The following is a 66,881-nucleotide window of genomic DNA, read 5'->3' on the forward strand; positions in this document are numbered from 1 at the left end:
TCAACGTAATCAAGCCGAAGTAAAACATAACTAAAAGCCAATTAAAAGTCTATTAGAACTAAACGTTGCAAAAGAATCCTTTTAATTAAACATGTAAAGACTAACAATAATTATCAAAGCATAAGTATTAATTCAAGCTAACCAAGCATGCAAAGATTAGTGACACAGGGTACTAAACAATTAGCCTAAGCATGAAACTAATGGGCAAAGATATGTGCGCGCAAAAAAAATAAATGAGAGAAGAAAGAAACTTGCTCACGGTGCTGCTGTGTCTCACTGGGTCGTGCGTGCCTGGTGAGGCAACGCTGGCCTGCTCCACTGGCCTGCTCCTGTGATGGGCTGCGTCGCCTACCTCCTGGGTCGTTTTTTCTTTTTTATATTTAAAAAAAATCAAAATTTCAAAAATATATGTCCGTTTTGGAAAATTTCAAAAATATACCCCGGTCGCCCTATGGGGGAGGCGACAGGGCTAAAATGTTTTTTTTTCTTCAAATTTGCAACGAAGTCCCTGGAGAAAAAAAAAGACGGGGCATGTCGCCCCCAAAGGGCGACAGGGGGGGCCTGTCGCCCACCCCTCGGGCGACCAGTGGGCCCAGCCTACAGGTGCGCCAGGGGGGCCGGTCGCCCCCCCCCCACGGGCGACAGGGGGCCTGTCGCAACCCCCCCCCCCCCCCGCGGGCGACCGGGTCAGGCCACCCTATATAAGGCCTCCCCCTCATTCCCTCCTCATTTGATCTCAAAAAATCCACCAAAAATCCAAAAAAAAAGAGAGGGGTGAGGAGAAGGGAAACGGCGAAGCTCTGCCGAATTCCGCACTTGTGATCTACCGGTAACTTCCGTTTAAATTCGTTGATATTGTATAACAATTTAATTTAATGAGCAGATTAGCTGAATTAGATTTGATGCTTTAGAACACTGGTTTAGTATTACAATTTGAGTACTATTACAGACTTTTTCAAATAAAATAATTATACATTAGAATAGAATTATGACAATATCTTATTGATATTGCAGTATAAGACCATAGAATTATGATAGTACCTATATTTTTACGCATCGATTTGGTATACGATATGTGCATTGCTTAAATCATTGTTTGTTATTTGGCGCACCACACTATAGCGCTAATGTCTTCATCAGGATCAACCTACATTCCGTGGAGCAAGTGAAAAGCCACCGTACCCAAAGGAATTGATGTGCCAATGTGCTTCTGCGGTTCGTTATGCAAGTTCATGCAATCTGAGGTTTTAGGAGATGACTACGGCATGAGATTCTTTATGTGTGAGAACTACGAATATGATCCACCTAAGCGATACGGCAAAGACTGGGCCAAGATAGCAGGCCAACGTACGCTATTTTTCTCTGTGACCTAACATTGAGTTATGATTCTAACTTTTGTTGGACAAAGTCTCCTCCGGCTCTTTGTGATTTTATGCAGTGGTTCGACACCGTGCAGTCGCAGCATGCAAAGGACATTGTGGAACAAAAAGCAAGGTGGGCTGCAGAACGTTGGCACCGAATGAAGCACGAGGAACAGGAAGAAGAGAAGCGCAAGAAAGAGCAAGAAGAGATCCGCAAGAGGATGGAGGAGGTGGATCGTAAGGCGGCGGCCGAACGTGAAGCTGACAGGGAGAGAAAGCGAGAGAGGGCACGCCGTGCGAAGGAAGCCGGTCCCGAAGCAATTAGAAAGGGCAAATATCCTAGGTGCACTCAGTAGAGTAGTATCATGTAATCTCGGTATTTTACATTCCATAAGGAATGGTAGGTTTAGATGCAACAAGAAATTATCTTGTCGCGTGCATATGCCACTGCAATTAGTTGTTTATGTTTTAAGTTGAGAGCTTAACTCTGTGTGTTGTAACCTTTACCATTAATTTGCAGTTGTAGCCGGGAATCTATAAAATCTTTGAACTTGTCCTTAAAATTTTCGGAGCTTTTCATGTCACTAGAATACTAAAAGGCACACATTTTATTAATATAATAATAATAATTAAGAACTAAGAAATACATCGGGGTCTGCTACTAAAAAGCACACATTTTCATGTCACTAGAATACTAAAAAGCATCCGGAGACCTCACCTGTCGCTCAGGACGCGAAAGGGGCTGCGGTGTCTGATGCTGAGAGATCCCAAGAGGTGCTCCTCCTAGCTGTGAATACCCCAAGCACCACCTGCAATTAGAAAGCAATGTTGTGCTGTGAGTCTGCATTGCTTCCTGCGAAGGAAGCTAGGCCCGAAGCAATTAAGAAGGGCAAATATCCTAGCTGTGAAATACATCGCCGAACGCAGTAGCTGGACCGTATCCTATTTGTGATATTAGTAAATATTTAGGAACACTTGATCTAATTTTAAAGAGATTTCTACGTTACCTGCAGTTGTGTAGAACTGCGACGTTGGCCCGTGCACGGTCGATGGACACGGGAACGACGACGAGGCCTGGGACGACCCGTGGCTGTCTTTGTACTGCACACGGCTTCCCAAGTTAGCAGCCGAGATCCTGCCGACGATGATGACGACTACACGCTCGAATAGCTCAAAATAGGAATCATCATGTATCTAGCTGCCAGTACGAGATCACAAGTTGCCATTTCTCAGCACGACGATCACGGGTTCCCCAAATGTCGCATTCTTTGCCCAGACATACGTGACAAAAGACGACAACCCAATAGCAGTGCTCTTCCACCATTTCAAAAAGATGTGACAACACGGCAACCACACCGCTCACCTTCAAAGCAGTCTCTCTGGCGAGGACGACGGACCTGTCATTCTACAGCGAAGGTCTGTGGCGTGTAGTGGGGAAGGAGGCATCTAGGCGCGATCGACCGAGCGGCAGCAATGCAGTGCTGTGAGTCTGCATGCACAGAGATGCATCGAGTAGTCATTTCGAGAATCGAATCTAGCCTTTTCAGTGTTAGGTCAGATAGCCTCTTCACTGTGTTGTCATGTAGGTTTTTTAGGTGCATTACACTCCACACTCCGGGTATCAGACCTTTGTGCGCCTATAAATACTCCCAAGTTTGTGAACTCCCAGCACAACTCAAACACCAAACCTCATTGTATACCCAATGTCTGGAGGTGGGTCTAGCGGGAAGAATTACTATGATTTTGGGAAAGGAAAAGGGGGAAGAAAGGGAGACCCCATAATATGGGAGGGGCCTCTTGGACCTGATTCCTTTCCGGAACCAGTGTTTGAGTTTCCGCCACAGCACAAGAGTGAATTTACCAATGAAACTCCTCTTCGACAATACAATAACTGTAGAGAACCGTGGCCAAAATGCAGACATGGTGAGGACTGCTTAGTGCAGATGTGCACCGACGGGATGGATGGCGGTCGGCGTTTCTTTAAATGTCCACACGCATGGGTAATACTCGGTTGTTTCATTTCTTTATCTTCAATGAGACACCTTACATGAAATTTGTTTTGCAGTCTTCCGATACTCCAGAAAACTGTGGTTTTACTAGGTGGGTAGATCCTGCACCAATTGATTTTGTTCAGGAGTTCATCGAGTACCTCCAGATAAAGATCTTTGATCTGGAATGCAAGGTGAACCATTATGAGGAAGTGAGCGAGGGTAACAATCTTCAATGAGACACCTTACATGAAATTTGTTTTGCAGTCTTCCGATACTCCAGAAAACTGTGGTTTTACTAGGTGGGTAGATCCTGCACCAATTGATTTTGTTCAGGAGTTCATCGAGTACCTCCAGATAAAGATCTTTGATCTGGAATGCAAGGTGAACCATTATGAGGAAGTGAGCGAGGGTAACAAAGACGACGAAGTTGATGATACCAGCAATGCAGCCGGTTCACAGGATGAAGCATGCACTATTCCTTACTGCAACTGCCCTTGTCACAAGAAGAAGGGCCTTGCGCCTCCGGCACCACCGCCGGCACCACCTGCAATGGGTGGATACTGCGGAGAAGGCTCAACGCAGTTTGCTACGTGGGGGTACGGCTACTAGGACTACCCTAGTGCTAGTGACATGCTGTATCGTTGTGTTTGTTCTGTTTTTTTTAAAAATTACCTAAGGCATGTTAGGTTAGTTCGGAATCTGTTTACCGTAGTTTGCAACGGGTTCTGACATGCCACTGCATGTGTGATGTGTGTTTCATTATCATTGTATTATGATGTAAAATTTGATGGTTCACATTACGTAATGCATTTCTTAGTTCTTATTTCTTATTATTATATTAATTACATTTGTGCTTTTTAGTATTTTAGTGACATGAAAAAGCTCCGAGGGCCATATCCGTGCCCAGCAGAGGCCTAAGAGGGTCCGACGCCATAGGGGTGGTTAGATATATCTGATGTTTGTATCTCTGATATTTATTTATAATGAGATAGCTGTGGACCGCTTATTTATACACTTCAATGTTCGTCACTGATCACTCTCATATTTTCCATTACATACAATAGATGGTATGTTTATACTTCGATGCTCCATTACGACTAAGTATGATTCAAACTCGACATTATGTATATGTCCAGTGAATGCAAGTTAGGTACGAGACATACATACAAACATAATACAACATTAACAATACTAAATGTGAATACATCTTAAACCGATGAACATCATATATTATAGATCATTGCATGAAATCATCTATGTCGTCATCCCAGTTGACAGATGGTGGTGCTGCAGGTGGTGTAGTATGGCTCGACGAACCTCTTGGCTTTCCCTTTCTCTCTTTTCTGGATCTATGTTCATGTACAGGGGGAGGAACATCATGTGTAGGAGACCATGGTTTGGGGGGCATGAAGTCATCCATGTCGTCATCCCAGTTAACACAAGTTTGTGATGCAGGTGGTGCAACATTACTTGACGAACCTCTTGTCTTTCCCTTTGTCTCTTTTCTGATTCTAGGTTCATGTAAAGGGGGACGAATATTATGTGTTGGAGGCCATGGTTTGGGGGGCATGAAGTCATCCATGTCGTCATCCCAGTTAACACAATTTGGTGGTTGAGGTGCTGCAGCATGACTCGACGAACCTCCGGGCATCTGTTCTTGCACAGGCCAAGTACTATCACTCGAAGATCTTATCCACCTCCTTCGTTTAGTTTGCGGCATAAGTTCACCGAAGATACATACCAATTTACGGAAATTTGGTATCGTTTTGTTAATCAACTCCGTGTCCTCAGGGTAATCCTAGCATATAATTATAAAACAATGTTACTATTTCATAAATATGGATTCGAAATGACGGACGGGATTACAACTGAATGAGAGTTACCTTAATGTGCATCTCATACACCTCTGGCCGCATCCATATCTTATAAGAACTTTGTAAGAATCCAATGATATTAGGATGATTTGCTAGTTCACATACTCTCATGTATATCTTCCGACGTTCTAGCAGGTGTCCCTTTACATCTTGCGTCGTAATACCTCGAAATAATGTGAAATCTTTAAACTCTACTATTTTGGACAACACCATCTCTATCGTACCATCCGCTAACAGATCCAATTTCTTACTTATAACAAGATGGGTCATGATATCATGTATTATACTAGATTTTTCTTCGGTCCATGCAAATCCTCTACAATTGGAGGCAGCCATTGCCTTATGCTGCAATATCAATAAGGTACTTTCATAATTATATTCTAATTCATAATTAATTTAAAAACAAGTCTGTAATAGTACTGAAATTGTAATACTAAACGAGTGTTCTAAAGCACCAAATCTAATTCAGCTAATCCGCTAATTAAATTAAATTATTATACAATATCAATGGATTCATACGGAAGTTACCTGTAGATCAGTAGTACGCAATTCGGCAGAGCTTCGCCGCTTTTCTTCTCCTCACCCCTCTCTTTTTTCTGAATTTTTAGGCTCAAATGACAATGGGAATGGCGGCGAATGGCGGCCAGGGCTTATATAGGAGGGGAGGGACCCTGTCGCCCCCCCTGCATTTTTTTTTGCCCAGGGACCTCCTTGCGAATTTGAAAAAAAAAATTACACTTAGAGCCTGTCGCCCTATGGGGGGGGCGACCGGGGGGTATTTTTGAAATTTTTGAAAACGGACATATATTTTTAAAATTTTGATTTTTTTAAATATAAAAAAAAGCGCACCTCCTGGTTTGCGCGTGGGCCGCGTGCCCAATGCTGGCGCGTGGGCCGCGGGCCGGCTTGGTTGGGCCACGAGCCTTCTGGCCGCTCCAGGCACGCGAGCGCCTGCTGCTGGCGCTGGCTGCTGCTCTGCCGGACGCCGCCGCGAGCTGCCGCGCGCCGTCGGCCGCCTGCCGCGTGAGCCGAGCGCGTGCGTCGGGCGCCGCCTCGCTCTGCAGCCTCCGAGCGCGCCACAGACCCTCCCGCTCGAGCAAGCTCCTGCGCAAGAACAAACCGAGACAACACGAGGAGGAAACGAGAGGAACTTCGAATATGCAAACGCAAAATCCTCTCTCAAATCTCAACGAATCGAGATGAAATTTAAGTGGTAGGTGAGTAACTTCAAGGATTAACACATCCAAACAGAAGTTCGTGAAAATATTGAGTATCGCGAATCAAAAATCGCACAAAAAATACTCTGAAAATGGCGAAAAAGAAAAACACTTGGAATTGATAGGATGAGCACACAATTCAACTCAAATCAAAAGTCCAGAGGGCACAAAAAAGGAAGGGCATCCTTTCTCATGAATCCGTACCACAAATCTCTCAAAAATCCATCTCAAATCTCTAACTCAACTGGTCAACCGGATTGGATGGCTGTCCATCCCCTTTTCTTATCCTCCGAGTCTCCTGCAGAAGACAGAAATACTCTTATGCTATTAATTACAATAACCGCCCACGCAGGGACAAATTCGTCCAATTTTTTATAGAAATGCCGAACGGATAGGCTGCCTTCATGACTTTGCTTCGCCTTAATGCAAGCTTTGCGATGGCGACATGTGCCCTCCGCCCGGACCTTGACCGCGCCAAGTCCGCCCCCGGTTTTGAGGCCTAATCTAGTGAAACCTGTCTCCTCTGGTTCTGAGGCCAAACCAATCAAAACCTCTCACACGCCTCCGCACGACGTGACTGAATCCCCAGTTTTGAGGTCAAACCGGTCAAACCATCAATGTCAATGAGTGTCCGACCTCCCGTTGTGCCTTGACGCCTTCGAGTCGTTCGCGCGCACCAGCCGCAGGGCCGCCTACTTGACTCGCCATCGTCCTCGCCGACTTGCCGACGCCATCTTCATCACTATGTACTCTTGCTCTTCCGTGCACCATGTGGATAGCACATGACTTTGCCGGCCTCTTCAGGTCCCTCGGTTTAGGCCTACTCGCATTCACCTTTCACCGTCTTGGTCCCTCGGCAGGAATATTTCGCTTCTCCGAGCCTACTCGCGTCCATCCTTCACCACGGTCCTTCAGCACGAATCTTTCGTCTGACCTTCACCTCGCACCGTCGACCGCCATGCCGCATCCTACACCTGCACATCACGAGCCAAATGATACATCAAATCCACACAATGTTGTCAATCACTCACCATCTAAGGGTGACCACCATTGATCCTCACAATTTATGTTTTTTAATCAATAATGGTATCCGAGTTTCACAAGATATTTGGTAGGCGAAACTTCTAATAAAAATAAAGGTCTTTATGTGGTACTTAAAGAGGGGGGGGGGGTCATTCTGACAAAAGATAATCTAGCCAAATGAAATTGGAGAAGTAGTAAGAATTGCTCATTCTGCAGCTTACATGAAACAATCCATCATTTATTTTTTAAGTGCGCCAATGCTAGATTTTCGTGGACTGCGGTACATTTGCTATTTGGAATCCCTAGGTCGACAGATATCAACGTTCTGTTTGATCGTTGGTCTAAAAGGGGGAGTACTGAATACAATTCAAGCTTATTGATTGCGGCATCAGCATTACGTTGGTCTCTGTGGATAATAAGGAATGAAATAGTATTTGATAAATGTCAGCCTAACCTCTGCCAGTGGGGGCAGCTACAGCGGCTTGAAGAGCGAAGACAAGAGTTAGAGAACGCTTGTCGTCTCCTCGAGATTTTGAGTCTTCAATTGTTCTCGTCGTCTGGATGATCTTCCTCTCTTAGAATTTTGTCGGCTTGATTGACTTTCTCAAAAATTTGAATTTTAGTGTGTTTGTTTGTTTGATTGGTGCTATGACTTGTGGTCGTGTAGTCTATGGCGCTTGTGTCATGACGAGAAGTTGAGTCTTGTAATAAGTTGGCCTGATTTCGTCTCTTGAGACGAATGAAGCCGGATACACAATCTATCCTTTATCTAAAAAGAACAGCTTGACACAAAATGAATAATACTCCATCTGTTTCAAATTATAGATTGTTTTAGCAAATATAGATGCATAATTTTTGCTATGCATCTAGATATAGTGTTTATCTAGATGCATAGCAAAATCTATGTATCTAGATTTGCTAAAACGACTACAATTGAATGTAGTGATAATCAAATAAAAGGCCATGCCAAAGAAGGTGTTAGACATATACTAATAAGAAAGAAATGGAACTATTTCAAGAACAGAATAAGGACTAATAATAAAATAACAAAAGCAGCAGGATTTGGTCCCCTTTTCTTCCCTCTCGTCTGGTGGCTCACTTCCATAGACGTCTAGGTGTGTGCATCCGTACATGGGGTTGGCCACTTGGCGTTGGCGTAGCCTTCAATTATATGACTCAGACTACGCATGTGGCATCTAGACTTGATTCGGTGTTGTTGCTTCCCTTGTTCCCCGCCATCTCCAGCTCCTCCACCGACGGCTCGTCGTCCTCCTGCTTCGCCGCCTCCTCTGTCGGCGGCGACTCCACGGGGTGCACCTCGCAGGTCTTCATCTCCACGGCCGGCGCTCCAAGCTTAGCGATGGTCACGACGTGCTCGGGCACCATGACGGTATCGTCCACCGCCTCATTATCCTTGTCAGCATCTACACCCTTGGCTGGTAACCTGGGCGTCGCGTTGCAATAGAGAGCGTACAGGCCCATCTGGATGACACCGAAGGTGAAGCCGATGACATTAGGGAGCTGCAGCAGATTAAATAAAGTAGCATTTGTCAGTGATCTCTCTTGACTCTTGTCAATCTAGTAGACTAGTAGTTAGCTTGAAAGCTGCTTAAGTTGTGAAGGAAATTAAAGGTTGCTTACGGCGACGTATTTGTCCTTGATGAATAGGCCGTAGAGGAACCAGACGACGGCGCTGACGGTGAGGGAGAGGGAGAGGAAGAAAGGCATGAACTCCACGCTCCTCGTGCGCACCACCTTACGCTGCAACCACGCAATCAGTCGCCCAAAAATGTCATCAGCAGTGTAAGCAGAGACGCAAGAAAGATGGTCTGGGTTTTGTCTACTCACGATGATGCTGAGCGGGGCGACGAAGACGCTGACGGCGAAGCCGACGCAGACCCAGCCGACGAGGACGACGCGGCTGTGGCCGGCGGAGAGCAGCATCGTCAGGAGGAGGATGAGCCCGAACACGCTGACGTTCAGGAGCAGCAGGATCATGGCCGTGAACAGCTGTGCGCGGCAACCCATGGATGCATGAGCATGTCAGCTAATGCGGATATCCAAGGTATTAATAGTCGAGTAACCAGCAGGAGCAGATGGTGGCCATAGACGAACCTTGGCCTTCTTGGGCGCGTAGGCGAGGTAGATGACGATGTACAGGGTCTCGATGACGCAGCCGGCAGTGTTGATGGTGATGAGCAGGATCTCGTCGGACTTGAGCAGCGCGTAGTAGATCCACAGCATCGCGCTGAACAGCGCCACCACGTACGGCACCGACTGGAAACCTTCAGTCGACTTGCTCTTGTAGATTCGGTAGAAAGTCGGCCTGCCGCCATGACATACATGCCATGCATGTAAGCACACAGCCAAGGAAATTGAGAGAGAGAGAGAGAAGAGAGAGAGAGAGAGACTTACAGTGGGGCCAGGTAAGTCATGAAGGAGATGATGTTGCCTGCAAAAACCAACGTAAAGGAAAAAAAGGGAATAATTAGAAATGAAGCATAGAAGTTGTGAGTTGTGACATACTAAGGAGGTTCATTGCAACGATCCTATAATCATACCGATTGGGATCTTTGCATGCTTTGTGACGTCACGATACACCACTACAGGCAAAGATCACCGATTATTGACCAATTTTGTTTGGTCTTCTATTTTCTCATTTTTGGTAAATGGCCACAATCTTAATAGCAGTGACATACGAAGGTGTTTGATTAGTTTTCGTAAGGACATTGATCCTAGAAGAGAACCACTTTGGCTATGACCCATTGTAAACACATAAACTTGCACTACTGATACTAACTATTAGGGTGACATGCACATCGAAGGTGTAAATGTTCGGCTCGAAGAAGCAGATTTAAGATGAGAGTAAGAGAAACTGGAAAAATTTGCGAAATTAACAATGTCTACCGGAGTCTATTGAGAGACAACATACCAAGGAGACCAAAGGCAAAGGCCAATGGATGGTGAAGAGATAGGCCAGCCATTGAAAACTTCTGCTTTGATATGGAACTTTAACGTGCAGGCTGGCTTGTTCGTGTGTTTTAGGAGCCTTAGCTTGCTTGATCAGAGATTTATGCACCAAGATTGCAGATTGACAATACACTACTTGTCCCCTCTTCACAATGCAGAGAGGAAACCAAAACTACTTCAGTTGCTTGCCTGAAAGAATGGTCGTAGCAGAGACCTTGGAGGGGGTTTATATAGTGCTAGGAAGGAAGCACCAGCTAAAAAGGCACTGACGCCGCCTCTTGCTGTATCACCCTGGACGCCAATAGAACGCTCGGCCATTTCTTCTGATGAATAACCGCCATGAGACTGAAAAAGACAGGAAAGAAGAAAGCATCAGCATGACAGAATGTGCCGACACACATCCTCATTGCAGGGCTTCGTGACACTTTGCGAACTCCAATTTGCTGACCTAGACAGGACGGCGATATGTAAACTAGCTAGGATCCTTAGTTCTACATGGAATGAATGGTCATAGAGATCAATGGTAATAACTCCTTTATCTACGACCTATTTGTTGTATATTTGAATAACATAGTGGTAAAAAATTTTCTGTGCATATCGCGCGTAACTTCGTAAGAAAACTCCAATAGTATGCCAGCCACAAGAGTGATGACTGATTGTGTGTATGCATCACCAAGACACGTCACTGACATTATTTGTTCCTAAATGTTGGAGGTCTTGAAGAGCTAGCTAGCACTGTGTTGCTGGCCTTCCTCCGGCATTTAGGGACGAAAATTGATGCCCTCATTTTCTGTATTTTTTCCCGGTTGTGTCACTTGTTCCTAAAGTTGCTCCATGCATGCGACCTAAAGGGTCATGCGAGTTTGACTAAATTAAAGGCATAGGCTTTTAGGGGTGGACAAAGAACGGCTGGAGCTGCCCAGCTCACCAGCATAATTTAGTTTGCCTTTCACGAAAAGATCGCCGGCGCTATGTTGCGTTGCACCTGGCGCACTCCACTTTCACTTGACCTCTCTTTTGTAACCGTGTTCATCTTGGATCTCTATGGATGCGTCTCCCCGGAAATTCTACTTGTTGCACTTAGCAAGAAATGATGCCCAATTTGGACTGGCGCAGTCGGCCGCCAGCAACCGGATGCGAATTTATTAGCCATGAAAACTCTGATTTTATTCTAAAGTGAAATTTTACATTAAATAATTATAGAATTTGATGAGAGGACAAAGTTACAGCAGTTTTGGATCAACTTTTATAGAGGAAATAGTATTGATTCTTACTATGACTGTTGGAGGCTATGATCACGCTTTCATATACATGTTTGCCACAGAGATACCATATCTTGACTCGACTCCTCAATCTATGCCTGACAAATCAAACCATACTACAATTATACTTATAACTCCATTTCACTACACAAGCAGATGTACATAAAAACTTACTATCCTAGCTATTTAGGCCAAATGCATGTTTCTAGTTTGATTGCTAATAAATAGGCCAACACATCATGGCACTTTGATCGGCTATCCAGCAGAAGATCAGGCTGAGATTCAGAGAAACCGCATGTTCTTAAGAGCTGTATGCTACTCTTATTTTCTTGTGTGGCTCTCATGACTACACACCAGCCATACCAAAATAAAAAATTCAAAAATAGCATCGCTACTAATTGGGCATATATATGCAAAGACGTTGAGTGTTTCTATTTCAGCTGTTGCGTAATTGTATCATGCCAAACACATAGCGCCTAACCCATGTTTTAGTAGAGCACATCTCTCGATCGAGTTCAGCTTTTGCCTGTTGATATGATGTCCTAATTTTGCCATGTTTTGTGTGATATGATGTCCTACACGTTTAACATGCTGCCGTTTGGGATCGCACAATTTACGAGGTAATTGTGACATTTCCATAAAGGACACTGATTTAAGAAGAGGCTAAAGCAAAGCACATTGCACATATAAAAAGCTGAGATTTTCTTTTGCAGATTTGCCGGAGACAGCTGGCCTCTCGACCACAGGTCGTGGACTCGTGGTAATCGCCTCGAGCCCTCCAAATGGCTGATGAGCTCTCAACGGTTCTGATGAGTACAAAGTGCGCTCTAAAGGCCGAGCGTCGTCCGTCTCAAGCAACTTCTCCGCTGCTTCTGCGCCCAAAAGGCTGCATCGTGAAGCGACTCCAGATTTGTCTCTGAACCAGACATAAATCTTTTTTTCGACGAGCAGTAGTGGAAAATATGTTGACCCCACTAGCCTTTCAAAACCATTTGGTAATTAAGCCAAGGAAATACTAATTAATAATCTTGATTGGCATTTAACATGTGTAGATTTGCGTAGCTGCTTGATATTTCTTGTTGTTATTTGACACCATGGCGGCGAGTGCGTAATGACATTGACAATTACATCAACAGGATATTTTTTTTGCGTGACCACCATACTTGGAGTAACTTACTACAGGTACTGAGTTTAAAATGTTGAACAGTATGAATACAACTAAAACATTTAGCAGAATCTCTGTGGCAGTCATGCATGTGGAAAAATAAGTATCTTGACACTAAAGATTCCTAATAAGGGACTATACTAATTCTTGCTGGAAAATAGGCCCATGATAAAGAGGCCCATTTCGGAAATTCCAAAGCCAAGAGTGCATGACATCTAGTAGTCTCATACTGCTAGTTTGAGTTGGTGCAAGCCAACTTAAATAGTAGAGCACTCCCACATGGTTATACAGACAACAAAGAGAAGTATGGGGCTGGTTGGGCTGGTTTACACAACAGTCATAAAACGTGATAAGTATGCAGTTAATGCTATAATCCTGAGTTAAATGGGCAGTTTTAATCTGAATTATTTGGGGGATTATTACTGCTAATAAGTAGTGATTTTATAGCAAAAATGGTCAGCAATGAGCTGTCTTCTCGTCTATAAGAAGTCCTGGAGACGTCCAGGAAACAAACAAAAAACACCCACATCCTCCTCTCTCTTTTTCCATCTAGTGAACTGTGCTGTGATACCGAGCTGCTAGTTCTTGCCGGCTCTTATCCTTGGTGCAAGCCGGCTCTTATCCTTGGCGTGCACCGAGGAGAAGGGTGAGTGGTATCTCTGAGCTGCTGAGAAGGGTGAGTGGTATCTCTGAGCTGCTGCCGTGTGAAGCCTGCACAAGAGGCGACAATAAGGTTTCTGGGCAGCACAACTGCGCGACCGCTCGACTTCGATCAACTATGTTCTAGCTCTACGCTACCTAAACTACGATCTGCATTGCGTCGCTTCTTCATGAGGACGCAACACTGATCAATAAGTGCAATGGAAATTTACATGAGCTTGTCTCAACTCGTTTTGCTCTGACTTTTATTCAATCTGTTTGAGATAGCAGGAGCATTTTGTTTGTATTTTGCCTCAAATTGAAATCTGGTCCTTTCAAACGCATATATTTCCAACAATTTTAAACAGACAGTCACAAAAGCAGCATGCATGCACCTTAAAATCTGGTACAGGTTGGAACATGAGAAGGTCGATCAAACATTCCGCGGTATACTCATTTTGTAATAAGGCCTTCGTATCACTTCAACTAGTATCCATGTTCTCAGCATACATTATTCCATATTTCCAAAAGGTAAAGTATGACTAGAGAATACATTACACCTACCTCAATGCAATGCAGGAAAAAAAACTGGGCAGCCTAGCATTGGAATAACGGGTATATACATGCAACAACTTTTAATAAGCTACAAAAAATTAGCTGTTTCACCCACTACTCCAGCACCCTCCATGGCCACCGGTTTTGGGGTTGGATTTATGTTGATGGTGATGGGAGGATCCATCGCAACCGGTTCTAGAACCAGTGGTGTTAGCCCTGCAACAAAAAAAAAAATAGAGGGAGCGCTCGCACTTGCTGTGCCACCCGCACCATGCTTCCCGCGCTGCTCTCACCCACGTCGGCACCGTGCGCCTACGTCGCACCTCGCTCCACACACCGTGGCCTAGCCGTGCCCGCCGCAGTCAAAAGTAGTGAGGCCGGAGAGGGGGGGTGGAGGGCGGCGACACAGGCCGGGGATGGCCAGATCCAGTCAAGCAGACCCCGGATCTGGCGAGGAGGAGGTCGGATCCGGCCCCGACGGCCGACAGTGGAGCATCCCCGACTAGGCATGGAGGAGCGGCGCGCCACCACTACTGCTGCGCAGCTGCCGCATGCCACATGCCGTCGTATCCACAAGCCGGGCAGCGCCATAGCCCGAGCCCCGCTGCTGCACGGCCACACCCTGTGACGCGGTGCTGCCCGCGCCGGCACTGAGGAGGAGGGGAGGGATGCTGGAGATGGGGATGGGAGGGAGGAGAGGGGAAGAAGGCTGGGGAGGGGACGTTAGGGGAGTGGAGATGGGGATGCGAGGGGGAGAGGGGAAGAGCGGTGGGGAGAGGATACGGACAGAGTTAGGAGGGAAAGAATCTAAGGACAGCAGTGAGACAGAGAAAGTGAGAAGGAAAAATAGATGGTGAAGGCATCAGCAAACCGTTGGTGATAAGATGATCCCTAAATTTTGGGATGTATACTCTTGAATACTATTGATCATTAAGAATAATGGGTATTCAATGAACATCCTTGAGTACCCCTACGACCGCCCCTTTAGTTGTCTGAAGTAATTCGTACCACCATGCACAGAATGACGACCAACCTAGAGATAATGGCATGGCCAAGCGAATATGCATGTGATGAGATAGATATTCGCAATAGTATAAGGGTAGCTCTCCAGCAGCGGTCGGCTGAAAGCGCTCGAAGCACTCACATGGGGTCATGTGAGGGAGGGAGTGAGAAAGGCACAACCTTTGAGCTTTCCCACCTCCTTCCGATAGATCACCTGATCACCGTCCCTTTCTTTGAGCTTGTTCCCTTTTAATGGCCTGCCTCTGTGTCACTGTGTGGCAGAAATGTATACATGCTTATAACAATGGCTAGGAGCACTTCTGATCTGTTTCATTGGCTGCACTGGCAGCACACCTCAGGGTTAACATTTTGTGCCCTGTAAAACGGTCATGGTAATTCTTTCTAGGATTTATGAGTCTTATGAAATTTCATATTGACGACTGAAAATAGTTCTGAGAATATTTCAGAAACCAAAAATCTTGGCGAAAATTTCAAAGTGGTACAGAGATCTCAGCTGTTGAGTGTTTATTCACGAATCAAAGCCCTCAGGGTACGAATAGTAAAGGAATATGTTACCTATCATCAATTTCTCTTTTTAGGAATTAATATATTTCTCATTTTAGGAATATCTACTACCTGTTTTTTCAGCGCTTGGTGTGAATATTTCTTACAAGATGCAGTATGATATCTGCATCATGTGATGTGAACGAACGTGTAACTATACTATGAATAACATAGTGAATGTGAAACATGCCATGACTTACTGAGTAGTATTAATAAGGGAAAATCCGACAAACATCCTAGAATCCTAGAACTATCGTAAAAGTTCGATTTTCATCCTTCAACTACAAAATCGGACAATATAGGTCATCCAACTATCGAAACCTGGCAAATTAGGCCTTTGGAGTGGTTTTGAAGGTGGTTTGTATTTATTTAAAAAAATGAAAAATCTAATTAGACCTAAAAGATCAGAACTAATTAATTTTAAATCAGAAAAGTATAAAAATAGTACATTTTTTTAAAAAATGCAACCTACTATTATTGCTCCATTTGAATCTTAGTTATTCAGAAATAATAGACATAACTTCAAGCAAACAAATATGATGAATATAAGAAAATTGGATCTAAATAACTAACAATTATTGTGCCAATCGATAGGTTATGTTTTGAGAAAACTTTTGATACTCATATCGTAATATTTTGACTTAAAATGAATGACTTATGAATTTTTTTAGTTTCAAATGGAATAGTTTTAATTCTCACAAAATGGAAAACCACTTCCAAGACCAAGGGGCTAAATTTGCCCTGTTCAGCAGTTGGATGGCCCGGTTTTGTAGTTGAATAGTGAAAATCAGACTTTTGTAATAGTTTAAGGGTGTAAATCATACTTTTCCCTGCTATTAATAATTATTAATGTTTTCAATCCATCTTACATCATGCCGGACAGCCATTTTAACCAACATTATTTTCTTTTTCTTTTTTGGGGGGGGGGGGGGGGTGGTAACTAACATTATTTTCGGATGATATCTGGACACTTCAGCGAAAGTGGTTGCCTACTGTAACATATGACGTCATATCTCATATGTGTATCTTTCCTTTGTTGTTTTTCCTTTTGTTGCATCAATCTGATCCCCAACGAACCAGAAGTCACTATCCATGTTGTAAACATATAACAAATAAGGCAACAAAGATTAGTGGCCATGCTTTCACGGTTAAAGGTCATGTTACATAAGGATGGATTCGGATCTTTTCTCACCTTTTTAATTGTAGGGAGCAAATAATACATAAAAAAATCTATACAAAATTTTATTCTTATGTGTAATAATATGCTTGATAATATAAAAAAGATTAGCATAAAATTTTAAGCATATCTATTTTAAAATATTAAATTTGTTCTAAGAATTCGGATGTCTAGATCCATCCTTAGTCATGTAGCTTTCACTAGGAAAAAAATGGACGATTTCTCCAGAAAATAGTGACAACGTATGAGTTTTCATCCATATTCGAGGTAAGGAATAGAGGTTACGTGGGTGCGATACCAACAACATTGTATTAATTCTTGTTCTTGAAAGACCCAGAATACGAAGAAGCCTGTGATCAGATTATAATAATGTTTCCAAAAATTTTAATATCTTGTTGTTCTATGGAGTACAAACAAAGCAGAGTGCAGCATGATTGACTTCTTTGTCTCTCCTTAATTTTCTGTCTCGAAAAATCTCATGCACACACAGACTTCCTGTGAAATTCTTACCAAAACAGAGAACATAATTATTTTTACTTTTCACTAACTTAGAGTTAAGAGCAACCCCAACAGTCTCTGTATATCCCTTGGGTTCGGTAAAAATAAAAAATTCTATGTGAAAACGGGATCCAGCGGACTCTCTTTTCAGCTTGGTAAACCAGCCCCTTTGCTCGGCATCTTAACCGAGGGAATTAACTCTCAATCCTGCTCCTCCCATGCGTGCGCCTCCTTCCCGCGCCGCATATTCATTCCACCCTCCAGCAGCTGCCATCCCTCCGTAGCCTCCGCCGCCGACGAATCCATCGCCATGGGCTACGACAGCGCCTGCTCCACGCTCTTCATCTCGCGTCGTCTAGCCCCACGCGGGACCAGATCTGCCGATGGGCTCTTCCACCCTCGCCTCCCCCGCCGCCTGCTTCCGGCTGCTGGAGCCGTCCTTGTGTTTCTCCTTCCGGTGGCAGGCAGCACTAGTGAATTAATGGAGGCCGTAGGTGGGGCGACGGTTGCGAGAATGGACATCTCTACTAGCTCGGTCTCCGGCTCCAGCCTCGGAGCTGGCACGCAATGGTTGCTAGTGGCGGAGCTACAGCTTCCCACCGGGGTCAGCCGACCCCAACGAATTTTGAGAAAAGCAATGGAAATCACTGTTCATGATTGCTAATAATGCTTTCATGACCCCATCATTTGATAAATATGCCCGGGTGAAATTTTAAACTGGCTCCGCCCCTGATGGTTGCTAATCCTCGTGTGGGACGGCGCCGACTTCGGGGCAGTACGGGGAGTGGGAGGAGGATGTCGGCGGCGAAGAGCTCATCGGCGCAAGACAGCAAGGTGGTGGGATTGGGGTGGAGCGGCCAAAACTCAAACTCTGGGGAAGAGGATGCGCTGCTCCTCCTCGCCTCGGCGGCATCCATGGCTCCCGAGCACAAGCTCCCTCACCTCTGGTTGTGCGAGACGGTGGTGGAGGTTGGAGAGGAAGGTGGGGAGGTGGAGTGCAGCCGCGGCTTCGTATGGTTGGCGTTGGTGTAGAAGAGGTGGGAGGAGGCCATGCTGACGATGCACGACGTCGGCGGTAGGGGATTTGCAGAGGGGGAAGGGGATGGTGTAGAGGAGTAGTTGAGTATAGAGAGAAGATTTGGAGAGTCTGTTGGAGCATACCAAAATATGGAGATGGGGTGTTGGCTAAATGGATAGCGTAAATGGGAATATGGAGATGAGATTTGGTTGAGATTTGGGTAGGCTCTTGGAGTTGCTCTAAGCACTGTGAGTTTTGCCGTCCATCTGTTATGATGGTTAAAACTAAGATCATTGAAAAATTCTTAGTATTATATATGTAGTTCCCTGTGAACTAAATTTTACTTACAGTTCTTTGAGGTATCCATCGAACTTTGGCATAGCTTGGTCCTTGGTGCATATAAAAAGTTCCATTAAAAAGTCTGAAAATGTCTTTGTTTGATTAAGAGTAAAATTCACCAGAGGTCCATCAACTTGTGAGATGGTGAGGGGGCGGAGCCACCACTAGGGCAAGCTAGGGCGGCCGTCCTAGGTCCCTGTGGCCAGGCACTCATTCCCCATCCCGCGGAGTTGGTGCTGGAGAGGGCGCGAGGCCAAGGAGGTGAGAAACTGAGATTGAAGAAGATGCCAGTGTTGCTCTCGTACGAGGCGGAGATGGAGAGTGTCATGGTTGGCCACCTGAGACTGGGTCACAGCCCAATAGGCTGCTAGCCTATGTGAGGCGGCCTTAGGGCAGCATCCTTGCCTACCCACTCAAGCTACTGCACAATGTGTGACTCACCAGAAGACCGACGAGCCATCACGACTTCCATGTTTGCGCTCACCCTTGCAATCCCGGTACCCGTTCATTCCACAACACCGCCCGCCATGCTACTCGCCAGTGGCTCGCACGACTCCTCACCTTCCCGGGTGGCTCAGTCCTGCTGCCCTGGCCCCGGCAACTAGGAGCTCCCGCTAGCCGCCTGGCATAGGTGCTCCCTGCCTGCAGCTGGCAACTACAACCTGGTGTGGTCTCTCCTCACTCGGCGGAGGCATCTAACATCCCAATCCAAGGTGGCTCGGCGGCGGAGTCCAACTCTCCAAAGCGGCGGAGGCGGAGGCAGCCGGTGGGGGCACGAGGTGGCAGCCGGAGGGCGGCTCCGTGGACCGTGGCAGCCTGAGCCGGACTGGCTGGAGGCCTAGAGCGCACCTTCCCTAGCATGGTGCACTGTTCGGTAGGTATTATTCTGCCCTAGGTCATTTGTCATGCTGGCTTTGCCACTCATGGTGTCACATAGGTCCATCAACTTTGAAACTGCATTGTGGGTCCATAAACTTGTAATTTGTGTCACTTAGGTCTAGAAACTTTGAAAGTCCATTCTTAGGTGAATAAACTTATAATTTGTGTCACCTAGGTCCATACCCCTCAACCTAGCTTCATGCACTGATATCGCACAAACATGAATATACATGGTGCCCATACATTGCTGGTGTTCTGCCAAAATGGTGAAAGTGGAGCCCAATTTCGAACCAAGAGCATAGGCGGAGGACAGAGGAGGGATGAAAGACTTATTTTAAAGGTTACTAACGTGTATTAGGATTCAAAGGGTGGCTTACGAACTGTCATTGGTGAGTTCTACAGCATAAATATAGATATGATGCCGTAATATGGATGGACAGCAGGAGGTGATGGCTTGGGAAAGGTAGAGGAGGTCGTAGAGGGACTCAACAACATGTGTACCGTGGTAGAGAATATATGTGTCCTCCATGGCGTGGGTGGCTAGATATGGTGGCACCAGGTGTTCAGTGAAAAATCGTGTGATGACTTGGGTCAATTCAGAGTGGTTCTCGGTGAGGGGTTGAAAGATATTCATGGATAGCGATATCGAGGCGACTTTTGTCGGTGCATCTGTGACCACACAATTTCTCATCGATTAATTAAGTTTATGGATCTAAAAAATGCACTAATAGAAAAATGTATAAATAAACTAAATATACATGGAACAATAAATCCCAATTCAAAAGTAATAGGAAAAAGATCATGAGAAAGTGTTCCATAGGTTTACAGTTTAGTAACTTTTTCAGCCGTGCTAATAGTTAAGAGCAGCTTAGACCATCAAATCACAACTTAATTGAAATCTATACTTTATTAAGTTATTTAATATTGCAAACTTTATTTGTTGCTCATTTATCTCTTTATTTTCATAAATGTGTAAATATTCATTCATGGCTTAGTAAATAGGTTGTTTGTTAAACTCTTTATTTGAAATGTTTTTATTTAGTCAACCTTTATCCTTATTTTAGTCTTGCATATCATTTATTTCCTAATATGCTTGCTGAGTACCAACCATAAGTGTACTCACACTTGCTAAATCAACACTGCACGGAACAAGGCTAATTTGAGGACTAGTACTTGCCCAGTTAGTAGAGTTTTGTTTGATCCGCTACTAAAATAAATGCGGACTGAAATGTTTATTTAATAATATTTATGAATTCGGTTGGGTTTGTAATAAATAGCTATGGTACTTTATGACATTGCTATTGTTATTCACTTTCGTCATCATATGTGTGTAATTCTGATCCTGGCGCACAAATGATTTATCGCTCAATTTATTACTTCAAAATTGTGTGTGAAATTTTTTTAATATGACAAAAATTACAAGTTGGTGGACAAAAAATGCACTTTTGGTGTTTATGGACTAATATTTTTCTAAGTTTATGGACCTGGATGATAAAAATTACAAGTTGATTGAATTAAAAATGCACTTTTGGTATACGTGGACTTCAATCACACACCTTTTGGTTGACTTCTAGTGCATTTTACTCTTGTTCAAGAAGATGTCGGCGTATGGACACAACACTTTTCAATAGTCACAAATATTAACTAATCATGTGTTCCCTTTATTGCTGGGAGACAAAAAAAAATGCAAGACTTTCTAGTTCATAAACATAAACACTATCCTATATTATTATAGAACTTTATGTGTTCTTCTTATTGTATATCCTTGATTACAAGTTTTTACATATAAACCGTTGACAATGGAGATAACAATAGCAAGATGTCAAATTTTTTTTCTAAATTGATGGATTTGTTCTTTAAACGGTTGTAAATATACTAAATTATGGATAAAACACTAGTGCGAGAGTTTACAAGGAAAGAGAGTTTCGTGGGAATGAAACTTGGTGTAGATTGTTACCAAAAGCCTTGAAACTATAATGAAACTCCACTGATAGGATCGAATTTGAGTTTCATCTACACACATTTATCAACTCCTATTGATCACATAGATGAAACATTTAAATAATATACTAAGATATGAAACTGTGAAGTGAAACTTTCCATTGAGAGATATAGTTTCATTTATCAACTCAGAGATCAATACTTGACATGGCAGTCTTGAAATTCATGCAATGAAACCTTGCATTGAGAATGGTCTAAATCAACTTTGTAGTTGAAGTGTATTTCATTCAGAATCTTTAGGCACCCAAATACTTATCAAGAGTTCTAACAAACAAGGTACAATAGGAATAAATATCGCATTTCTAAAAGCAATAAATGATGTTGGTGAAATCACACATGCCCCATGTGTCCCTGACCGGAGATTATTAGAACTATCATCACAATTGCATAGACAGTCACGACACTGTGTAGGACATGTTTGCATTTCTTAACTAGCTAGCTTATAGTCATATTCTTTTCACAGATTATTTCAACAATTGCATATGAACATTTATATATTTCTTTAGTTTCTAAAAATGTGCCTTAAATTTACAGATCTGCAAGCTTAACAAATCTTCACCATTGTAACTAAATCATACTCTCTTCATGACATTTATATAATCGGTTTGTTTTTGAACTAATTATCTTTTACTAAACATCATCACATATTTAAAATGGAGTGATCATGCATCTATAAAGCTTCCCTGCATATTAAGATTCGAAACTCAATATTTCATCTAAATTTTGCATGACTTTAAGTTTTAGCTGCCATGGCACCATTTAGCCGTTGTACTACTTGTCAATTTTTTTCTTGAAAAAAGATTCATTTGTTCCTCTCATAATCCCAAGCTCCTAAGCTTCTCATATATCTTCCTATCTGTTTTGAGAAGTAAATACTACACTGCAATCAGTTATTTAGCTACCCTTGTCGGCTTGTGATCATAATCGGGACGTCCAGACCTGCATAAAAGCGCGTGCACTCATTAGCCAAAGCAACTAACAATAGAGTCTGCTTGAGAGGAACCACTGGGGTCCCATCGTTGTGCCAGGGAGATATCTCTATGACCTTTGTTTCTGTTTTCAGTTATCTTCTGTGCTGTGGCGGCTTTGGTTTCTTTTCTTTCATCGCTTTTCTCATCCACGCGCTTTCCGTGACACAAAATTATATTACATATTATCCTGAGATGATACTTTGCCTTAACTTATTTGTTAGTGTAATGTGATGCATGAATACTGTTGTCTCGACAACGAGTTTTCAGTATTTTACAATATAGAAGAGAAAACATCAGAATATGTTGCTTGCTAACACTACCACAAAAACGATTTACAGAAACACCCTGATTTTTTTGGGATATAACCTCCTCCTACGATCCCTCACCCGCCCCCTGAAATTGCCCGACAAAAGTAGCAAACCACCTTCCTCCTACTCCCGACATCCCATTGATTAATTGCTCGGGGAGGTGCTGCCTGAAAGTCTAAAAAAAAAGTAAAAAAGGGGAGGTGAGATTTTTAAACTTGACTTCCTTCAAGTTGGGGGTTGTAGGAGGTAATAAGTTGATACTAATCCCATGTCTTTTCTATGCTTTTTGGATAGTTTGATGGCTCAAATAGAGCTCTCCATGGTGTGGATTTAGCATTTAAGGTTCCATTTGCCTCAAACTTTTGGGTGAAATTGTGCTATTTAAGTAGGAGGACATGATTACGAAATTATTTGGGCTCAATCTATAGTTTTAGCTTTATTCCCAAGTAAATCATTTTTTAGATCCATGGAGGAGACAGAGGAATTATTTTTTTTTCTATATTTACACAAATGCATGGTAGTTTTTCCCAAGATTCAGTGGTACAATAATAGGATACTTTGATTTTTTTTTCAATTAGTACATGTTCAATTAACTTTTTCCGGTATCTATGCATATATAGAAGTAAATATTTATGGCTATTTGGGGCTCCATTCGCCTCAAACTTTTGGATGAACTTATGTTATTTTAGTAGGAGAACAAGATTATGTAATCATTTGGGACCAATCTTTATGTTTTAGCCTCATTCCTAAGTAAACAATTTTCTAGATCCATGGAGGAGAAAGAAAAATATTGATTTAAATTTTTCTATATTTATATGTATGTATGATAGTTTTTTTGCTAAGCCTTAGTGGTACAATAATAGGCTGTGTTTTGATTTTTAGTTAGCACATGTTAAATTGTCATTTTTCTGTATCTACTCTTATATAGAAGTATATATTTATTTATCATTTATTTACCAAATTACTAAAAAGGTTGTTTTAGTCTATTTAAATTATTTATTGCTGTTCGGAGATGGATAAGACATGCATGTACAAAGCACGAAGGACAGAGATTTATTTCCTTGGAGAACCTAATAAATTTATTCAAGCTATGGGGAACCACACAAGAAATGAGAAGACACAAATGATACCTTGCCCATGCAAGACCTGCAATAATATGAGAGTACTCAATAACACAACTACAATCAGATCACATATGTTGGTGGGTGGTTTTGTTGAGAACTACATGATATGAATGTATCATGGCAGAAATACTCGCACTCCGACGGATAATCCACTCGATGAAATCATACAAGACGTGTTTATGATGATTTTGATGGTAGTGGTGGCGATGATGATGGTGTTGGTGGATTCCATGGTGATGGTGTCGATGAGGGGCACATCAATGGTGATAGCAGTTTGTCGCTCCAAAGTGGAGCTATTGGTTGGTAGTGCCAAGGGTTAGCAAGCTTTGAGACGCTGAAAAAATCAGCACAGGAAAATGCATACAGGCGATCAATGGGATGTCTGAAACCCAGGACCGTGCTTCATTTCATACTTGAGTTGCTGACTCTGAAGACAAATCACAGTTGGTCAGACGATAGCTTCAATGATCTACTGAGCATCTTGGCTTAGTTGCTTCTAAAGCCAACTAAAGTGCCAGCCAACACATTCATGATATTTGTGGAAAGAATTTATGCATGTCCAAATCATTATATTTTGTATCATGGGGATATATACTTTCAAACACTTGGGCAGATGCCTTGTGTATTCTACGAGTCGATACATAAATAATGCCGGCTACTGTAGTGACAACAATATAATAAATATCTTGTCAACAAAATAAAAGGAAGAGGTAAGGCACTGAGAGGAATAGTGTTGCCTCTATTGAGCAGCGGACACTACTTTAGGCATTTTTGAGATGCAGAGCAGAATTCTGCCATGATTATGTGGTACCTCTCCATTTTTTTATCACGTGAGGCGTTTCTTTTCAAACCAAAAGGATGCTGAACTTATGCGATGGTGGGATTCACATAAGCACAAGAAAGGTGATGGAAAGCTTCTATGTCCAGCTGATACTTGCTAGTGGAAGAAGATTGATGAGAAATATTATCTGGAATTTGGAAAGGAACCGAGAAATATTTGGTTTTCTTAAGTACGGATGCAATGAACCTAACGTGAGAATGAGACCATGAGAAGAAAAAGAAACGCTTCACTTCCACAACCAGAGGACTATTACAAGAACATATGCTAAATATTATTAATACATGCACGAGAATGAAATTAAATCAAACTGCGGCAGCAGATGCGAACTACGACCCCGAGATCTTCCCCTCCTCTCATTCTCCCACTGCACCTTTTCATAGCTCACATACATCTGCACAAGTCTGCGTTCACGGACAGCTCAGCCACTTCGCGTGGTACATGCGCAGCGTGCAGCCTTACTTATGACCAGGAGATACTCATGATGAATCTAAACTTGGTCAGTGTTGCTTCCCTTGCCCGGCACCGTGCCGTTCTCCTGCTTGTTGGCCACAGCCTTGTCGTTCTCCGGCCCGGCATCCGCCGTGGGCGTGGCCATGGCAGGACGCACCTCGTGGGTCTTGAGCTCCACGGCCGGCTCGCCCAGCTTGGCAATGGTCACAACGTGCTCGGGTACCTTGACGACCATGTCCTCCTTGTCGTCGTCGGCCACCTCCTTGGCTGGCACCCTCGGCGTCGCGTTGCGGTAGATCGCGTAGAGGCCCATCTGGATGACGCCGAAGATGAACCCCAGCACGTTCGGTAGCTGCAGCGAAAACAAAGCAAAAGTTTGTAACTCTTTAGTGGTCAGTTTCCATGGAAAAGTTCATCAGTTTACTCATTAACCGGTGGTTAGCTGGAAAAGCTTAATTATGATGCGGACGAAAGGTAGGTGATGATGCTTACGGCGACGTATTTGTCCTTGATGAGCAGGCCGTAGAGGAACCAGACGACGGCGCTGACGGTGAGGGAGAGGGAGAGCGAGAAGGGCATGAACTCCACGCTCCTCGTGCGCACTACCTGACGCTGCAGCCACGAAAAGCGATCGAAGTAGCTTGTAAGAGACGATCTTCTTTTACTCGGCAGCTACAGCCTACATATAGATGGTATGAACATGGCTGGGTATGGATTGATGCTACTCACGATGATGCTGAGCGGCGCAACGAAGACGCTGACGGAGAAGCCGACGCAGACCCAGCCGAGGATGATGACGCGGTGCTGGCCGGCGGAGAGGAGCAGCGTGAGGAGGAGGATGAGCCCGAACACGCCAACGTTCAGGAGCAGCAGGATCTTGGCCGTGAACAGCTGCATGTGTGGGTGCGTGTACACGTCAGCTAATGCAACTGCAAGTGGGCGCTAATGTGGAAATTAATGATTAATTAGTAACCACCAGCCAGGTGGCGGCCATGGACGGACCTTGGCCTTCTTGGGCGCGTAGGCGAGGTAGATGACGATGTAGAGGGTCTCGATGACGCAGCCGGCGGAGTTGATGGTGATGAGCAGGCACTCGTCGGACTTGAGCAGCGCGTAGTAGATCCACAGCATCGCGCTGAACAGCGACACCACGTACGGCACCGACTGGAAACCTTCAGTCGACTTGCTCTTGTAGATCCGGTAGAACGTCGGCCTGTCATGCCATGACACGTTAGCATACAGAAAATGAACACACACACACATACAGAGAGAGAGAGAGAGAGGTAGGGAGGGAGAAACTCTTACAGTGGGGCCAGGTAGGTCATGAAGGAGATGATGTTGCCTGCAATTGCATAGCGAAAGAGTAAATAGGAGCATCATCAGATACCTGAGGAGCTAATCGCGTGACACATGCAAGTACGTTGCGACGATCATATCGGTAACAATTGGGTTCTCTCTCCGCGCTTTGTGATGTCACGATACACCACAGGCAGGCAAAGATATTGGATGGAGCCCCAGGATTAATTCTTTTGTCTCCCCTTTTCCCTTTCTGCCTAAATGCGACAGCCATCAATACATGTATATCTCCTCTCTCTTTTTTTATTCCGGGTAGTACTCCTCTCTAACTCAATGACTAATTCATGAACAATGACATGGAATGGCTTTGCAAAAGGGGAAGGATCAGTATGATTCGACAGGAGGAGCCTTGTTTCAGCAAGTACTTGTTTGGGTATGGACACCATAGCAACCACGTAGGATTGCATTCCTATGCGCCTTGCTATTTATTAGTAGGCGGCCGTTTTAAGGAATGCACACATTTAGTACGAATGCAATTTTAACAACATGGAAAAATGTTAACATAATTGATGCTGGATAGACAATATAAATACCTAGGATGCCAAAGGAGAAAGCCAAGGGATGCTGAAGAGACAGGCCCGCCATTGGTGATCTTAGCTTCGGTATATATGAGAGATTACGACGGGGATGAGGATCGGAGGTTGTAGGTCAGGAGCCTAGATTAATAAAGGATTCCTATCTCTAGCTTGCTAATGAGCACTTGATCCCTCTTCACAGCAGGAAGGGAGAGGAGGAGATGACAAGTACTCGAGTTGCTTGCCTGAAGGCTTGATGGTAGAAGAGACCTTGGAGGGGTTTATATAGTGCTAGGAAGGACGCCCCAGACAAAATGGCACGCATGCTTTTATGGTGTGTGACCCCTGGACACCAATAGCACACTCAAGCGTTATTGGTCCTGATCAACAACAGCCATGAGATTGAATAAGATAGGAAACAAGATAACCATTAGCATGAAACAAAGTACCAGCATGATGCTTTATTTTTTTCTCACATTTACTGCCTAATTGCACGGATTTGTGAAATTTTGTGCACAGCAAGTTGTTGTCCTAGGTAGGATCTAGAGACATGGAAGCTAGGAACCTTATAGCGCTACAGGGAATGAAAGGTCATGTGCTAAGGGCACATTTCTTTATATTTTTCGATACGATTTGTTGTAAATTACTTAGTGGTATCATTCTTATTCATAAAATGGAAAATTATTAGATTCGGTAGGACATGGTGAATTTTCATCACATTCTTTTTGTTTCCACATTTTCTATGTGCCACGATAGCTAAACAAGTTAACTCTTCAGCTTATGATAACCGCTTCGCTTATCGCACGATGTATGAGATATGTTCTTTTGAGGTTATCTAGTTCAAAATATGCAAACACGTAACACAAACAACAGTTATCAAGGCGCAGGACACGGTTACTTGGGTGGCCGGAAGAAGTGTGCCAGCCACGAGCTGGAAGGCCGGCAGTTTGGATCAGTTATATACTATGACACGTCATTGGCCTTGCTTGTTTCCATATTTTTCAAAATCTTCAGGAACACATAACTCAATTTTCTTACTTTCGTCCAGAATTTAGGGATGAAATTTCTTGCAACTGTTTTTTCTTTAAACACTTTTCTCTGAGTTTACGGCACGAGCAGGAATATTATTTAATATTGACAGACTGGTACGTAAGGAGAAGCATGGTTGCTTGAGAACAGTTATCTTGGACATATTTTGACCATGGTTCCATGGATGCGAAAGGGCCCTGCCGCTACTGGTGGTTTAATTGAAAAAAATTGGCCTTTAGGAGAGGCAAAGAACGGCTGGAGTTGTCCAGCTCGCCAGTTTAGCTTTACTTTTGGAAAAGGGTGTACTCTGTTGAACTGCACCTGGTGTACTCCAATCTGACTTGACATCTGTTTTGTAGCCGTGTTCCTTATGGGGTCTGTATGTATGGGCGTCTCGTGCACGAGGAACTCAAGCATGAATGTTTTAGGTAAGAAATGGGGGGCCATTAGTTCGGACTGAAGTAATTGTTAGGCACATACACAATTGAGAATTACTGAGATTAATTCGGTGTGTAAACTTATTTGAAACTTATTTCAAAAGTTTGATTTGAAAGCATGCTTTTGTAGGTGATTGCACAACTCCTGAGCAAACTGTTTGAGTCGTCACATCCCTCACTTGAAGTTGTACTACTCAATGTACACTTCATTAGCATTCAAAACTTAAATTCATATGAAATTCAATTGACAAGAGGCTAGCTAACATATATATGCGAAAACTATAATTATCTGATACCAAGGTTAAAATTATAGCTTTCGAGCATTCAGGGCCGTACCGGCAAATCCGGAGGCCCTGTGTGAAACTATAAAATGGGGCCCTAGTGGCCTAGGGCAACAGGCCACGCGAGCAGAATGCATGGGAGCTGCGTCGCTCGATTGCCGCTCGGTCGCTGCGGCCTGCAAGTGCCCAGCGATGTCCAGAATGTGGAAGTGCAGACATCATGACTCGCATCGTGTTTGGCGAGCGGTGACGGTGGAAGCGGAAACGATCACGCTGCGGTTTACGATTGGATTGAAAGACAACGATCGAGCCGCACATTCCCTTTTCTGTAAGATATTTGGGCCACAATTTGCTTCGTATTGGGCTAAAAGACAACTAATACAAAGCTTACTATATAACTATACCTATACTCATTATAGTTTGGAGGTCCCTAAAATTTTGGGGCCCGTGCGGTCGCACGGGCCTAAAAACGGGCCTGTGAGCATTAAAATTTTGAAACTTTTAAGAGGACAATATGCTTTTGTAGGACAATATCTATGCAAAAACTATAATTATCTGATACCAAGGTTAAAATTAAGCTTTTGAGTATTAGAATTTTTAATCTTTGAAAAGGACAACGGGCTACACTGCCTCACAATTTAACTAATAATTACTCTAAAATTATACCTCAACATGATCTACCAACCATTGCATAGGCTGACAACATGTCACATTGATCGGTTATCTGGTAGAAGTCTTGAGAGTGAGATTCCGCCCATCTTAATTACATTTTTCTAAAAGTTATTATGATTATTGGTGCTAACGTCCATGACTCATGAGGCCTGTATATGGTCAACAGATTCTCGATTATTACACGACCGATAAATTAAAATCTGTGAGACACAGAGAATGTAAACCATGAACTTCGATTAACATCGACCGCAGTCTTTATTATAACTGTCTATGCGTGGCTGTTATCAACCTATCATCATCAAATGATTCATTAGTATCGATGCAGTTCGAAGTTCAAAGATAAAGATGAGATGAATATAAGATGTACCATACACGTACAATTAGGCACATAAAGCCTGGCGTTCATGCCTCCTTTGGTGTCTGCATGTGATGCTGCTAGCTGGTCACACATAAATCTCGTGCCAGTTCAAAAGAATGTTCAGGCGACTTTCAGTGAACGTTTGTTTTGGACAGTTCATGTATGGTCAGGCACGCACGGGCTCAGCGTGCACGAAATGCTTCCGTGGCAGATGCCTAACTTAGGCAGCCTAACGGTATACGGTGTCTTGTGCATGCTATTTGCAGAGCTGTTTCCGTGTCATTACTCATTAGCACGTACCGAACCCAACATTACCCTGCCAGAAGGTGGCTATCCTGTCTGCTGTGTTTTTTTCGTCTTCTGACGCACATATTGTCATCTTGAATTCAAATAGCCTACTGCGACTGCAGTTAGTTTTTAGTCGTTTCTGTCAAGCCACCCTATCAGTAACCAACATGTTGGCTGCTGACAGAGTCATCGAACCGAAACTTTACTAAGTTCGTCGGAAACGACTAGCTACAACAGTTTCTGTGATGTTATTAAAAAAATTAACTGTGTTAGTAATTATTATACCATTCACTACTACACAAATCATAGCGAGGCGGTTTTTACAACCGCCTCGGGGTCAACGTCACAGTTAATGTGGCATTAACGGAGGCGGTTTATTGCCTGTGTCGGTTAATCAAATAAAAAAAATAGAAAGCCCGTGAACGGGCCCGCCGAGCCCATTCACGGGCAGCTGCCCCGCACGCCGGTGCGCCGCCGCCAGATCCGCGCCGTGGCTGCCGGATCCAGCCTTCCCACCGGTGGATCCGGCCTCCCCGCCGTCCGGCGATGCCGCCAGGGGCCGCACGCCGCCCACGCCGTCCCGTTCTGCCCACGTCCTCCTGCTCCGCCGCGAGGTGCCGCACGCCACCTAGCACTGCAGCCAAGGGCCGCGCGCCGCCCCTCACGCCCTCCCACGCTGCCCCTCACACCGCCCCACGTGAGGGGCTATGACCCCCCCCCCCCCCCCCCCCCGCCCCTCTTCTAGCGCCGCCACGCGCCGCCAGGCGGAGGAGGGTGGCGCGTGGAGATGAGGAGGGCGTGCAGGCGGAGGAGATGAGGAGTGCTGCCAGACCGCCAGAGAAGAGAGAGGGAGAGAGAGGTTGGGAGAGTGAGGGAGTGAGGGAGAGTTAGGGTTCTGCTTTGTTATATAGTGCTTCTATGCAATTGGGCTCATATGGGCTTGGTCTGGGTTTGGTCTGGGCCTGGTTTATTAACCGAGACGGACCACTTAAAAATAGAAGTATTAACCGAGATGGTTATTTTAATGATGACCGCCTCAGTTAATCAATTTTGTGAGACAGTTTTTGTATCCGCCTTGGTTAATATATAGAAAATAACTGCCTCGGTTAATATTTAGCATTAACCGAGACAGTCCTTTTGAGGAATGTTGAGTACTCTATCCTGCTTGTGATGAGTGAATTGTCAACCGTGCGGTGTGATCGTGCGCTTCGTCTTTGGTTGCAGGTACACGGGCGTCAAGTGTCGACGGAGAGCTGCCGTGGAGGTGCTGTGGCCGATGGACCGTGCGGTGGACGGCGGTGAAGGGTAGCCGGGATCGAGGGCGCAAGCGGCAACGGAAGGCGGGTTTCTTGGTTTGCGCCACAAAACCAAGGAGGCGGACGGTGGTTGAAGATGCCAAGTCGTTGAGGAACGGGCGTCGGTCTCGGGACTGACGGAGGCGACGGGCGTCGACGGTGTCTAGGGCCTCGCTGCGGGCGAGGAGGTGATGGGCATCGGGTGGCGTCTAGGGCCGTCAGAAGGCCGAGGCGTGAACGGCATCTAGGGCCACGGCGTGGAGGCGGGAATCTTCCCGCGCGTGGAGTTTTGGCGGTTTTCTCAAAACCAGCCACCCACCCGGTTTTCGTAGACCTTCCAAAACCGTGAACCGGATCTTCATCGTCATGGCGGCATCGCGGAGAAGACTTCGTTTCGAAGAAAGAATCTCGGCTGTCGGATGAGATCATGTAAATATTTCCGGTTTAGCCCCTACGGGCGTTTTAGTCTCTAGTTTGAGTCTAGGGGTATTTTGGACCCCTGCGTGGGCACCTTAAATACCCCTCTCCCCTCTCCTCTCTCCCCTGAGCCTTGCTAGAACAGAATCGCCGCTCCTTTGAGCCTGGGGGCACCTCTCTCTCCCTGTCTCTCTGCTCCATCTCCCCTCTCTAGGATTTGAGCCTTGGATTCTTGAGACTTTGTAAGTGGATCGATCGGGAAAGGAGGCCCTTCCCTCCTTGTGCCCTCCGGGGTTTTGGAATTCATCTCGTTCGTGTACATCTTGTGCCTCGTTTGATTGAATTTCGATTTTCTTTTGTCGATTCATGTGCATGAGTTGATGGCTTGATTCTTGATGATTTTGTGACTCTTTGTAGTGATTCAAAACCATCTAGCCGAGTGCTATACCCTCCGGAATCACGAGTCCCCCCGAATCGAAGTTGTCGCGTTCTTGAGAAAACCCCAATCTTGATCAGAATTTCTTCGATTCCTCCCAAACCATGGAGTGATTCTTCGATTCCTTCCGTGGACATGTTCACAAGTCCTTTGTGATCGTGCCTACGAATTTTGGTGAGATTTGGACTTGATTTGATCCTTCGATCATCAAGTTTTTGGGCGAGGTGCGGACTGGAAAATTGTTTCTGGACTCGAACAGAGGTTTTAACTATCACCGGATGAACCGACATTTTGAAAGTACCCACGTCGGATCAACCGGTGAGTAGGATTCTCAACTGTTATGGTTTTGCTATTTTGCCCATTGCACCAACGTATAGGTTTTTTGTAGCGTCGGTTTAACCGGCGTACACAACATTCATTTTGCAATCTCTCTGGTCAACTACACCGGCATTTAAATTGGATTTTGCCGGATCATCCGGTGTGTAACATCGGTTGAACTGACGCAGTTCAAACCATTTCCCCTGTGCACGCCGGTTCAACCGGTGTATATACCGTGTGTGTTCTTCAGCAGGTACTTCTCGCTGTTTGCTTCCGTGTTACTTCTCGCTTGTTCCTAGGGCTGTTTTATGTTAGTGTAGCTCTTCCATAACTACTCTACACTTCACCTAAGACTTGAGGGTTGGGTGCGAACTTGGGATCTTAGGCCGAGCTTTCAATTGCGAGAATTTTCAATCAGCTCCCATTCACCCCCCCTCTAGTCGCCCTTTTGGTCCCTCAATTGGTATCAGAGCTTGGTTGAGGTTTTCAGTACCTTAATCGGTTCGAAAACCATTTGGCGACCTTGGCGAGTCTTGGTAAGATCCTTGTGTTTGCCGGCGAGGACTATGCTTATTGGAAGGTGCGTATGCGAGCCATCTTGCAAAGCATGGGAGCCGAGGTTTGGGAGATCACCAAGAACCAGGCTTACGAGGTGCTTGCCGTTCGGACCACACCTCTTCAGGTATTCGAGCACGAGGCTAATGCCAAGGCTGTCAATGCCTTGTTCGCTGGCGTTTCTCATGCGGAGTTCTCACGCCAGGGTTTTCAGGAAGCCCACAAGGTTTGGACGTGTCTTGAGAACTACCACGAGGGCACACCTCAGGTCAAGGCCAGACTGTTCGAGAATCACCGGCGTGAATATGAGAATTTCACACAGGGGCCGGGTGAGAGCATTGGCGACATGTTCAGTCGGTTTCAATCGATTGTGAACAAAGTCAATGCGAACAGATCTGTTGATGCCCTTGAGTACACAGAGCAAGAGAAGGCCCTCAAGTTGCTCTACGCACTTGACCGCTCTGTGTGGGATCTCAAGGTGAACACGATCATCGAGTCTGCAGGCTAGGAGACTCTGACCGTGAAAGAGCTTTTCAGCAAGATTAAGGCCACGGAGGTGGATAACCAGACATGAGCCAAGCTCAATGGTTCCCCTCCTTCCAAGAGCATCGCTCTTGTGACTGGCCCAGGTGGATCGAGCTCTAACGCTAATTCTACTCTTGGCTTTTCTCTTGCCTCTTTGCCTTCTGTTACAGATGAGCAGTTAGAGACGCTGGGCGATGACGACTTGTGCCTCCTCATCAACAAGTTCCAGCGTGTCTACCACAACAGGCAGAGGAAGAAGAACCCCAAGAAGTCCGGCGGTGGCCAGAACAACAACTTCGACTATTACCTCTACCGCGACCGCGATGAGGGAGGCTCCAACAAGGAGCGTCGGCGCCACAAGCACCGCAGTCGTGACCGGGGAGGACGCGTCGACATGGAGTCGCTCAAGAAGCGCTTCCAGTACAAGGTCAAGAAGCGGGAGAAGGCTTTCCTGGCGCAGCTCAGCGACCTCGACAAGAGCTCCGACACCGACCGCTCTTCTTCACCGACCTCTGACGACGACGACAAGAAGAAGAAGCAGGACAAGGATGCCACCGGCTTCATTGGCCTTTGCTTGGCGGCCGGTCGGCACAAGGGTTTCTGCACCATGGCAGGTGTGGCCAATGGTTCTCGTGCATCTCCAGGTGGACATGCTACACGGACACACGACGGCTCTTCTTCTGGATCCGAGAGTGATTCAGAGGTAAACTCCACTATTGACCTGCTTGATATTGAGGTTAGGAAGTTGTACGCCGCTCTCGACAACCAGAAGAAGCTGCTTAAGGAAGCAGCTAGAGAGTGTAGAAAGCTTAGGGCTGAGCTGGCTTGTGCTAGAGAGAAATCTATTGAGGATGAGTGCGCTGGCTGCATATCTCACATGAATGATCTTGTTGCTCTCCGTGCGAAGCATGATGAGAACGTCGCGAACTTAGATGTTGCTAAGACTTCGCTTGCTGACGTGTCTCACGAGCTAGCCAAAGCCAAGCATGAGCTTGAACTGGCTAAGGACGCTTCCATTGTTAGCGATGTGCTTGAATGCGATGAGTGTCCCATTTTTATGTCTAATCTAGCTTCTTTGCAGTCTAAGTTTGCCACTGTTGTTTGTGAGCTAGAGGTGCTTAGATCTAGGCCTGTTCTGCTTGGTGCCTGTAAGCTTTGTCCCACACTTAGGTCGGAGCTAGTTGAGAAGAACGCCTTGATTAAGTCTTTAGGGAAGGCTAAGGTCGGGGAGTCTAGCCCACCTATTGATTGTCATGTTTGCCCTGGTTTGATTTCTGATTTGGATAATCTTGCGGTAGAGAAAGCCAACTTGGAGAATGAGAATACCTATCTTAGGGCGATTCTGAGTTGGGTTTCTAGCAGTGAGCCGCAGTTGGGCATGATGATCAAGCAGTTTAAGCGTGGTGATGGTTTTGGGGTCGGTTACACATACACGAAGTCAGACTTTGACAACCTGTATGGTAAGATCGGCAAGGCTGCTGGAGCTCCAAGTGCTCTAAACACTGCTAGCACGAGCATGCAGCCTTCGCTTATTGACCCCGTGGATGGTGTGCTTAAAGAACCATCGAAAGCACCTCCACAGAAGCAAGTTTGGGTTCCAAAGCCCAATGAGCTAAGGAATCCCCTCGATACGCTCCCTGCTGCCACAGCCCAGGTTGCCCAGAAGAAGGGGGCTGCTCCTCCCCATCCGCAGGCTAGGCCTCCACCTCCCAAGAGAGAGGTGAGGTACCACTGTGAGTTCTGTGACAGAGATGGTCACTTGGAGGAGTTTTGCTTCAGGAGGAAGCGGGAGAGACGTAACTCGGACATGTACTCTGCTCGGGTGCATGGTCCTCCTCGGTGTGGTGGTAGGCAAGATGCTAGGGCGCACCGTGTAGGTGGAGGACAGGGAGACGGTGGTGGATACAGTGCTCCAGCGAGTGGTCGCTTTGCCGGTCGTGCTCCTGGTCGTCCTCAGTACGGCTATGGACCACGGGACCGAGGCTTTGGAGGAGGTTACGATGCACCACGCTTTCCTCGCGGTGGTGGTCGTCAGCCTCGCAGTAGACGGGCAGGGGATACGTGTTGCCTGAGTTTGCTAACCCTTCTGTAGAGCAAATGGCTCGACACTGGTTTGCTTCACACTTTGCTAACCCCAGTGTTGAGACATTTGCTCACCCTTTGTCTAACTACCGATGTGCAGGTTGGAGGCTTGGAGAACAGGTGGATCATGGACTCCGGTTGTTCGCACTATATGACCGGGAATGACAAATGGTTCTCCAGCCTCACCCCAACGCGCCACAAAGAATACATCATATTTGGGGATAATGGTAAGGGCAAGGTACGTGGTGTTGGCGCTGTTAGAGTTTCTGATCGCTTTAACCTGAGAGAGGTTGCTTTGGTTTCGAATCTTGGCTTAATTTGCTCTCTGTTTCGTAACTTCTTGATGAGGGGTTTGAAGTTCACTTCAAGGAGGGTTGTTCTCGACTTTTGGATTCCAGAGGAGACCTGGTTTGCCGGATCGTTCCTCGTGATCGAGTTTTCTTGGTCGATTTCTCTGGAACTCCCTTTGGCCCTTCTTGCTGCTTGTTGGCTGGTCCTTCTTCTAATCTATGGAAGTGGCATAGGAGACTTGGACATTTGAGCTTTGACTTGTTGTCGAGACTTAGCTCACTTGGCCTGATCCGAGGATTGCCCAAATTGAAGTTTGAGAAGGACCTTGTTTGCCATCCGTGTCGTCACGGGAAGATGATTGCCACTTCTCATCCGCCTATTAATCAGGTGATGACCACTCACCCTGGAGAGTTGCTACACATGGACACAGTTGGTCCTTCTAGGGTGATGTCAATTGGTGGGAAGTGGTACGTTCTTGTGATCGTGGACGACTTTTCTCGCTATTCTTTGGCCTTTTTCATGAGAACCAAGGATGAGGCTTTCGAGTTTGTTCGAGACTTGATCTTGAGGTTGAAAAACGAGCTACCCTAGGCTATGCGGGCGATTCGCAGTGATAATGGCACAGAATTCAAAAATGCTCGTTTTGACATTTTTTGCAGTGATCAAGGGCTTGAACACCAGCATTCTTCTCCCTACACTCCACAGCAGAATGGAGTTGTAGAACAGAAGAATCGGACGCTGGTTGAGATGGCGAGGACGATGCTCGACGAGCATAGGACACCTCGAAAGTACTGGGCTGAGGCGATCAATACCGCTTGTTATGTGTCTAACCTCATTTTCTTGCGTGCTTTCATGTACAAGACTTCTTATGAGTTGCGATTTGGACGCCAGTCCCGTGTTGATCATCTCAGAGTTTTCGGTTGCCGGTGCTTTGTGCTGAAGGAAGGAAATCTTGATAAGTTTGAGTCTCGATCGTCTGACGGTATTTTTATCGATTATGCTTCTCACTCTAGAGCTTACCGTGTGCTGATTATTGATACTAACATCGTCAGAGAGACTTGTGAAGTCACTTTCGACGAGACTGCACCATGCAATTCTTCTGTCTTTGAGGTTGCAGGAGATGATGAACTCGGCACCCCCATCTTTGAAGATGAGGATGAAGAAGCTGCGGAGGGTGATGCTGAGGCTACCACGCGTGCTGTGGACCCAGTCGCCTCCGCCACAAGCTCGGACGATGATGACGGCCCCGATCCGACTACATCCACTTCCCGGGGGCCGATCGAGCAGGTGACTCAGCCTTCCCCAGCTGCACATGACGAGACACCAGCTTCGGTTGAGGAGGAGGCGACTTCGACAAGGGAAGCACCGCGACACATTCAGCGTCGTCACCCACCTCAATAGATGCTAGGTGACCTCAACGAGAGAGTCACACGGTCTAAGGTAACAAGTATCGCTGGCTTTGCTCATTCAGCGTTTGTTTCCTCTTTTGAGCCCAAAGATATTGGACACGCTCTTTCTGATTCTAATTGGGTCAATGCCATGCATGAGGAACTCGAAAATTTTGAAAGAAACCAAGTTTGGGTTTTAGTCGAGCCTCCACCTGCTTATAATCCTATCGGAACGAAGTGGGTTTTCAAAAACAAGCAGGGTGAGGATGGGTTGGTTGTTCGAAACAAGGATCGTCTTGTTGCCCAGGGGTTTTGCCAAAAAGAAGGGATTGATTTTGGGGAAACTTTTGCCCCTGTTGCTCGTTTGGAAGCGATTCGGATTTTTCTTGCATTTGCTGCTTCTAAGGGTTTTAAAGTTTTCCAAATGGACGTTAAATCTGCCTTCTTAAATGGTTTTATCGAAGAAGAGGTTTATGTGAAACAACCGCCTGGTTTCGAAAATCCCAAGTTTCCAAACTGTGTTTATAAACTTCAGAAAGCACTTTATGGTTTGAAACAGGCACCTAGAGCTTGATATGATAGACTGAAAATATTTTTGTTGGCTCAGGGTTTTAAAATGGGATGTGTGGATAAAACTTTGTTCCTCATGCGGTCTGGCTCTGATTTTCTATTAGTTTAGATATACGTGGATGATATTATCTTTGGTGGCTCTTCTCACGCTCTTGTCTCCAAGTTTTCTGAGCAGATGTCCAGGGAGTTCGAGATGAGTATGATGGGTGAGCTGCAGTTCTTCCTCGGGCTGCAGATCAAGCAAACTCCTCAAGGCACGTTCGTCCATCAAGCCAAGTACACCAGGGACTTGCTGCGGAAGTTCGACATGAGTGACTTGTCACCTCAGCCGACTCTGATCAGCACTTCGACGGCGCTTGATGAGGACTTGGACGGTGAGGCGGTGGACCAGAAGGAGTACAGGAGCATGATCGGCTCTCTCCTGTACCTGACGGCGATGCGGCCGGACATTCAGTTCGGCATCGGCCTTTGTGCGCGGTATTAGGCTTCGCCGCGCACCTCCCACAGGCAGGTGGTGAAACGCATCTTCAGGTATCTGAAATTCACCCCTGAGTTTGGTCTTTGGTACTCTGCGGATTCTTCTCTGATTTTGGTGGGCTTTTTTTATGCCGATTTCGGTGGGTGTCGGTTGGATCACAAGTCGACATCCGGCACTTGTCAATTTCTCGGTACATCTTTGGTGTCTTGGTCCTCTCGCAAGCAGGCTAGCGTAGCGCTTTCCTCCACAGAAGTTGAGTATGTTGCCGCTGCTAGCTATTGCTCCCAGATACTTTGGATGAAACAAACCTTGCTGGATTATGGACTGAGTTTTGATAGGGTTCCCATCTTTGTAGACAACATGTCCGCTATTAGCATTGCAAAGAACCATGTCCTACACTCCAGAACCAAACACATAGATATCCGGTTCCACTTCCTGCGAGACAATCATGAGAGAGGCCACATAGACTTGATCCATGTCCATTCAGAGAGGCAAACCGCAGATATCCTGACCAAACCTCTTGAGCAGGACACCTTTGCTCGCTTGCGAGGGGAGCTTGGGGTTTGTTACCCCTTTTGAACGCTGACTTTTCTTTGGTTAGCTTTGTAGGGTTTATTTGTCCTTCTCTTAGTTTCCTAGGTTTGGTAGTTGCATTGTGCATATGCATTGTACATTTCTGCATTTTGCTTTGCCTCACTTGCACTAGCATTCTTGTATACATTGCTATGATCTCCTAGTGCTTGCTAGTGTGAGTTTGTAAACGTGATCATGAATAGCTTGCTCCACTGTGTATATGACATCATTTGAGTTAAGCTATTTTGATTTGAAAATTTAAAAACATGGTCACCCCGTCTTGGCTACTAGCATGTTAGGGCGTGTTGATATGCTTTGCTATCTCATTCATGCTAGTGTAGCTTTTCGTTCAGCAATTCATACTTGACATGATCTAAAATTGATAAAATTGCTTTAATTGTGCTTGAAATGGAATGGAAAGATCCAGGTGGGATTGCTTGTCGCACTGATCGAGCTTTTGGGACGGCTCACTTTGCACTTGTGAGAACTCGGGCAAGGCTGTGCATGACTGAAATGAGTGACTTAAGCTTCTGATTGCCTTTGGCATAGGCTTGGTCTCATTGCTAAGTAAAGCATGACAAGCTTTCAACCACTGGCATTAAATTGCTTGATATAATGAGATTGCAAAATCAATGTTTACAACATGCTTTGGATGTTTTTGGCTCACCTGTATGAGTTTGATTAGCACTGTCTTTCATTCCCTATTTGCTAGTGCTAGATCAAGGGTGATGATTTTATTTCTGCTAAACTGGAACTTGTCTAGCTCTAGACTGATTTGATATACCCTGTTGAGCTAGATGCATGTCTTGTTTATGGATGCATACGTGCTTGTGACTAGTTGTTGCTCATATCATTGTATTCCTGAATGCTTTCACTTACACCTCCTGCATTGCATTCATTTCATAGCATATGTTCAGGGGGAGTCTCAGTTTCAGGGGGAGCTTTAGGTCTGTTTAGCCTTGATGTGTGCATGTGCCAACAAGGGGGAGAAGTTGAGTGATCGAACAAGGGGGAAAATTATTTGATTTTTGAGAGAACCAAAAACTTGTTGAGCACAGGGCCTTGAGGGTGCATACATTTGGTGAGAGTTGCACTGGTAAGGGGGAAATGCATTCAGTGGGATTTTCTGCTTTGTTTAGTTCTTGGTTTTCCCTCCGCTTCTGGCATGACTGTGTCGAGCCCTGCCTCTGTCTTTGAGGAGTCATGCTTGTGTTTGATCGATTGCATCGAGCTGTTGCCCTTGTCTAAGGGAATCAATCTTTGCTTGGTTAAGTGACTTGTTCTTGCTTCTTTCGAGCTTTTGTCACTTGTTCAAGTTCTCTCTTGCTTCCTTGTTCTTCACTGTTTTTGTTTCAATCTTGGTTCGTTTGTGGTGTGTTGACAATGCACTCATCAAGGGGGAGATTGAGGAATGTTGAGTACTCTATCCTGCTTGTGATGAGTGAATTGTCAACCGTGCGGTGTGATCGTGCGCTTGGTCTTTGGTTGCAGGTACACGGCCGTAAAGTGTCGACCGAGAGCTGCCGTGGAGGTGCTGTGGCCGATGGACCGTGCGGTGGACAGCGGTGAAGGGCAGCCGGGACCGGAGCTCGTGCCGGGCGGCAGCTGTGGCATCCACTCCTGGATCGAGGGCGCAAGCGGCGATGGAAGGCGGGTTTCTTGGTTTGCGCCACAAAACCAAGGAGGCGGACGGCGGTTGAAGACGCCAAGTCGTGGAGGCGCGGGTGTCGGTCTCGGGACTGACGGAGGCAACGGGCGTCGACGACGTCTAGGGCCTCGCAGCGGGCGAGGAGGTGACGGGCGTCGGGCGGTGTCTAGGGCCGTCAGAAGGCCGAGGCGTGAACGGCGTCTAGGGCCACGGCGTGGAGGCGGGAATCTTCCCGCGCGTAGAGTTTTGACGGTTTTCTCAAAACCAGTCACCTACCCGGTTTTCGTGGACCTTCCAAAACCGCGAACCGGATCATCATCGTCATGGCGGCATCGCGGAGAAGACTTCGTTTCGAAGAAAGAATCTCGGCAGTCTGATGAGATCATGTAAATATTTCCGGTTTAGCCCCTACGGGTGTTTTAGTCTCTAGTTTGAGTCTAGGGGTATTTTGGACCCCTGCGTGGGCACCTTAAATACCCCTCTCCCCTCTCCTCTCTCCCCTGCGCCTTGCTAGAACAGAATCGCCCCTCCTTTGAGCCTGGCGCCACCTCTCTCTCCCTGTCTCTCTGCTCCATCTCCCCTCTCTAGGATTTGAGCCTTGGATTCTTGAGACTTTGTAAGTGGATCGATAGGGAAAGGAGGCCCTTCCCTCCTTATGCCCTCCGGGGTTTTGGAATTCATCTCGTTCGTGTACATCTTGTGCCTCGTTTGATTGAATTTCAATTTTCTTTTGTCGATTCATGTGCACGAGTTGATGGCTTGATTCTTGATGATTTCGTGACTCTTTGTAGTGATTCAAAACCATCTAGCCGAGTGCTATACCCTCCGGAATCACGAGCCCCCCCCCCCCCCCCCCCCCCCCCGAATCGAAGTTGTCGCGTTCTTGAGAAAACCCCAATCTTGCTCGGAATTTCTTCGATTCCTCCCAAACCATGGAGTGATTCTTCAATTCCTTCGGTGGACATGTTCACAAGTCCTTTGTGATCGTGCCTACGAATTTTGGTGAGATTTGGACTTAATTTGATCCTTCAATCATCAAGTTTTTGTGCGAGGTGCGGACTGGAAAATTGTTTCTGGACTCGAACAGAGGTTTTCCTATCACCGGATGAACCGACGTTTTGAAAGTACCCACGTCGAATCAACCGGTGAGTAGGATTCTCAACTATTAGGGTTTTGCTATTTTTGCCCATTGCACCAACGTATAGGTTTTTTGTAGCGTCGTATTAACCGGCATACACAACGTTCATTTTGCAATCTCTCTGGTCAACTGCACCGACGTTTAAATTGGATTTTGCCGGATCATCCGGTGTGTAACATCGGTTGAACCGATACAGTTCAAACCATTGCATCGGATCAACTGGTGCCTGCTTTCTCGTGCTACCGGCTCTGTGCGTCGGTTAAACCGACGAGGTGCCCCTGTGCACGTCGGTTCAACCGGTGTATATACCGTGTGTGTTCTTCAGCAGGTACTTCTCGCTGTTTGCTTCCGTGTTACTTCTCGCTTGTTCCTAGGGCTGTTTTGTGTTAGTGTAGCTCTTTCATAGCTACTCTACACTTCACCTAGGACTTGAGGGTTGGGTGCGAACTTGGGATCTTAGGCCGAGCTTTCGATTGCGAGAATTTTCAATCGGCTCCCATTCACCCCCCCTCTGGTCGCTCTTTCGGTCCCTCACCTGTTTTCTGCCCGCCTCGGAGGTGCTAAAAAAAGATCGCCATAAATTGTTTTTTTAGTAGTGATTGCACCATTTAGTTGTGTAAGAACAGTTATACATGACTTTCGTCCTACCAAAAACTACTTCATGGATTCATGGGATGAATAAGTTTGTTGGCGTACTGAATTTTCCTTAAGTAAAAGGTATTAGAGGTTAAATCTGGCGTAGTCGTCTTTTGTTTCGTGACAACCTATCATGAAGTTAAATTAAACAGGAACTGTACGGAAACATTCACTGGAATAATATATAGTTTATCATTTTAGTCGTTTTTATACTTGAGCAGAAGGTATATGAAGTCAAATCTTGCATAGTTTTCGACTCATTTGCGAAGGAATGGAGATTCAAAACTCGTATGTTCAGATACCAGAAAGCAAAGGACATGCGTACTTAAATTTCAGATTTTCTTTTGCCTAGTTGCCGGACAGTCAGGCTGCTCGACCGTCAGTCGTAATTTGCCTCGAGCCCTCCTAATGGCTGCAAGGCTCGACGGTGCTGATGAGCTCGAAGTGCGTTCAAAAGACGAAAGCGTCAGAAACAAGCAACTTCTCTGCTGCTTCATCAAGCAAAGTTGCACATTGATTATTTGACTGAACCGAAGATCACAAGTTGAAGACGTACGAGCAGTGAACAAAAATAAAATTTTGATTGGCAAATAAAATGTGAGATAGAATTGTGGACGTCTTTTGTTAACCCCAAGGCTGCAAGTGCCTAATGACAGTAGCAATTACATCAATATGCGTCTTTCAGTGACACCGTGCATGCATCCAGATGTTTCAGAACTGACCACCACTACATCAAAATGCAGCAAATTCAGCACCTGCATTTGTCGCGGTGAGAAATAAAAGGAAGTTCGTTTTGAGGTGAAGAAAGCAGTCCCCCTGATACTGAATGGTTTCTAGGGGATACTAAGACTTAACCGCACATTTTCAGGAACAAAAATATGCGCTATATATTATGAGACACTTAGTACCATAAATACAAATAAGCAAGTAGTCAGAAAAGAAAATATATAGCACTTCTATAAAAACAAGAAAAAAAACATTTGCACAGCTGCTGGGAACATGAGAGGGTCAAGCATGCCCTTGTATGCTATGCATCTTCTCAGCATGCAAGATTGCCGTGTCCTGATTCACTGCATGCGTTAAAGATTCAGCTACGGCGAAAACAAAAAGTACCTACTATACACCGTAATGAAATGCAGAAGGAAATTAAAAGTAACTCATTCCTTCAAATTGTTAAAGTTAGCCGTCCGAATGTTGGTCAAATTGTTCCACCATGTACAGCATGACGAAGATCCTGAGGACTAGGACATGGCCGTGCTAATATTCGTCTGCTGGAGATATTTTCCGTATCATCAGCGAACCTTTAGAGGCTCTCCAGCAGCCGTCTGCTGAAAGCGTGTGCAGCCAGCACTCGCGATGGTCGTGTGAAGGAAGAAGAAAAGCAGCCACCTTTTGCCCCTCCCTATCACCTGATCGCCGTCCCTTTCTTGATGCTGGTGCACATTCCACCTGCATACTAGAACATTGGCTGCACTTGGCAATGCATCAGAAACTGCTGTGGATCTGATCTCAACCGTTGGATCTCGACGTGTCAATCAAAGCCGTCATGACAAAAAAAAACGTGTCTGATTAATTATTCGAGCAGCATCACTTCCCATCAGCAGTCTGTAATCGAAGATGTAATACATCCATCTTTATCGACATTATTTTCAAATGATTTTAGGCACTTCAACGAAAGTGATGCCTACTATCACCTATGACGTCATCTAAAATAGTATTTTTCTTTCATGGCTTCAATCTGATCCCTAGCCCTTTCTGGAGTCACTCTCTGTGCTGTAACTTTATACCCAAAAAATAGCCCACAAGATGAGTGGTTATGCTTTAAAGATGAAAGGACTCCAAGCTTTTAATCGCACAAGGAAGGAGATTAGTTGCTAAAATAATTGGAGGATGGATGTCCCAGCGAAACAATGAGAAGTGTAGAGTTTCCTAGCATATTCCAGGCAAAGGATGGAGGTTGCATGAATGTGACATCGACAGCGTTGATCATGTTTCCGGAAGGTGATGATAAAAATGCACATGCACATTGTTGACGATGCCAAAGATCAATGTTACCACGACATTTATAATTTTTAATTTATTGCCTATTCGATACAATTATAGCAAAGTGCAACACATGATTCACGTCTTGTTTGCCTCAGTAGGTTTTGTGTCATGAAATGAAAGTATCAGATGGTTCAACGGACGGGAGCTAGTACTACTGTGAAAATCATTCTGAATTTTTTTCCAAATGGAGACAGCAAAACTGTATTACTTTTGACAAAAAAAGGATTTAAACTTCAGCTTGTTTGAATTTGATGCCATAGAAATATTAATATGATGCCATAAAATGTATAACGCCCTGCATTGGTGTTTTTTCTTAGAAAACCAAGTCTACAAATATTAAATGTGCATGTTGAGCCCACCAAGTTATATCTCCAGGGTGGTACTAGTTTTTTCTCTCTTTTCTAAATCTCATGCCACACACCATCAAAAGGTCATGCGTGGCATTTAATAAATATCTATGATACTGTGCATTAGAATTACTTATAACTGCATTAGAACACACAAGAAACACTGTTGGTGCGGAGTGTGGGGCAGCAGCAGGCGTGCGGGTGCATTTTCTTTTTTTTTCAAACAGGAATCACCGCAGGTATACCCCCATCCTACACCATCAAGTTAAATCCAACGGGTACCTGAACTGTTGGTGATGCACATTTTGAACCGGCGTTGATGGGTGATTTTTTATGTGCCTTTAAGTTTTAGAATATGCATTTAAATGAAATTTGGAGTTCCTAAAAAAATGATTGCTGCATGCGTGTTTAATAGTTAAATCTTATCTAACTAAGTAATGAAATTTTTTGATGGTCAGTACCCCATCTAAATTTGACCAGAGACTGTGAACTAAGATTTAAGATACACGGCACAATGTGGACGTTCTAGGAAGATTATTAAAGATGTATTTGTTACCACTTAATCTAGTAGCCTAGGAAGATTATTATTTTGGAAAATTAGCAGAAGAAAGCCCGTCAGTTAGCTAACCATGTAGTTGGCTTCTGATTGAAACCGGTACCGTCTCCATGCTGCAATAAAGATCCACTCCACTAGCCAAAAAATGACCAAAAGAGTGCACATGAGAGGTACAACTGGAGTCCTAGTGTTATGCCAGGGAGATTTGCGATCTGTTCCTTTTCCAGCCTCAGTTATCTTGTTTGCTAGGAGTACTACTTTTGTTGTTTTCTTGCATCATCATGTGGGTAATCCACACCCTTTTGATGATGCAATTGTTTTTCATATCTGAAGATGACACTCCTTATCTCCTTACTTAGTGTCCTGTGATGCATGATGCAATTGTAAATATCCATAGAATATTTTTGGTCCACTTGAATATATTATACATATGATATCTTAATATATAGCTTATTAACAGTTTTACCACCAACGATATTTTATATTGTAGAAAAATTATGTACCTGTGTATTTAAATTTTAAGCAGTTCGTATTTATTACAATCTTCCATATTTAACAAAATACTCTACGAAATGTAGTGAACAAAATTCTATATTGTAACCTAGGTTGCTATTTCTCCACAAAATAAAACCTAGCAAACAGCCATGGAATTTTCGTGGCTAATCATGGGTCAGGTGGTGGAAGTGAGTGTGAGTCTGTCTTGGGGGTGGACATGTGGCGTTGTTGCTTTTCATTGTGCGGCAGAAATGGGCTGGTTAGTGCCTGCCAAAATGTTAAATGTTCATGGGAGAACACTAGAACAAAGCATTTACTCATTTACAGGTACCACATTGAACCGTGTATGTGTAAAAAGTCTCAGCAATGAGGGATGGAGTTTGACCGGCCATTTTTGTATCCAAAATGGCTCAGGAATAATTAAGCTTCAAAGATAATGAGTTACGTCGCCCATTATTTTTTTAAACCGTCAGCAAACCTTGTAAAACAGAACCGTCAGAGATATCTTCTGCAGTTTAGGATAATGACAACCTTGAGATGCTTAACAAGCTATAAAATACTGTGAACAATCCAATGGCGCACAAAGAAATCTGCAGCACAATCCTATGTTATAGTATGGTTCTGGAATAGTACAACTTGCTCCTGCCATCCAAATACTTACGCACTACCAGTGTCGTAGCCAAGATATTTGTATGGGGTAAGCCGAACAAAAAATTTCATATGCGAACTGGTGAAATCCATTTAACAATTCGATAAATTTTCATAAAAATTGCATGCAATATGGTACACAACAACTAAATGATATAATAAGTCTTAAATTACAATACAAATGGTTCAAAATAACATACTAATAGTTTGGAATATAAACAACACAAGCTTAAATAACAAATAGCTAAATCAATTGAACTAAATACGCGAGTAATCGACCAAGGCAATATATCCCTAATTCCTATTGGATACATCTACAAGGTATATCAATTGAATTACATCATGGTAAAATTTAACAACAACTAGCTAACAAATTAGATCGCACAAGCAAAGTTAGGGTTAGAGATTTGGGAAAAACATGCACGGAACCAACAGATGGTAGAGCTGCTCTCCACTTCACCGGCAGGTCTGGCCGCAATGGCACCGCCGCCAGGCCGTCAGGGAGCGCCTTGGGGTAGGGGAGCCGACGAGCTGTGGAGCAGGTGTGCCGTGCGGGACTCCCAACTTCCAGGATGAAGGGACTAGAGGTACATGTCCAGCTGGAGTAGATGGCAGCTACACCTCGGTCCCAAAATAAATGCACTTCTAAAGTTTTAGGAAAAAGATCAATGTTATATAAAATTATATATACACTCCTATAAAGAAGTAATCAATGCACCTCGAGTGAAGAGAAAGTAAAAAAGATAACTAGAGTTAGTTTGTCCTATTTGTAGATGTACACTTATTATAGCTTGGGTGAGTACGCTTGCACCAACCTAGGGTATACCGCACCACACCGATGCCACCGTACCCACCGGCTACGGCATTGCACACTACACCATTCTTATATTTGACAAATGATAATGATTATGCATATAATGTCCTGTTGCTCCTGTAAATTTGCATCAAGATTATCACAGACAAGTAGTCAATCTAGTACTGGAGACCCACTGGTAGTCCATAAAGAACTTGTAAAGAACTAGTTTGTGGAAGCATCACTTATGTTTGTCTGCAGATATACAATATTTACAGACCTAATTCAATCCTTTTCTGACCGAGAGAAAGGCAATGGGAACAAATAACCGTGGTAACCAAATACCACAGGCCAAAATAACACACAATTTAACCATCAACTATATAATGGTTCCCTCTCACAAAACATTGATGTTGGAGATTTGTTGTTCTTTGGTTTCATTTCCCAGATATGGTTGTTGTTTCGTTGTAGCATGCATGCCATTACTGGTCACGCACATAAAAATTAATTGTTTTGTTATACAAAAGTGAAAATGTCCCCCATACTTCCTGATGAGGAGGGATTACCAACCTCTATTGTGTTTCGTTGAGAGTCGTGGAAATTATATCAAATGAATACAATGAAAAGCCTATACCTGAGGGTCTGTGAGCATTTCTAATGTTATTTTGGACTGACTGCAGCAGTGTGATAGAAGAAATCGGCTATCCATTTGATACACCGGAAGGCAATAATTGGCAAAATGATTGTAACAATCTATTCGTAATATTGACTGTGATAATGTTTCTTGGGTCAAACTTCTTTTTATGAACAGGTATGTATAATAATTTTTACCAATTATGTTTTATCTTTTATGTATCCAATTATGCTTAAAATATTTTTTTTCAAGGTTTTAAATCTCCCGCTATAGCTTCTGCTATAGCCTGCTCTCTCTCTCTCTCTCTCTATATATATATATATATATATATATATATATATATATATATATATATATATATATATATATATATATATATATATATATATATATATATACACACACACACATATACATATATACATAGACATATACATATATACACACATACATATACATATATATGTGAATACTATAGTCAGCCCTGCTAATTTATCTCTGACCAATTTTTCAACATTCATTATTACGTCCAACTTAGAATGCAGTTTTAATACATAGGAGCTATTTCATTCATAAATAGAATATGTTATGATGTTTAGGTCTGTAAGCATGACGTATGTTATCATTTCATCATGTTATAACTGGTTAATTCATTTTACTTTATTTTAGAAGTTCGGTCCTCCGATGAGCAAATGCGTATGATAGGGATTAAGTCGAACAAGTTACATGTGACAAACTTCGTGTAAACCTCGATAGATTGAAAAGAAAAAATTGTCAACTACAAAACCTTGGTCTGGTTGAGCTCTATGATTTTCATATAGTATGCATCCATAATTGTATGAAAAATTTAGAAATTGCAAAAGTTGAACTACAAACATAAAACCCGCATAGATAAATCATTATAAATTTCCGAAGATGGGAGACAAATTTCATAATGACATACTCTCTAAATTCTACTAACACCATTTTAACATTGTCAATGGTTCTGATCTAATCAAAGATGGAAACATTTGACTTAGGGCAAAACTAAAAGTACCTATATTCTGCGGTGGTGGGAGTAGATGATCGGTCAATAGTTATGACGACCATGGGTAGTTTAGTTAGCTACAAACTGAAGAGTGACACAGTAATGGATGTTAATTCCAGAGTGTTGGCACCACCTAATAAGTAATCACTATGAGTAACACAGTTGCCTTTATGTCTTTTTTGCTAATAAAAATGTTTTAGCATCATACTCAAATTCTGAAAGGTCATTGCAACCAGGCAAAGAGTCTTTTTATTAGTCAGCATTATTCATTGATTTGTTAGTGTCATTTGAAATGGTTTTTCATCTTTCTTGGGCAGAAGCTTTTAGTTTATATGCATGCACGCTCGTTCTTTAGGGGAATGATGCACAGCTGTACTACAAAAAATGAGATATACAACATGATTTCTTATTTATTAAAAAGTGAACTGTGGTTCAAATTCCTGACGATGGAGGTGCAAACAAGAACCTTCATTCATGGAAAGCTAGCTTTCACGTAATAATGTTCAACTCTATCGTGATCCTGTAGTGATGCAGTATTTTCCAGAATAGCTGTTCCTTGCTTGTATTCATTTCTACGAAGACTTGCATGCACATCATTTTAGAAACAACTAGCCATTAGGATTGCACTTCAGTCTTGAGCACCAAGAAATCTTTGCTATGATCAGCCAATTGCATGCACTACATTCATTTCTTGAGATAATAAGCAGAGGATGATCAAAACGATTGTCCCCGTTTGATTCTGGTCCATACTCTGGTGCTTAGCCGGGACTTTCAAATTTTGAATCCCGGTTTTCTCAGAGAGGCGATCTGGTGGCGATCGCTGAACACGCTGTCAGCTGCGTCGCCGGCCGGCGCCTTGCCGGCTTGGGGGTTTAGCGCGCGGCGCCGCGTAACCCAATCGCCGGCGGCAAGATCGGCACGTTGCATGGCACTGTTGCCAGGCTTGGAACCGGCAGCACGTCAAGTTGGCATCCGAGTTCATGAGACGAGGATGCAAGGGGCTGGCTCTCCGGCGAGGGAGGTTAGTTGTTCCTGCTGCGTCCGAGGTACGTCGACGTCGGGTTGATCCCGCTGGTTATTGTTTCTCAGATCAACTCAGTACAACAACAACATAGCCTTTTTTCCCAAGCAAGTTGGGGTAGGCTAGAGATGAAACCCGAAAGAAAAAGTTCAAGGTTCAAGCACATTGATAGCTAGTCTCCAAGCGCTCCTATCCAAAGCTATCTCTTTAGAAATATTCCAATCCTTAAGGTCTCTCTTAACAAACTCATCCCACGTCAGTTTAGGTCTACCTCTACCCCTCTTTACATTATCGACCCGCTCAAGAACCCCATTACGCACCGGCGCCTCAGGAGGCCTTCGTTGGACATGTCCAAACCATCTTAGCCGATGCTGAGTAAGTTTCTCCTCAATTGGTGCCACCCCGACCCTATCCCGAATAACTTCGTTCCGGACTCTATCCCTCCTTGTGTGCCCGCAAAACCACCGCAACATCCGCATCTCTGCTACACTCAGTTGCTGCATATGTCATCTTTTCGTAGGCCAACATTCAGCACCGTATAACATCGCCGGACGAATTGCTGTCCTATAGAATTTGCCTTTTAGCTTTTGTGGCACCCTCTTGTCACAAAGGATGCCAGAAGCTTGCCGCCATTTCAACCAGCCAGTTGAAATTCTATGCCTAACATCTTCACCAATGTCGCCATCCTTTTGTAGCACCGATCCTAAATACCGAAAAGTATCCTTCTAGACCACCACTTGCCTAATCTATGTGTTTTCAATCCAAATTCTCAGATCAACTCAGTGATGTTGGTAAATTGGATCATCTCCCTCATACAATTCTGAAATCAGCGATGATTCCTCAAGCTGATAGTATTGTGGAGGATGATGCCATTGATCAAGATGAAATTGAGTTTGTGTCTGAGGTAGGAACCTGTAAATCTATGTGTTTTCAATCCAAATTCTGGGTTAGTTCTGATGATGAATCAGAGGAGGATTTTCCAACTCCTAGTAATGCTTCACTCCTCCGGCGGGCTGAGAATGCTGGGTTTCAAGCGGACGATCTTGTTCAAACGGATGTGCTGTTGCAAAATAGTGACATCAAGGCACAAGTTACTGCCACAAGTACGCCGGCCACCATCTCGGATTCGGCTATGTATGTGCGCAAACTAATGAGTGCGCTGATAAAAAGTCATTCAACAGTACAATCATGGCAAGGTCCTCTTCCACCACCACGAATCTCGCCGTCGGTCACATTGGGCGATTGTGTTACACATGATGCTCGAATTCGGAATAAAACTACGCTAAAAAAGTTTTATTCCAATGTCTCGGATCGCACGCTTAAGTCATCTCAAATTGACAAGGGGGACTTTGTTTCTTCCAAAACTCGGCCAGATCAACACCTCTCTAAAGAAATTAATGAGGGGAATTTTCAAGGGTCGCGATTTGGACAACACAAAGTAATGGCCATTGGATTTTCTAATGACGATTGGGCCCGGGTCCACCTCTGCACCAGCATGGGGAAAGTTTTACGCCACAGGGGAAAACTATCCTCTCTCGGTAGCCCGAGCAATCATCGCGGATCCAATCTGCCGCTGACTTCCTACGCGGACGTAGTGCGATGAGGTCTGATGGAGGGCGGTGGCGCTGGACAAGGGAGTGCAGGTGGCTTTGGCAGGGCTATGCCAGGGGCTGGACGAGGTATTGGAGTTGAAACCAATCCAGGCAGGCCTCAGGTTGCGCCGCAGATGATGTTTGGGAGGGGAGCTGGGCCGTCGGGGATCAACTTCGGTGGTGCGCCACCGCAGCAGATTTTTGGAGCTCTGCAATTCGGAGTACCCGCTGCGCTGGTTAATCACGAATTTGGTGTTCCTCAAGGCCAGTTCGCTGGTCAAGGTCAGTCTGTTGGTATTTTTCCTTTGGGAGGCTCCACCGATTGTGATGGTTCCATCGGTGTAATATTTCAACAACACAATGTGAATCATTTGTTTGCAGGTTCGTCAAGTCACCACATGCATCAACAGCAGTCTTACTTCCATCAACAACAACATGGTAGTGTTGTTGATCATCACCAGGCCGCTTTCCAATCCGGCTATGGTGGTGGGAGAGGTCGAGGAACGGCATGGTCGCGACAACGGGGCCGCAGTAGGGAGCGCAGAGAACGGTTTGTACCCAACAGAGGAGATGGATGGCAGCCACAAGGTTTTGGGAAGGGTGTTGGTCAGATTTCGTCGACTTCAGGTGCAAATTTCGGAACAAGCGCAGCTCCTCTTCAGACAAGGCCTTTGATAAATAATGTGCCGCAGCAGACAACTGGGCCTTCTTTCTTTCAACAGCAGGCAATATTGGAGAAGCCGTTTGCACCTAACTTTGGTAAATCAGCTGGACCTTCTGCACCTGAAATATCAATGTCAATGGCAGCTACTACCAAGGGGTTTCAGCATGACTTAAATTCTGAGGTTGTGTTGGCCCAAGGGACATCTCCTGCAGCTTTCTCGCCATTAACAAATGCAATTCAGCAAGCTGCAATTAGCCTCCAAGCTGATGATAGTGTGCATGCAGTAGAAAAGGTGAAAGTTAAAGCTCTTCTCAAGGAAACAGAGGGTACCAAAGAAAGCAAAATCAAATTATACTGCCATCAGTGTTTCTCTAAAGGCCATGTGATGGCAGGATGTGTTGTACCACTTTTCTGTCAAATTTGTGAAGTCAATGATCATGGGGCTGTCAAGTGTCCGCATAAGAAAAATCCCAGACCGGTTGCTCATATGGTGGGTTATGCCAGAGATGAGTTGGATTTTTTCCATATTCCTCATGGTCCAGTGAAAACACCAAAGAAGTCACCGAGCTCTGCTTTGGTCAAAGTAATTGGTGGACAGTTATCGGAGGAGGAGTTAGTGGGGCACTTGCAAATGTTAGTACCAGGCTCATGGAACTGGGATGTTGAAGTCTACGATCTGAATGAATGTATAGTGGCTTTCCCATCAAAGGCGGAACTACGCCGCACTATTAATTTTGGGACAGCAGACCTGAAAAATAATATGTTCCTCAAATTTGAAGAATTCAATGAGAGTGAGAACTTTGGGCATGAGCTACCATCTATCTGGATGAGGGTTACTAATCTACCCAGAGTTTTCAGAAAATATAATATAATGTGGGCCACTAGATCGCTCTTTGGCGCAACACAAAAAGTGGATATGATAACATCAAGGAAGCATATAGTAGGTCGCTTTCAGGTGGGTGTGCTCAATGTGGACTTGGTGCCTACTCAAATGGATGTGGTCATCGGGGACAGATATCTCGAGCTCGAGTTTGTCATTGAGAAGGAACCCGCGCGTGATCAAGCTCCAAAGCATCCGCGGGATGAATTGGATGTGGAATTGGATAGTCAGCCCAAAGATGGAGATAACAATGGAGTGGACAAGGCTCCTATTTCGCAGGCTAATGACAGCAAGGAGGTCTCCAATAAAGAGGTTGTCTCCGGAGGAACATCTGAGGCGACTCAACCTTTAGTTGAGGATGGCCACACTTTTGATATGGATGAAGATGATTTGCTTGAGGAGACGGAAACAAGTACAAAAACATCTTTGCCTGATAATAGTGGCAGGGCGCTGTCATCTCCTGTGGACACTCCATTGGGTGATGCAAGCGGGACACAAGGAGCTTCAAAAGAGGTTCAGACTGAGGAGACGCAGGCTGAGACGGCAACGCCGGCTGCTCTGGGCCAGCCACGCACACCGCCGCTTGGCCCACTGCTGGACAGGGCACTGGAGAGGGCTTCACAGGGTGCTGTGGGTTCACTCACACCTCAGCGAAGGAGCAGCAGGGCAGCGGCAACAGTGGATGAGGACTCAGTGAAGAAGGCAGTGAAATTGACGGCCAAAAGAAACCTAGAAGAACCAAGTGGTACACTTTCTCAAAACTCTCTTTTTACATTAACTGATTCAATGATGAGTGATAATCTGATATGTCTAGGGATAGTCCTAGGAGACAATGATGACACTTGTTATAGATCCATTAGCTTAATTAAGACCAATGAAGCTTATCATTCTCTTTTAATACCTCCTCAAAAGGATCTTAATATCGATACTGAAGTGAATGACATCGAATCTGATGTAGACGTAAGTTATCTAAATATTATTTGTGGAGTTGATGGATTAGATGTTGTTGGTGATTACAGCGATAATGTGAGTGCTCACAGTCAAGCTGCAGGCCTTCACACTACTAATCATCACAAAAAAGGCAAGCATGCCAAAAAAAAAGGGGCCTGCACAGTTCAAAAGAACTTATTTCTCAATGAGAGGAATTTTCTGGAATAGTAGAGGTTTAAGGGATTTAGCCAAGCGGAATTTTTTACATGACTTATCTCTAGAGAAGAACCTTGATTTCATTGCCTTACTTGAAACTCACAGAAGGGATTTTTCAGATGAACTTCTGAATACTTTTTGTGGGAATAGAGAGTTTACCTGGCAATGGAACCCGCCAAATGGGCGCTCTGGAGGAATTCTCATAGGCTTCAACTCTCAAAATTTCATTCTTGAAAATCAGTTCTTTGGTGAGTTTTTTTGTCAAACTGCATTTAAAAAACAGATGCGATGGCTTTCGATGGGCTCTTATGGCAGTGTACGGAGCTGCACAACATGAGCACAAAGATCACTTTCTTGCTGAATTTGTCAATGCATGTTCGACTGAATCTCTACCACTGATGGTTGGGGGTGACTTTAATATTATCAGAAACCCTTCGGAGAAAAAATAACGATCGCTATAATAATAGGTGGCCGTCTTTTTTCAATGCTTGTATAGAGACTCTGAATTTAAGAGAACTAGAACTATCAGGTCGTAAGTTTACTTGGGCGAACTCAGCGGAACACCCAACCTTCGAAAGACTTGATAGAATTCTGGTTAGCACCGAATGGGAACAAAAATTCCCAATGTCAACGGTCGAGGCCTTAACTAGAGAAATTTCAGATCATACTCCACTTTTGTTGGATACAAATCAAGCGTCTCACAGAGGGAATACACCTTTATTCAAGTTTGAATTAGGGTGGCTCACTAGAGACGGTTTTTTTGATTTGATAACAGATGTGTGGAAAGCTGAAAACCGAGGCACAACACCGTTGCAGCGATGGCAAAACAAGATCAGAGCGGTCCGTAGATTTCTGCGTTGTTGGGCAAAAAACCAAGTGGGAGAAAACAAGAAAAAGAAAATATCCCTCCTCCAACAGCTGGATATCTTAGATAGAAAGGCTGAATCTACGTTGCTATCACCACAAGAGCTGGAACATAAATATGTGTTTTATCTGCGGAGCTTTCTGGGTTGCTTAGAGAAGAGGAACTTTATTGGTTCCAGAGATCTAAAGCAACCAGACTCCTGCAAGGGGATGCCAACACGCGATATTTTCAGCTTGTATCTAACGGAAGACATCGTAAAACAAGGATCTTTCGGCTAGAACAAGAGGAGGGGACCATAGTAGGCCATGAAAATCTTAAAACATATATCACAGAGTACTACAAAAACCTTTTCGGAGAGCTAGAGCAGAATGACTTTTCTCTAAATGAGGACGCTAGGGAGGACATTCCTTAGGTGTCTCAGATAGAGAATGAGTTTCTCTGTGACGAGTTTAGTGAAAAGGAAATTAGAGAGGCAGTGTTCCAAATGGAACACAACAAGGCACCTGGTCCGGATGGATTCCCAGTGGAGTTCTTCCAATTATTTTGGAAAACTATTAAAGCTGACATGCTTCAACTGTTTGTAGAATTCCACAAGGGCGAGTTGCCTTTACATAGTCTGAACTTTGGTGTGATTACCCTGCTACCCAAAAAGGAGGACGCAACCAAAGTGCAACAATACAGGCCGATCTGCCTCCTAAATGTTAGCTTCAAAATTTTCACAAAAGTACTCACGAACAGATTATCCACTGTAGCTCAAAAAATAATACGACCATCTCAAACAGCGTTCATTCCAGGACGACATATTCTGGTGGGAGTGGTCATCCTACATGAAACAATTCATGAAATGCATAAGAAAAAGAAAAATGGGGTTGTTTTAAAACTTGATTTTGAAAAAGCATATGACAAGGTGAAATGGTCGTTTCTTCAACAAGTGCTGCGGATGAAAGGCTTTTCAATGAAATGGTGTGCTTGGATTAATCAAGTGATAACCAAAGGTTCTGTAGTGATAAAAGTAAATGGTGATGTCGGTCACTACTTCAAAACGAGAAAAGGAGTAAGGCAAGGGGATCCTCTATCTCCCATACTCTTCAATATCGTTGTAGACATGCTAGCAATCTTAATTGCGAGAGCCAAAGAAAATCAGCAGTTCAAGGGAGTAGTCCCGCATCTAGTCGACGATGGTCTTTCTATTTTGCAATATGCAGATGACACAATTCTCTTTATGGAGGATAATATTGAACAGGCAAAAAACTTAAAGCTCTTGCTATGTGCTTTTGAACAACTGTCTGGTCTCAAGATTAACTTCCATAAAAGTGAATTATTCTATTTCGGGGAGGCTATGGTCATCAAAATGGAATATGAACAGATCTTTGGTTGCGCCCAAGGTATGTTCCCGTTTTGATACCTAGGAATATCCATGCATTACAAAAGACTTAAAAACTCAGATTGGAAGGGAGTTGATGAAAGATTCGAAAAAAGGTTAAGTGGCTAGAAAGGAAAGTTGCTTTCTGCTGGTGGAAAGCTAGTCCTTATTAACTCTGTGCTTAGTAGTCTACCTTTGTTTATGTTTTCGTTCTTTGAAGTTCCTCGTGAAGTATTGAAAAGCTGGATTTCTATAGGTCTAGATTTTTCTGGCAAAGTAATGAAAATAAAAAAAAGTATAGGCTTACGAGATGGAGTGTCCTCTGCTGCTCAAAGGACCAAGGGGGTTTGGAAATCTTAAATCTTGATGCTCAAAATAAATGTTTGCTAAGCAAGTGGCTTTTCAAGTTAATAAATGAGCAAGGGGTGTGGCAAACCTTACTCAGGAGAAAATACCTTCGATTCAAATCTCTCACTCAAGTTGAACACTCGCCTAGAGATTCTCATTTCTGGTCAGGTCTCATGCGCGTCAAACCTGAGTTCCTGAGATGGGGCAAGTTTAAGCTGGGTAATAGGTCTCTGATCAGATTCTGGGAAGACACTTGGCTAGGTAATGAACCTTTAAAAAATCAATACTCGGCTCTGTATAACATAGTTAGGAAAAAGTCAGCTTTAGTCAGTTCTGCTCTATGCTCGATTCCACTAAATGTCTCTTTTCGAAGGTCTCTGGTGGCTAATAACTTACTCTTGTGGCACCAGCTGGTGGCTAGAGTAATGGATATTCAGCTGCAAGATCAAACTGATAGTTTTGTGTGGTCTCTGCAACAGAATGGGCTATTTTCAGTGCGATCTATGTATAGGGCAATAACTACCACTAATATAATACCACATAATCATATTATCTGGAAACTAAAACTGCCACTTAAGATTAAGATTTTTATGTAGTACTTGATTAAAGGGGTTACTCTCACCAAGGACAATTTAGCTAGACGGCGATGGAAAGGGAGTTCAAATTGTTGTTGCTGCAATCTTATTGAAACAATACAGCACCTTTTTTTCGATTGCCAAAACGCTAAATTTTTGTGGAGACTGATAAGTGTTGTTTTTAATTTGCCTATGCCGTTAAATATGAACCATATGTTTACTCACTTGTTAAATGGGCTGAGGAAACAACGCAAGCATCAGGCCTTAGTGGGAGCATGTGCCATCTTATGGGCGATTTGGCTAAGTCGAAATGACATTTCTTTTAACTGTGCACGAGTTTCTTCGTCTCTACAGGTGCTGTTCAGAGGAACATATTGGATCCGGTTTTGGGCGCTGCTGCAAAAAGAAGAGGAAAGGCCGCCGGTGTTAGAGAGGTGTCGTGCACTTGAGTGGCTTGCCATGGAAGTCTTCGCGACGAATGGATGGCCATTTAATAATCGGATTGCTTATGTTTAAGCATGTTTTAGTCTCCTTTAATTTTGCTACTGGTTTCGTTTCGTTCGGACGCTTTTGTGCGGTGTGGTTGTGTTTTCGAAAAGCTATATGTATCAATCGTACAGCGGCTGGAATATGCTTAATATATTTCCTTATCTAAAAAAATGATCAAAACAAGCTTATCTCTATGGGTCGTAGTTGTAAGAATGGACATCGTATATGGCAAATGTGAGGCACAAAAAAGGCCGATTTAATAATCGACTCTAAGCAGTACATGTCACAAATAATAACTCATTCAAGGTCAATACTAATCATTTTAAAGTATACTATGTCCACAATTTGGTTAGGATTTCTTCTTTTTAATTGGTTTTTGATAGGTTCAGATTTATTTTATTACCCTTGTTATACATATACTTTTACATGCTGCTACCACTAACTCTCGGTAATGGTCACTACTACAGAATAGGTATTTGTTTCAGGCCATTTGTCCCGGCAGCCTTTGGGCCCGGGACAATAGGTGGCTTTTGTCCCGGGTCCAATGGCTAGCCAGGCCAGCGGGGGGGGGGGGGGGACAGGGGCCTTTTGTCCCGGTTGGAGGCACCAACCGGGACAAAAGGGTGGCCTTTTATCCCGGTTGGTGGCTCCAACCGGGACAAAAGGCCCGCGCAGCCTTTTGTCCCGGTTGGTGCCTCCAACCGGGAGAAAACTCCTTGGCCCCGTTATCCCCTTCTCTCTCCCCCCGCCCGAGCCATTTAGCTCACTTGTTTCTTGCTGTTCTTGGCTCGGGAGAGAGGAGTTCTTACTCATTTCAGGCCTGAAATGGCGACAAACCTGCGACCATGAACTGGCCTGAAATATTAAGGACCTGGTTTTATGGTCACGGGGGAAGCTTGGACCCATTGACTGGTGACTGCATCTATGGGCCAAACATCAAGCGAGCAGCCCAGAGATTACAGGAGGCCATACAAGCAGCGGCCGAGGGAACATTCCAGCCGGATAGAGAGAGGGACGAGCTGACTTACGCCCTTGGGAATCCAGAGCATCCGGGCCGCACAAAGAGGTAAAGGCGTGGTTCCGTGGAAGTATGGGTTCAAGGATTACATTGAATCATATAGAAGCTGGCAAAGAAGAAAGAATGATGAGCGGGAGCACTTGCGAAGGCTAGAGGAACGGCTCATGTCACACGATCAAAGACTGGAGGAAGAGGTTCAACACCAAGTGGTAATAGCAACGAGCCAGCAATAGCAAGCGCAAACGGTGCCTCCAGAGCCTAATGTCGCAGCCGATCATCTGTCTCAGCGGAAAAGCAGCTGCGCTTCCACAGACATCGCCGTCGTCGAGCCAATGGGGATTCAGGCCGCAGTTGAAGCGACGGCCCCGTAGCGATTTCCAGTGGATGAGATCACCCAGCGGACACCTTGTGACCTGCAGACTGCCATTAAGAACTTAATGTTCACTGTTGCGTACGGTACCGCCATGCCAACCCAACCAGGCGACGTGTACCACGGGCAGCAAATTCCGCCAGGATACACAAGAGTTGGCGTGGTGCAGGTGTGCCAGGGTTGGGAGATGCTCGAGCTTGATATTCCTGGAGGCGATGGGGAGAGGACATTAGCAGAAGCCATTCATGGCTACATCCTATGAGATAAGCGCTACATTGTCATAAAGTCGGATGATCAAACTCCAAGACTGGCATCTCAGCATGCCTCTCCAAGGCCGGCATCTCTGCAAAACTCCCCAAGGGTAGCACTGTCTTGGCAAGGTTCACCGGCACATTTTCCATCACCATCATCTCATGCGCCGATGAACACTCAAGCGTCACCGTCGCCTCCATGGTCACCCCCTCCGCCGCTGGCAAAGAAGCAGAAATAGCCGCCGGCAAAGAAGGTAGCTGCACCGGCTAAGGAGCCTCCAAAGAAGAAGGAAAAGGAGAATAAAACCAAGGAGGCTCCTATTAAACCCTGGGACATGAGCCTTGAAGAATGCGATCGGATAACTCAAGAAAGAGTTAAAGAGCACTTCAAGCCGAAGCCGAAGCGGGAGCCCGAGAAAGTGATAAATCCGATAGATTTGAATTTTTTAATGGAATGTGCGAAGCAAATAAGAGAAAATTCATTCCGAGAGATCCCCCTTCAGACTACGAATGCACAATTATCAAAACTACTGAGAAAAAGAAGAGACAATTAAAGTCGTCGTCCGACGTTCCACAGCTCGGAGCCCAAAAGAAACAATCAATAGAGCCTCTCGTAGTGGGACAGACGACGCAACAACAAGACTTTGTTACATTTTTGAAAGAATCAAACCTGACGGCGGCTCAGATTGCAGGGGGAGAAGATAATCCAAAGGCCGATGTGGTCATCAAATGGACGTATGAGCTGGGCAAAACTCTTGTACCCCCGAAGTAGTGTTCATGCTTCCAACGCAAATGTATAAGCTGCACCAGCACTACATGCGTGCAATGGCCGATTGCATCTTCATGCAGGGTGCAAAGATTAAAGATGACGATTTCTTACGGGGGGAGGCCATTATATGGATAAACTGGGAAGAAATTTACCAACTATTCCATCAGGAGGACCTCGACATCTCTATGATCGGCTTGTGGGTTCTGTAAGTATTTTACTCTCCTTACTTATTGTTTTGCATGATCTCAACATACTGATCCCTTGATTTATTCGGTATCATGTAGAATGGAGATACCAAAACTTGTTCAAGTACATAATCATTCATCACAACAAGCAAATGATATTATTTCCTTACAACTTTGCGTGAGTGATTTCTTCCGTCTAACTCTTTCTATTCTGTAATCGAATTGTTTAAACCTTAACTACCAAGAACTACCTCCGTATAATCTTGCAGTGAACACTGGGTCCTAATTGTCATAATTCCCGAGAAGAGCCTACTCGTGGTTATGGACTCATTGAGGAGAAATCCAGAACAATATAAAAATATTCTTAACATGATGAAAAATTAATTCTACCTCTACTCCGTCGATGACCGATAATTTGAATCACTTTGTTACTTGACTATAATTGTTCTAATCATGCACAGGATTTGGAAACAATTCGCTAAAAATCATCTAGAAAAATTTGACAAGGAATTGAAGATCAAGACAGATTTTGCGTTACGCACTTGGATGATTCGTTGCACGATTCATTAGTTTTATTATATATTCATGTAAATACCTGATAATTTCTTCTCTCTTAAAGTGTATGAGGCAGAAACACGGCACTAATTTATGCGCATACTATGTATGCGAGAACATCCATGGTCTAGTAAGTCCTCCAAGGGCCTGGACAGATTGGGAGGAGGAAGTAAGTAAAAAACTTGTTAATATTTGAATTCATATTTTAATTAGTCGAAATTAATTATCCCATTTTTCCATAGGTCGAGGAGATGCGCGATAAACTCATACCGGAGGAAAAGATTATGGCGATTCAATAACAATTGTCCGGATTTATTGTTGAGCAAGTCCTCGATCCAAAAGGCGAATTCTACTATGATGGACTATCTAATATTGACAATCGCAACAAATATGATAATATACGTGTATATATGTAATTAAGAACGAATATACCTATGTAAATATATATATGTGTGTATGTATTAAATTTCTATTTATGAGTATGTATGTATGTATTATATATATAAGCACTCCAATAATATATATGTGTATATATACATATATTTATATAATATTGGTCCTAGACATTTTCATATGTAAAGGAATTCACATGTATAGATATGTGTATACATATATATATATATATATATATATATATATATATAAGTGAATTAATTTATATATGAAAACTATCTAGGACAAATATTATATAAGTAACTATATATATATATATATTAGTGGAGATCATACACACTGAATTCCAATACATAAGTTTAATTGAAATGCAAAAGTATAATTGAAATAGAAAAAAATTGAGAAAAGGAAAACAGGAAAAAAAAGGACCTTTTGTCCCGGTTGGTAACACCAACCGGGACAAAAGTGTGCGCCAGCCATGTGGCGCTGGCAGCACCTTTTTGTCCCGGTTGGTGGTAGCCTTTTGTCCCGGTTGCCAGACCCGGGACAAAAGGAACCCCTTTTGTCCCGGCCTGGCATTCCCGGTTGGGAAACCGGGACAACAAGGATTTCCCAACCGGGACAAATTAGACTTTCTGTAGTAGTGGGTGCACCGTTTACGACACATTATCACCCTCTTAAAGTAAGATATACCACGATACCCGTAGAAGTCTTTAATCAGGTTGGGAAAGCACTAGTTTCAAAAGAATGTTTAACTTGACACGTGGACCATCTCATTGGTTTTTTGTTTCCTGTAAAGCGCGCATTATATGTTGATAGGGTCTTTTCTTTGCTCTCGCAGATACTAACAACTTAGTTATTCTGTCCATATTGTAAAGAAAGTCGTTTCAGACATCAACACAGTCTCCAAAAACAACTTTGATCATAATCTTTTTTACTATAAAAATTATAAAATATAGTCAATATATATACTTTTACGAAACTATGAATCTACTTACATTGCTTTCATATTTTCAAACATAACCTAAAAAATTTATTTATAGTCAAAGTATAAAATGTTTTATTTAAAACAAACTCAAAATGACTTCCTTTATAATATGGAAGGAGAGTACATTTTTTATGTAAACTATGCATGTACACCAGCTACAAGCTAAGATTCCGCACTAACAAGGTGCCTTTATCTGTGTCTGCATACCTGATTTTAATTAAGCTTGCACTGGTGCTTGAGAGTCACTACTTGTTTCAAACATTGGCTATGATCATCGTGCATGATTAGGTGATTCTCTGTAACTACAGCAACAATTGATGTGGTTTACAAGCGGATTAGCACTGTAACGCTGCTTTTGCTTTGTCAAAAATGAAGTGTATCTTTTTGCACTTTTTGCCGTAAACAAGTCCTGAAGGATCGATGCTGTAATCTCCAATGCAGGAAAGGACATGTAGATATAGTTTCCAGGCGGAAACTGTATGTGATCCATCCCTTTTTTTTCGTATCTGTAGCATTATATGTGTGTTGATAGTACGACCTTTTGTTGTTTGAAGAAAGCCGTTCAAGTAGCAGCACGTACTGATGCCCCACATTTGATTCAAAAGCTCAAACATTTTTCTACTAGCTGGGAACTTTTTTGTCTTCAATGGCCCGGAGGTTAACAATTTCAGCTTTGCCCTAGTGATGTGGTGTATTAGCATAGTTTAATAAGAGCACCAGAGGAACCTGAGGATCAAGGAGATGCACACTGGCGAAGTTTTTCTCAAGAATATGTGCTGGCATTATCAACCTAATATATGAGATTGAGATCTGGATTTTACTGTTCTTTTGCTCTGTTGGGAGGATTAGAAGTTTGTTTCTCGTTGTCCACTACATAGCATGGCTTTTTTGTTGGACCTTTTGAGTTTTTTGCATGATTTTAAATAGCCGGCTATAGCTCCGTTATAGCTCCGCTATGACCTTTTTAGAGGACTCCCGCTACGCTATTTGTATTTGTGCCGCTATGACAGCTATGGACGCTAAATTGCGCTATAGCTGCGCTAAATGGCGTAGCTTTAGCATCGTTATAGTCTTATCCTTAGTCCAGTGCTACTATTTTAGTATTTTAGATAACTTAATATTTGATTGTATGAATTTTATTGTATTGTCAACTTAAGTAATGTTCCTGTAGCTCTAGAAATATAGTTATGTTTACGAAATTCGCTAATTACTATTTTTGTGCATCTATTACTTATATTTTTTTATGATTTAGTAGTAAACCGCTATTTGGTATAGCCTGCTATAGCCTCCGCTATAGCCTCTTAGCCTCGAAAAAAATATGCCGCTATTTGCCATAGCCCGCTATTTAAAACCATAGTTTTTTTCCCTTTACCGTCTGGGTACTTGCTGGTGGCGACCTCTCTAGCCTTTAATTATGATGCTATGATAATGTAGTGAACATTAACTATAAATCATCATGCTCTTGGATGGATAAAAGAATCACCGTGGGCGACTCATGATGGTCTTCTTAGGTACAACATGCTAGTCGTACTTTATGTAATACTCTTTTGTGCCAAAAAGGGGGCCGGATAACAACTTTCATTATTAGAGTTTTAGATTCTAATTAATGATTCACAATTGAGTGCTTACCTTTAGGTGTTTTCTTCTGAGCATTATAATGAAGTGCGTGATAAACTAAGGCTCTACTCCGCAATACCGCCATGCTGACCCTTAACTGATCACTAACTGAAGCAAACATGTCGGACGACAGGTGAATTTTGTAATCATAGGAAAAACGAAAACAGAAATTATATGAGGGGTCCCTCTTTTTTTTGAGAAAATGAGGGTCCTTTTTTAAGAAAATGAGGGGCCCTCTTTAGTGATCTGGAGACCTTGAGCAGTTTTATCATTAACATCAATTTAGTAATGCATATGTAGGAGAATACTAGTACAGGCGTCTCCTTCTCTTAAAGCCCATCTAGGTATGGTTCACTGGTGCGGTATTGTACTATCAACCAAAAAGTCCAGAACAACTCGCAGCTGTCCATGGCCTTCGGACACAGCCCAAGTCCAATAGACGGCCCATAAATACGGGCCCAGCCACGGACGTCTCCTACTCAGGCTAGATTGGGAGAAGATTAGAGGAGACAAATAGTCAAAGAAAAGATGAGGAAGGAGCAGGGGGATTTAATAGGTTACATCGCGGATCAATCATTCTCTGTTACAGGAGTTTTTTTTTTTTTGAAGGGCTTACAGGAGTTGAGGTGACACATTCCCCTGTCCGATCCTGGTTATAGGTGTGACCAAAATACTCCCTCTGTTTCTATTTACACGTCGTATTAGGTTTATTATAAATCAAACTTTGAAAATTTTACAAAAGAACCTGTAGTATGGTGGTTACAATAGGCTCAGTAGCACCTCAGGTCCTAAGTTTGACTCCGGCGCAGTCTTCGAAGATGCTCATAGCTGTAGAGTTTGCGTACGTGTGTTCATAGGTATGAGTGTACGTGCGTTGTGAGTGTCTGAGTTGTATTGTATAATCGAAAAAAGATATAAAACAATAATAGCGTTTACAATGCCAAGTTTATTTTATTAAATCCACCATGAAGTATACATTTTTTTAAAGAAATACCACAAGGGAGACCCTGAAGTTTAAGGTGCCTCACCCAGGGTTCGAACCCTGGGCGGGAGCCTCCCGGCCAGTGGCATTTGCCGCTGCGCCATGAGCTCCTTGGCCACCATGAAGTAAACATTGATAGTGCATATGTTTGATGGTATAGCTGTTGCTCTATTTTTCCATAGACTTGGTCAAAATTAGTCAAATTTGACTTAGAACAAACCTAATACGTCAAGTAAATATATAAAAATGGAGAGAGTAATCCCACTGCCCGCCATCTCCCCTCTCCCCCAACTATAGAGGCAAGCAGCAGGGTGGAAGGGAAGAAAGGCAATAGGTAGAGGCATTAGGTTGCTTACACCGGCAGCCGCTACCGCATCCTATAGGATGCGGATAGCGTTTTTGACATTGCACCGGCATCCGCTACGCGTCCTTCAAATAGAGTGGACGGGCATGTGTCCTCCAAAACTGGTGAAGTAGCAAGCGTCCACTACGCCTGCGCCGGCCCCACCTCACTTGCGCCCGCACCGCGCCGCAACTGCCGAGCCGCACTGCTGCCGCTTCACCTCTCTGCGGTCACTGCCCAGCCACGCCACTACACCACCATGGCCACGTGCGGATCCGGCTACCACCGCCATGGCCCTACGAGGATCTTGCCGCCACCGCCATGGCCGCCGCGAGGAACCGACGTGGAAGGAGAAGTGGAGAAGACAAAGCTGCGAGGGGGAGGGACAAGGGACGCACCGACGGCCGGCGCAGGGAGGGAGGACGGGTGCGCGCCAAAGAGGAATTAGGGGCACGCCGGCATACGGAGGACGATGGGGAGCAGGGGATGAGAGGAGAATGAGGGCGGAGAGGGAGGGAGAGATGGGGTGGGGGGCCAGCAGCGCCTGCATCCAGCGAGGGAGGAGGGGCGCCGGCGAGGGAGGGAGGGGGCGTTGAGGTGGGGGGGAGAGAGAATGGGAGGGAGGGGCGTGGGGGTAAAAAAGGATAAAAAAATCCTAATGTGTGGGTCCCACGGCTTGTAGTTGGTATAGAGCTGAGGATAAGATATAGAGCGTGACAGGTGTATGAAAAATTGGTATAGAGAGGAGAATCTTGATAATCGGGATAGAATATTACTTTTAGAGGATGAAAACTGAGTAGCACGTGTGCGGACAACCTTAGAGGAACGAGATTGTCTGACTTCACATCAAACGACAGCAGAATAGTCGCGCTGTCTGTGCCGTCAGATGCCGATCCGGCGATAGTTCTAGCTAAGTGACATGTGCTTCGCCGTCACCGTCTTTGGAAGTTCCACTCAAGAGCCACATTGACTGCCGTGTCGTCGTCATCGCCGTCTGACTGTCCTGTCCCCGTCCTCGCCGAGCGCCATGCCGCGCCTTCCTCGCTGAGCATAGCTCCATCACCGTCGCCGTTCGACCGTCAGTCGCCACCCTTGCCATTTGCCAAGCGTCGTGCCACGCCGTCCTCACCAAGCACCACTGCATTGCCGTCCTCGCTGAGCGGCGATCCTTTGCCGAGCACAGTGCCGTGGTTGTCTCTCACTGAGCGTCATCCGTCGCTGTTCTGGAAGCTGCCGGCCAACACCATTCCATGACGACGCCTACCTTCTGCATATCTTTCGCCCGTGCAGAGCTCGACCACGGCAAGCTCCAGACACGGCTGTTGTCTCAGGAGCCTTTTCCCATTTCTAATGCTCTAACTGCATAACTTGCCAGTAAAGTGACATTTTTGCAAGTGCTAGCAAGA

The 66,881-nt window shown here is 44.3% G+C and overlaps 2 protein-coding genes across 2 annotated transcripts; both read right to left on the minus strand.

Moving 5' to 3' along the window:
* Positions 1–8,397: 8,397 nt before the first annotated feature.
* LOC120646263 (bidirectional sugar transporter SWEET14-like) lies at positions 8,398–10,616 on the minus strand. The gene is made up of 6 exons (XM_039922916.1): positions 10,399–10,616; positions 9,882–9,918; positions 9,582–9,792; positions 9,315–9,476; positions 9,108–9,227; positions 8,398–8,987 (listed from the first exon to the last, which is right to left on the minus strand). The coding sequence occupies exons 1-6, from the start codon at positions 10,448–10,450 to the stop codon at positions 8,643–8,645; spliced, it is 927 nt and encodes a 308-aa protein (XP_039778850.1). The 5' UTR covers positions 10,451–10,616; the 3' UTR covers positions 8,398–8,642.
* A 14,369-nt stretch (positions 10,617–24,985) lies between these two features.
* On the minus strand, positions 24,986–27,348 carry LOC120644427 (bidirectional sugar transporter SWEET14-like). The gene is made up of 6 exons (XM_039921055.1): positions 27,119–27,348; positions 26,535–26,571; positions 26,232–26,442; positions 25,959–26,120; positions 25,722–25,841; positions 24,986–25,581 (listed from the first exon to the last, which is right to left on the minus strand). The coding sequence occupies exons 1-6, from the start codon at positions 27,168–27,170 to the stop codon at positions 25,267–25,269; spliced, it is 897 nt and encodes a 298-aa protein (XP_039776989.1). The 5' UTR covers positions 27,171–27,348; the 3' UTR covers positions 24,986–25,266.
* Between the last annotated feature and the right edge of the window lie 39,533 nt (positions 27,349–66,881).

The sequence above is a fragment of the Panicum virgatum genome, chromosome 8K, assembly GCF_016808335.1.
Source record: "Panicum virgatum strain AP13 chromosome 8K, P.virgatum_v5, whole genome shotgun sequence".
Classification (NCBI taxonomy): domain Eukaryota; kingdom Viridiplantae; phylum Streptophyta; class Magnoliopsida; order Poales; family Poaceae; genus Panicum; species Panicum virgatum.

Bases quoted from the DNA above. Each gene is read 5' to 3' on its own strand.
- LOC120646263 (XM_039922916.1), bottom strand. From the start codon at position 10,450: ATGGCTGGCCTATCTCTTCACCATCCATTGGCCTTTGCCTTTGGTCTC. The intron at 9,919-10,398 runs GTATGTTGTCTC...TGGTTTTTGCAG, and splicing joins CTTTGCCTTTGGTCTCCTTG to GCAACATCATCTCCTTCATG. The intron at 9,477-9,581 runs GTTCGTCTATGG...TGCCGCGCACAG, and splicing joins ACGCGCCCAAGAAGGCCAAG to CTGTTCACGGCCATGATCCT.
- LOC120644427 (XM_039921055.1), bottom strand. From the start codon at position 27,170: ATGGCGGGCCTGTCTCTTCAGCATCCCTTGGCTTTCTCCTTTGGCATC. The intron at 25,842-25,958 runs GTGAGTAGCATC...TCGTGGCTGCAG, and splicing joins TTGCGCCGCTCAGCATCATC to CGTCAGGTAGTGCGCACGAG. The intron at 25,582-25,721 runs GTAAGCATCATC...TTTTCGCTGCAG, and splicing joins TCAAGGACAAATACGTCGCC to CTACCGAACGTGCTGGGGTT.